We start from the raw sequence: 72,089 nt of genomic DNA, 5'->3' as shown, positions 1-72,089 counted from the left end.
AGACATGTTAGAGTTCAAGGGACACAGAAATCAAGGCAAAATATAAGTAGCAGTGAAGGGCATCATTGCCATGGTTCATTCAGGGACTTTGTGGGTTGGTACTAAAACTTGGAACTAGTGAGCAAGTTCTTGTGGTTAAAGAGTTTTTGGCATCCAATTCTATGGAGGTTGAATTTCCTACAGTTTTTTCATCTGGCCAAGGAAAAATAGCAGGGTTTAAACACATGATAAAAGTAAAACAGGCAGCCATCCCAGTTAAACATAAAATACGGCCTGTACTGTTCAGTCTACAAGTTGATCTGCAGAAGGAGTTGGTCAGGCTAGAAAGTAAAGGTGTAATTGAACCATTGTAGTCTAGTTTATGGTTGTCACCATTGGTAGTAGGGAGTAAACGCAATGGTGACATGCGGCCTTAGGAGTTTGAACAAAGAAATCTGGGTGAATTCCAATCCCTTACTAAGAATTCGCAATTTGTGAGAAGAACTCGGTGGGACGGAATGGTTTTCTAAAATTGATCTAGCGTCTACCTACCATCAGGTAGCTCTAGAGGAATCTTCCAGGCATTATACTGCTTTTAATTCACCGTTTGGCACGTTTCATTTCTGTCAAATGCCATTTGGCTTGGCATCTGCAGCCTCTGTTTTTCACCGTATCATACAACAGCTGTTGGGTCAGAAAAGTTGTGTCCTTGTTTTTCAGGATGAGGTCTTGATTAATGAGAGGCATTTGGAGTAATATGACAAGGTGCTGGGATCTTTTCTGCAGATTTTTGCTGATAAAGGAGCTGGTGTGAAAAAGGAGAAATGTGACTTTTGGGAAAAAACGAACTGAATTACTGGGTAACAGTGTTTCAGGAATGGCGTTGTCCCAAGGCCTTGTCTTGTTAAGGCAGTGGTTGAAGGCCCAAAACTAAGGATGAGTTGCGCTCATTCCAGGGGCATAACACAGGCCCCCGCAGTGCGGGGGCCCGAGCTGCAGGGAGCCCCCCATCACAGAACTCAGGCCTGAGAGTTCCGGATTAAATCCGGAGCGGGAGGCCTCTCTGTGTACCTGGCAGGGAGACCCCCTCAACTTTTCTTAAAATGTGCGTGCCTGGCTGAGAGATGTACTGTAAAGTGACAAGTCACAGCATGAAACTGGAATGTATTGAAAATGTACTTAGTAGTTTGCCCATCACTGACAAGTCCTAAACTTCCTATTGGGCATATGAATATAAAACAAACACCTCAGGGTCGGTTTCCCTACCAGTGCCTCTAGCCCATAAAAAGAAGGCCAGGGGATAGATTTTCCAAAGATTAATGAAAACGCCTTTCTACTACTTGCTTTTCTCATCTGTTCTCAATATTTTTCACTGGTCTGAAGTGCACATGACCAATTGAACTGCTATAGAAAGATATGTGAAACCTGCAGGTAACATACTTCATTCAAATGAAGGTACCTCAGTCAGTAAACGCACCAGCTGCAGACATGTGTGTGAAATTAGATCGATTGATTCCATTGGATTCCATTCATTTGGGGAACGTCAAGAACTATCGATAAGGATAAGAGGTGTTTCATTTGTTGGCTGCCTTACACAAATGGTAATTTCTGTTAGTAACGATAATATTATTATTTGAGAGCGAGTGTGTAGATAGTAAAGGTCACGTTCCCACTGTTAAATGTCTGTTGTGTGAATATCGGTATTATCACAAATCATAAAAGGCAGACATTTTGAAAGCTCTCCTCTCAGGCCTCTTATTTATGTGAATGGACAGTCTAGTCAAAATTGCAGGGTTCTTAAAATGTTTGCAAAGCTCTTAAGCAATATTTAGATTCGTGTTAATTGACAGACCATGGTAGCGCTACATTTTTCTTTGCTAACACAGTAGCTTATTTCCAGAACAACAGATTGATGACGTCTAGATAGTCATGTTGTTGCACTTGCTCCCCGTCAGCAAGAGGATCATGTTCAGGCTGCTCACTCACGCACACAAAGAGCTCCACAACATGGGACCCGAATACCTCAACAACCGCCTCTCGTTCTACACCCCCACCCGCTAGCTCCACTCCACCAGCCTCGCCCTCACCACCGTCCCACGGATTCGCAGAGCCACCACCGGAGGAAGATCGTTCTCCTACCTGGCAGCCAAGACATGGAACTCCCTCCCCGCACACCTACGACTGACCCAGGACCATCTCACCTTCAGGAGACACCTCAAGACCTGGTTATTCAAGCGGTAGCGGCGGCACCCGCCCCCCCCTCCCTTCAGTGCCTTGATACCCTCACGGGTGAGTAGCGCGCTCTACAAATGTATTGATTGATTGATGTTGTTAAGATGCTCTTACCTTCAGGACCGGCTTGTAGGGGAGGTGTGACTGGTGCATCCGCACCTGGCACTGGCTTTGGTGGTGCGGGGGCGCTATGTTTAAAAATAGGTATTGGTATAAAAGCATGTGAACTTCCTAGTGAATCCAGCAGTTTTTAGGGATCAACAAAAATGTCTAGAGAACACTGGTGATTGATGTTTCTACTAAAATTGAGCACTACAACAAAATGAAATTTATGTCAGAGAGCGGCTATGGAGAGATGAGATGCACTGTTGGAGTGGCATTGAGGGAATTCATGGGGGGGAGGGGGCAAAATAGACTGTTACACTGTCTGAACACAGATTGTTTTTTCTTGATTTGGGCAGTGCCCGCTTTGAACTTCCTCTTTCATCACAGCCTTTGTAGTGTATACATCCAGTTGGTATGAATCTGCAATGTCTCGATTTAAACCAAAGTTGCAGAGCCGCTTGGAAAGATTCACACATTTCTGGTTAAAACAAATCACATATCATTGTGAATCCCAAATTACCCAAAACCTTTTGGTGGTGGAATTGTTATACACGGCGACTTAGTGCAAGATCAGGATAACAGGAAAGGACCAGGTAACCCCAGTTTGCAAACTTAATATTTTAGCATACTGGCGGCTCGTGACCACTGCTATAATTAACATAACCCAGTAATCTTCAAGACTGCATTAGCAGTCGGTGAGCTGAAAAAAACACAAATATATATCTGAAAGACTTCCCTCATTAAAACATGCCAGCGATCAACCAAACTATTTCGGGAGATATAGGTAGAAATGTAAAAGAGCAGGAGGTATGTTGCAAGAGATTTTATGTGCTGCCAGAGGGTGCATCTACTAAGAATACATACAATATAGGCACCTATGGAGAAAAGAGCAAAGTGCAGACTGAATGACTCCCTTTCAGTCCAGATATATCACAATGCAAAACAGTCTAAACATTGACAAGAAACTGTAATAGTAATTTATTTAATCAATATATGATAATTTCCAAAATTACATCAAACAAATACAAAAACTAAGGAACTGTTTATTGAAGAGATTGCTGTGGGAAGGCACATAGGGCCCGATGTAGGTAAAATAGATTTACCGATTTTTAATTACCGAATCATACCGATTCGGTAATTAAAAATCGGTAAATCTAAGGGGTGGAGATGTAGGAACATCCAGATGTTCCTTTTACCGAATCGGTAAAAATCTGTATTTACCGATTCGGTAAATACCGACCGGTAATGCCCCATTCATTCCTATGGGCTTTGATTCGGGGGCCATGTGGCAGGCATACCTGCCCTAAGGGCAGGTCTGCCTGTCATATGGCACAGGTGTGCATGCACACATGTGCATGCACACCTGAATCGGTATTTTACCATCAAATATATTTGATGGTAAAATACCGAATCGGTAAGGGTTGTGGGACTCAGAAGAGTCCCACCTACATAGCAAAAATACCGAATAGGTAATAATACCGATTCTGTATTTTACAGATTCGGTAAATTTACCGATCGGTAAATTTACCGAATCTGTGAAATATGTGGCCCTACATACCGATTTGTAAATACCGGTCGGTAACGGCCGAAAATACAGATTTTCAGCCGTTACCGACCGACCTACATCGGGCCCATAAACCCTTAGTTTAAGTGGCCCATTAAAAAGGTGTGATAATTATCCATTCAGGATTAGCGATATGACTGGTATTATTTCAATATTAAGTGACTTTTAAAGTATGTTGCAAAAGCTTTTATATGCTGCCAGAGGGCGCATCTACCAAGAATACATACAATATAGGCATCTATGGAGAAAAGAGCAAAGTGCAGACTGAATGACTCCCTTTCAGTCCAGATATATGACAGTACAAAACAGTCTAAACATTGATTAGAAACTGTAGTAGTAATTTATTTAATCAATATATGATCATTTCCAAAATTACATCAAACATAAATACAAAAACTAAGGAACTGTTTATTGAAGAGATTGCTAAGGGAAGGCACATAAACCCTCAGTTTAAGTGGCCCATTAAAAAGGTGTGATAATTATAAATTCAGGATTAGTGATATGACAGGTATTACTTCACCTTTAAGTTACATTTAAAGTTTCCTATCTGGAATAAGTAATAACGCGGAAATTGTTGTTACAAGGTCGATGTCTGTATGCAGTTCTGAAGTCTATCCCATTTTATGTGAACATGTTCCATCATGTTTGATCTAATGGGTTTACCCCTATATCAAATTCAGTATTACATGGTGTGGGAATATTAAATGCGGTATTATATCCTGACTCAAAGTTCCGGGTCTATATTGGCATTAGGATGCTAGTCATAATGATGCCCCTAAGATATTTCTTTGATCTTTATACTAATAGTATTTCACACTATTTTCAACATTTTAGGGTTGGTAGGGAGTTGACTCTATCGAGAGCCAGGATAGTTTTGTTCCCTTAATGATATCTCACATTTGATGGAACTTTTAGAGATGTACTCTTGAGGAGCTCTCATGTTATGTCCTTCTAAAGAGCAAATAACTTCATTGTGAACATAGCTCGCGTGTTACGAGCAAAATGATGCTGATGATCCTCTCATCGCAGCCATTTTGTAGTATTTGATCTCTTACAGGAAAAAATATGGCTATTTCTCATTCCATTGAATAGTTTAAATACACAATTTTCCACTGGAGAGTAATTATTAGTGATACATTTTATATTTACCAGTTCTATTAATAAGTCATGGTATGTATGGATTTACCATTCAAGATGAGAATACCCTTTAATGTATTACATGAATTATATTACGATTTCAATATGACGTTTAGGTGTGCCACCCCTGCAGGTTACAATAGCAGAGTTACAGTAAGATTTGAATGCATTTTAGCAACTGATGTCACGAAGAATATTGATTATTTTAATCCCACAGTAACATCATTTAACCACCAAATCGATGCATGGATTGACTATCATAAGTTGCCCATATTTAGTGCCCTGTTCACTATTTCGCCCCAGTTATAGTTCTGTTATAATTTTGTCCAGTGGTTGTGCAGCGATTTCCCCTGTGGAATGGGCTTTTTTTTACCTATTGCTTGTTCGAGGTTTGTCCTAGTATAGTGGCATCATGTCATGCTAAGCTATTACTAGCATTTATACAGCACCCATGAGCCATTGGCGTGGCCTCTTCTACCACAGTAAGTATTCCAAGAAGGTTCAGCACAGTGATTTTATTGAGGCTTTGTATAGTAATGATCTAAGAATAGTTATGTTGCCAGAGGAGTGTCTCGTTGATTGTAGACCTCTCTCTCCTAATGGCACTATTGTCTCTGTAGAGCTGGGGGTTACAGGGGTCTGCTCCAGTCCCCTTTCTGCTTTCCTGCATGTGCAGCTCTAAGGCTTTGTGCCAGGGAGGAGTTTTTTCTTTCCACAAGCTTCAGTCATCTCCGCTGGAGAAAGATCTCTATATCATGGGCCTGTGCCTTGAAGTATTTAGCCAATTACTAGCTGTAGTGTTGCCTTCTTCCCAGGAGGGTCAACATTCTAGCGTTTTATGATCCGAAAAATGTTAGGGTATGCTGGCCCAGTACTGGTCAGAATGAAAACCCAGATACTTTCAGAACTCCAGGCAAAGGATATTACACTCTAGCGTTTTTCAGCATTTTAAACTTCTAGTATCTATTGAACTTAAATTACTTTGGATTTCATCCTCATTCAACTTCAATTACTTTGCAATTCATGTAAACCCCTGGATGTACTAGTATATATTTGGTGAAAGGAGTCTGTGACCAGATGCTTTCATTAGGAATTAGTTGTAAATAAAAACATGTTTTTGATGATTTGGATATTTATTTACTGAAGTGAGGACTCCATTCTGGTTCTCAAAGGCCCGGTAACCATACCAACTTTACATTTGAATAGATTTGCCTCCTCCTCTATTTCAGCACTTATTACTTGAGCCAGCGGGGGTCATTCAAGAATTCATAGCCTATTGATGCTCCCCTTTCGACAGGTGGAGAATTTCAGGGGCACAAGGACTATCGTGTTTTAGTTAAAGTGGCACTCCTTGTAAATAAGCCATGGCTTAGAGATGCTGGGGTGATAATTCAGAGTGGGACTCTTGAATTCAGTGATGCTAGGACTGGCGAGTAGAGAGTCTTTTGCTAAGACATTGACAATGTTGACAATGAATGAATAAATGAATGAACGACTGAATGAATGGAAAAATATGTTAAGTGCAACTTTTACCAACAACAGTTGGGGGGAGGGGGCAAGCTCCAGGGGCCCCGGCAGCACTATACCCTGGCCTGAAAGCTCCTGAGTGAATCCGAAGGGGGGGGGGGCCCTCCCTGTACTTTGCAGGGGGGCCCGTCAACTTTCGTTATGCCACTGGCTCATTCATAGGGCTCTGCACATTTTATGACTGGTTTATTCCTGGTTAGGCTTCAAAAATGAAGAATCTAACTAATATGTTGAAGGCAAATGTGCCTTTTGTCTAAGATGAGAATTGTTGAGAAATGTTGGATGTGGTGAAGTCGGAAATGACTAATACTAGGGCAGTGAGTTCGTATGTTCCTTGTTTTCCATGTACAATTACGATGGATGCTATTAAATGTAGATTTGGAGTGATACAGACACAAAATACCAGGAAGGGAGACGTCGCTGTGAGCTATGCATCCAGGGTGGTCCGTGAACCAGAACTGAATTATTCAGTAATAGGAAAAGAGTTATTGGCTTGTTACTGGGCTATTAAGAAGTTTAGGACGTATATTTCTGGAACACCGTTTAAGCTCCAGACTGACCATAAACCTCATATATATATATATCTTAAGTGGTGAAATGATTAAATATGCCGCACCACACATAGCTCGTTTTACCACTAAGTTATTACAGTATGACTTATGTTAAGCACATGCCAGGCAATGGCAATTTAATGGACGATTTGTTATCTAAGTTACCTGTCCAGGATGTTGAAGAAGGGAATCTTGAGGATGATAAAGAGAAATGTTTTGTTTCCTGTGTGGATGTTGCTGAAATCAAAGCTTGTTCAGAGGGTGAATGGAAAACTCAGTGTCTAGAGGATTCAGTGATGGTATGAGTCAAAGAATACATAGTGAATGGTTGACCCATAGAAAGGAACTTGTGTTCTGAGTTACAGTCCTTCTCTAAGATAGCGGAGGAACTATCTACTGAGGATGGCGTGCTGGTAAGGTGTGACAAGTGTGTGCTGCCTGCAGCTATTAGGTTTAGGAGCAACATTGACTAAAAGAGGAGTCAGAGCGTATTACTGGTGGCCTACAATGGACAAAGAAGTTGATGCTGAAGTGAAAGTGCATGGGGTATACAACATTGCAGAGAAGGGATTAAAAGTGATGACACCTCGTTACATCCTATCCAGTTTTGGATTGGGGAGTCTGTGTTTAGTAAATTATTTCTTATACCAGCACCCTCTAGATCACTGCACAGAGCGGCAAGACCTTCAGATTTTCTAGCACAAGTGACAAGAGTATTTATAATAATAAGGGAAGCCTCTCTGGGGAGGAGGCTGGGTCGCATGTGAATCTGTTAATGATACCAATACTGGATAACTGAAGTTACAGGTAAGTAACTAGTTTTCTTATCCAGTATTTGATCTTTCATAGATTAACATGCTTGAATCAGAATAGCCAGCAGATACCAAAGAATAATCATTCAAATTTAACATTAGAGGATGGCCAGTACCATACAAATAACGAATAGATATCTAGATAAATAGATATTCATGTACACATATACATAAATATATAGCAATGATTATAAAAGAGCATGCAAAAGATAGCAATAACATGTCAACAGAATACCACTGAAGAGAGAATGTTTAATTAAGCACCTCCAAAACGGAGGCTTACCTTGTTGTAAAAGATTTCTACATCCGTAGCCAAATCCAAGCAGTAATGCCGCGTTAATGTATGTACACTTTTCCATATTGCAGCACGGCAAATTATATCCATTGGCATTCCCACAAAGAGTACAGCTGAGGATGATACTTCTCTCGTAGAATGAGTAAGTGGCCTGCCTGCTTTAGAATGGCAGAAATTGATAGCAGCTGCAATCCAACTGGCAATCGTTGCTTTAGTCACTGCAGTACTTGGCTATTGTGAGCCATAGGCGACAAACAGCTGATCAGATTTTCGGATGCTCTTAGCATGTGATAAATAAAACTTGAGACATCTCTTTATATCCAATGTATGAAAAGTCTTTTCAGCCGGGGAAGTAGGATTTGGAAATAATGTTCTCAGAATAACCAGCTCATTAAGGTGGAAAGCAGATGGTACTTTTGGAATAAATTCTGAATTTGTTCTAAGCAATACATAGTCGTTTGTAAAATGAAGGTAAGGTTCTTTAATCATGAAAGCTTGAATTTCGCTGGCTCTCCTGGCTGAAGTAGGAGCCAACAATAATGCAACTTTCCAGGAAATATACTTGAGCCCAGCTTTGTGTATAGGCTCAAAGGGGGATTTCATAAGTTGTGTAAGAACTTAATTAAGGCTTCATTCGGGAGTTGGCGCTATAATAGGAGGGTACACTCTGAAAAGTTCTTTCATGAACTGTTTTACCAGTCGACATGAACAAGGAGAAAAACCTCCAGAGGAATGTCTGTAAGTAGAGATAGCGGCAAGGTGTACCTTAATAGAAGTGTACATAAGGCCTGATTTAGCCAGGGAGAGAAGATAAGGCAAAATTTTATCTGGAGAAGACTCAAACGGGTGCACATTGCTCTGAAGACACCATGAACAGAATCCTTTCCTACTCTAAGTCTTAATAGTAGAGAATGCCCTTGCTTTAGACAGAATGTCTACAGTCTTGTGGTAGGTCTAGGACCTTACATTCATTGAGTTCAGTAACCACGCATGCAGCTGTAGTGACGCTGGATGTGGATGAAGAATCTGGCCCTTGCTCATTGTTAACAGCATCAATGATACTGGAAGGCGATAAGGTTTGCATTCTGAGAGCAAAAGCTCCGTGAACCAATGTGGTCATGGCTAACATGGAGCAATGAGGATCAGATGGCATGGCTCCCTTTTCATTTTCATTAGAAGCCTTGGTAGAACGGGTAAGGGGGAAAGGCGTAAGCGAAGATCCCCGACCACCATATTAGAAAAGCGTTTACCCATGATCTTCTTTCTGATTCCCAGCTCACGAAGATTTGGCATTTCCAGTTCATTCCAGAGGCTAAGTGATCCAAGTTGGCCTTCCCCATATCTGGAAGATGAAATCGAGAACCATCTGATCTAGCTCCCATTCGTGGTAAGAATTGGAAGTCCGGCTTAGAGTATCTGCCAGATTGTTGTTCACCCCTGTAAGATGTTCCACCTTGATAGAGATGTGGGGTGAGAGAACCCATTTATAGATTTCCTGTGCTTCCAGTGATAGGATATGGGAGCATGCTACTCCTTGCTTGTTGAGGTAATGCATGCATGTGGTATTGTCTGTTCTTATAAGGATCGAAGCACCCTGTATTCTTGGAAGGAATGCCTGTAAGACTAGGAAAATAGCTTGTAGCTCCAGGAAATTGATGTGCATCCTTGAAATCGCTTTGGACCACATGCCCCTTAACCAGAGGTCTTGAAGGAGGTCTAGAAGGTGAACACCCCCCCCCCCGCCCTGGCCTTCTAGAGAAGCATCCGTAGTGAGGAGGAAATCCAGTATCAGAGAACAAAAAGTTAGCTTTGTTGGGAGATTCCTGGTGGGCTGCCACCAGAGAAGTGTTTTCATGACTGGAGTTATCTTCATTAGGCGAACGATCCGGTCACTTGGAGCCATTGATTGTCCAGCTCCCCCTGTAATGGTCTCATTCTGAGATGTGCACAAGGTACCATTAGAATTGCTGAGAACATCATGCCGAGCAGAGATTTTATCATCACACAGAAGCAAACTTTTTTTCCTGTTAGCTTTGTCGCTAGAGAAATAAGGTGTGCTTGCCTTTCTGCAAATAAGAAAGCCTTCTCTTGGACATTGCCTAGGATTGCCCCAAGAAAAGCAGTTTTCTGAGATGGTTGCAGAACTGATTTCTAATAATTGAGTTAGCCTCAGGGAACGAAACGTTTATAAGCAGATTGAAGTTGCCTTCGAGGCCTGCTGAAAAGATGGTGCTTTCACTAGCCAGACATTGAGATAAGGAAACAGTTGCAGACCTTGAAGCCGGAGATGAGCAGCAACTGCCGCCAGACACTTGGTGAACACTCTTGGGGGAGAACGAAGACCAAAAGGGAGGACTCTGAACTGAAGGTGAGCACCTGCCACAGTGAAATGGAGAAATGTTCGATGTTTGGGATGAACAGGTAATGGAAATATGCATCTTGCAAATCTAGAGTTCCGAGATCCAGAATTGGCCTCCATTCAACCAACATCTTTATCAGAAAGAAGCGGTAATAAAAACCTTTTCCCATCTGAGAATGAGGATCTTTTTCTATAGCCCCTTTCTGGAGCATAACCATGGCTTCCTTTCTGAGCAAACTGAGATGGAGGTGACAGCCTCTTCAGAGGTGGATGAGGCAGTGGGAGTTTTATGAATTCTAGAGTATGACCATACTTGACAATGTCCAGGACCCATTTGTCCGTTGTAATTTTGTTCCACTGATCGTATTGTAGGGAAATATTTGCCAAATTGAGGTTGGTGTTTAGCAGCCATAGCAGGTGGTGGGAAGTTGTCACTGCTTTTTAGTATTGTCTTTGGCCTGAGTAGGTTGCTTTCTTCTAGGTTGCTATCTGTAGTATGCGGCAGACGGTGTGGCACAATACAACTGCTGTTGCTGATAGCCATATCTGTATTGATATGATTGTGGTTGGTACTTCTGATAGCTTAATGTCTTGTAAGGAGTCATAGATATGTTTCCCAAATAGCGCATCTCTATCAAGCAGCATGTTTAAATATTCACTTTGTATCTTTGGGCGGAATGTAGTAGACTTGAGCCAATCTTGGCGACGGAGAACCGCTGCTCCAGCTAGTTGTCTAAAAGCCAGAGAAGCCATATCCATAGATATATTGATAATCTCAGAGGCTGACCGTTCACCTTCCAGCAGAATCTTTTTTGCCTCCTGTTTCTTATTGTCAGGCAAAAAACCAAAATTGAGATATGATGCCACATCAGACCACATTTGACGGTCATATCTTCCCAGGATTGCTAGGGAATTTGCATCCTGCACTGACGCATCAGTAATGGTGGTGAACCTCTTTCCGATGTTGTCTAAACGTCTTCTATCCTTATCAGGCGGAGCAGTAATGGGTACAGAAGGATTCAGCGAACTTCGTTGCGCAGCATGGGTAAGAACAGAATCTGGCCTAAGCTGTCCCACTAAGCATGCAGGTGCATCGCCAGGGGCTTTATATTTTTAATCAATCCTGGGAAGGATTGCCGGAACCAAATATGGGGTTTATGAATTTTTTTTCCTTCCTCACAAATATGGTCTATAATGGGAATTGCGCGTACATATTTTCTATTCTGATCCTTACAATTATATACAAAACAGTCAGACTGTTTAAAAGGCATTGGTAGGTGAAAATGATTTGCCGCTCTTTCCATTAATGCATGGAAGCCCCCAATATCTTTAGGTGGAGAGTCAATCGCTTGAGGAGCTGGCAGAGAAGATGTAGGGATTAGATAATCTCCCCTTTGTCTACAATAGTAGGGGTTTTAGGAATTTCGCCATCATCATACTGTGGCATCTGGTCTTATGGCACAGGTACAGAATCTTGTGACTCAGTAGGGGGCACTGAGACTGTTGCAGAGTTCAAAACAGGTAGAGGAGACCTTTCTTTTTCCACAGTTCCTGCTTCTGTAAGGAAACGTATATGATAATCATGCAGAATAGCTGTTAGATCCTGCACCAATGCAACAGGCAATTGTAATATAGGTTCCTGGCATGGCATCAACACCTGTGAGCTCTCCATGGGTTGATGATAATGTGGCCCATAATACTCATATTCATCCTCCTGTTACATGAAGTTGAGAAGGGCTGCGGGTCCGACTAAACAACCCATCATCTTCAGATTCCTCCAAAAATTGACTAGAAGGCAAAGGGGAGATGTACGATGGATCTTGATAAAATCCTCTCGAAGAGAATCTGGAGGACAAAACCGCAGTTAACTGTAATGAAGTAGGCCTCTTTGGTGGAGGTGTCGACGAAATCCTTGTTGATGGTGAAACCAATACCGTCGATGTAGAAAAAAACAGTGGCCAATCACAGTGTCGTAATAGTCGATGTCATAACTACCGCCGATGAAGTTGTCATCGACGAAGTAGTTGTCGACGTGGGTGTTGACTATGAAAGTATCACAGATGATGGAGGCGCCGGCGATGGTAGAGACACCGGCGATGGCTTCGGTATCGCCGTTGGTAGCACAGTTAACAATGTAGGTGCAGACAACGTAATGGTAGTCGTCTATGACAGTAAAACCTTTGTCGAAGCTTCTGTTTACGATGCTAGCACCAACAATGATTGCTGAGAGACGAAGTCCAAATGTGTTTTTTTTCACCGACAAGGTCTTTTCCGATGACAAAGAGGTCTTGACAGACTGAGTTTTAGGTTTTTACACAGTTTTTGAGGCAGATTTTTCTTCAGAAGGGAATGGAAGCTTCCTTTTTCTAGAGACAGTATGCTCAGGCTATTGACATAGGGTCCACGACCCCACCCCGCCTTGTTTGTTTCACTACCACATGGGAGTGGGGTTGTCGGTGAACACCTGCACCACTTTCTGTTTGAGAGAGGGAAGGAATGCTTTTAGTGCTAGGCGGTTCGCCCAAAAATCCGACAGGTTGATATGGAGCCTGCACTCTGCCGGAGACCAGATGCCTCAGATATCCACCTCTCCCAGATGGCCACCCCATCCCAGAAGTGACACATTTGTCACTTCTGTGAGATCTGGTTGGGGAAGGAAGAGGGATCTGCCTCTGACCCAAGTTTGGTTCGTTAGCCACCACTGCAATTGTTGTGCAGTTCCCTCCGAGATCTGGACGTAGTCAGAAAAATGTCCCTAGTGCTGCGCCCCCTTGAACTTCAGGTCCCACCAACAGGATGCAGTAGGCCAGGAGCCCAGGAGCCTCAGGGTCATTCTCATCGAAATCTAGGATAAAGGCTGAAACATTGGTATCATTGCCAGAATATCCTGGACTCGCTGCTTGGGAGGATAGGCCCGAACTGCACTGTGTCCAGAACTGCTCCGATGAAGCAGAGCGTCTAAGATGGTGTTGGTGTGACTTCGGCAAGTTGATAGTAAACACTAACTAGTGCAGGAGGGACGCCATAGTCTGGAGGTGGAAGAAAACAAGCTGGGGCAAGCCCGCCTTCAACAGCCAGTCATTGAGTTAGGGGAAGACTGGAACCCCTGATCTGCACAGATGAGCTGCGACCACTACCATCACTTTTGGGGACACCCGAGGGCCACTGGCAAGGCTGAAAGGGGAGCACAGTGAAATGAAAATGCTTGTGGCTTACCGTGAACCGTAGATAGTGTCTGTGGGCTGGTAGGACAGAAATCTGTAAATATGCATTATGCAAATCCAACGCCACCATCCAAGAAGCGGTTGAGGGCCCGAGGTCTAGGATAGGACGCAGTCCTTTGACCTTGGGCACCAGAAAGTAGCGGAAATAGCAACCACGACCTACTTCTGACATAGGGACCCTTTCAATAGTTCCCTTGGCAAAGAGAGCGCCAAATGATCTTTCGACATGCAGTCGAAAGACGGTGGCATTGAGGGAGGGGCAGTCTAGAAGGAGAGGGAGTAGCCCCTTCGGACAATTTGCAAAACCCACCCATCCGACATGATGGATTGCCAGTCGGGGACGGGATGGTGAACCCTGACACCCACTGGCCGCTGATGGTACTGTAGGGTAGGACAGGAGGGTTTGGAGGCTGTTGCGGGAGGGTGGAATGGTCCGCCCGCTGGCTCCTAGACCCACGAGGCTGCGTGAGTCCCTTGCTCACTTTGCCACTGGATTCAAGCAAGCCGGGCTGAAGACAGCTGTAATGACTGAAACCGGTCCTCGGAAGCTTGTTTCCGGTCCAGGGAAGGCATGGCTTGGCAGTCCGGGCTGGACTGTTCCCATGAGGCACTGGGTCAGACTGATTTGCATATAGCCATGTCTGAACTGGGGTGGCAGAGTGGCGTAACGTAACGGAACTTCGCGAAGCGAAGCTGATTGGCTCTCCGGTGTCTGTCAACATTCTAAACAGTCCGGAGCGGCCGCCATCTTGTCTCTCGGTAGGATCGAGAGACAAGAGGTGAAGAAAAACGAAGGGGGAAATTAATGAAAGGGGGCAAGGTAGACCCCTCCTGACCCCCTAGGATTGATGAGGGGGCTATTAAAGGGTCCCGCGGGGCAAAAAATAAAAAAATAAAAAAATCTGTTTTTTCGCGGTAGAGGCGCTACCCGGTACGCGAACCGGGTAGCTAACCGGTAGCGTAACGGGAGTCCGCCATCTTGTGTTTCGGTCGAATTTAATCACAAGATGGAGGAAAAACAATGTGGGAAATGGGTATAAGGGGGCACGGGAGACGTATCCTGACCCCCTAGGTTTTCTGAGGGTGGCTGAGGAGGCCCATATATGCGGGAAAAAACCACATTTTTTTTCACATTTTCGCGCGGTTAGCGTCCTGTGCGCGAACCGGGTAGCGCTCCGGAAAGCGTAAATCATGAAAATTATTTAAAAAAAAGTTACATTTAAAATTTGTTTAGAGTGATCATAGTTAGGGTAGCTCTGAGAAGAGCTTTTGGGTCTGTGGTACATTTAGGTACTTATAAGTAGGTACCAATACATAGTCTTAAATTCAGGATGAAAATTCTGTTCCCCTCGTCTGAGAAGTGAACTCCATCTCCTCTGTAGATATCTTGCATGTAGTAACGCAAGTTATTGTTGTAGATGGAGCCCATTCCATGGTCTCTCATGTAAGCTGAAACAGACTTATTTACATGCCTCCTCGATTTCTCAATTTGTGAACAAAAATGATTGGACCACCTCCATTTCTGTCTTTGGCATATATTTGAATATACCAAGGCAGTTTGAGGAAAAAGTGCCATCAATTGCTCAAAGGTGTCCTTTAAAAGCATTTCCAGACCTACCCCAGTCAAAGTGCCCAAGTCATTTCCTCCACAGTGCACAATTAACAGGTCAGGGTTTGGCAAATGCAAAAAGGTTTTCACCAATGGTATCAATTGGTGACATCTCAATCCTCTGTGGCCAATCCAGTTAATTTCCACATTTTGTAAATTGAGGTTGTGTAAATTTCTGTTAACAGCATACCTTTGAGCCCAGTGGATGTAACTATGTCCAATAATCCAGACAGAAAACATGGTGAGAGAATGTTCTGCTGCAGTCAGATGAAGTGTGGGAATGAAATGGCAGTTGAAACAGTAGGAGTTTGTAATGAAAAAAACTGTGGAGTTTCGGTGCTAATGATTCAGTAGCAGTGATTGGTGGATTATGATTGCTGAAAACAGAAAGTTAGGGTGCATGGATGAGTTCTTTGAAAGATGTAATTTGATTGGTTAAGAAAAAATCATTTTAAGAGACGTTGCACTGGATAAGCAGGTGTACTGAGAGTTCAGAGTTCAGTTGAAACATTGTTGTGTGCACTTGTAAACATGAGAGGTCTTTCAGGGGGTAGTTGCTATGGAAAAAAGGCAGAAAGGGCAGAGGGGGGAAGGGTGTTGATTTGAAAAAAGTGAGGGAAGAGTTTTGATTGGGTGACATGAGAGATATGTGTGATGAATTACAGCTTTTCTGTGCCTTTGTTGGTTGCAGCCTCTGGAGTGCATACCCTTTGCTCTGCTAAAGAAAAATCTGAGACTGTTTTGAAACTCAAAAAGTATTTGCTAAGGTGAGAAAAGATTCATTTACTTTAGATAGAGACTAGTATGGTTTATGAGAAAATAAGGAAGCCAGCTGTGTATTTAAAATGTTTTGCTTCTTTGACAAATTGTAATTGGAGAAAATGTGAAGTATTAGTACTGACAGAGTGTGCTTGTACATAAGAGCTGTGTTGTGTTTTCAAATTATGACCAGAAAATCGTTTTTTTTAAAAAAGAAATGCTTTTTACATTTATGAGAAGGACAAAATGGTGTCTGCTTCTTTAAATAAATATTTCACTTCCCACCATGAATATGGGAGAATAATTTGCTTGTTTGTCGGTTTAAAAACACGTTACTTGAAGTCATTTAAGTTTCACAATATGTTCTGCAAGAGTTTCATAGTCAACATGGGGGCAAATTTACAAAGCTTATGAGCCACATTCACGTCATTTTCCCCACGTTAAAAGTGACTTTAAAGGTGGTGCAAGGTCCTTGTAAATAAGCCCTCATGAGTGTTTGGTAAATTTAAGTCATTTCTCCGTGGTGCAAGGCTCTTGTAAATACGCCCGCATGTGTGCTTGGCAAATTTAAGTACTGACAGGGTGTACTAGTACATAGGAGTTGTGCTGTGTTTTCAAATTATGACATGAAAATGGTTCATAGAGAAAAGGAATGCTTTTTACATTTATGATAATGACAAAAAGGTGTCTGCTTCTTTAAATAAATATATCACTTCTCACCATCAATCTGGGAGAATAATTTGCTTGTTTGTCGGTTAAAAAATCGTTACTTTAAGACATTTAGGTTTCACAATATGTACTGATAAGGTTTCATAGTCACTATGATGATAATGATATACATTTAGAACTGTGTAGGAGGCATGGAGAAACTGAGGCTTCTGTAAGTGTCAAGGGAGGTGAGTAATGTACATTGCTCTGTTGCATACAGTCCTCATCTTCTGCGTACTCTTGGATATGCTAGACTACATCTGCACAATGAGATACCTAAGCTGAGGAAATACAGGTGATGTGATTGTGAAATGAGCAAAAATATTTGCACGTTTTTCAATTATATCACCTGTGTTTCCTAACATTACGAATCACATTGTGCAGATGAGGTTTAGGCCTGTCCAGGGAGACAGAGGAGGTCTGGCCTTTGTTCAAGAGTGCAGTGGACATGACTCACTTTGTTGGTAGGCCTGCACATGTATTATCTCCTCTGTACTCTTCAACAAGCCTAAATTTCATCTGCAACCCTGAGTAGGCCTCACCTCAAACAAACCTCTGCATAGGCCACACCTTATCGGCATCCTGAACCAATCATTTAAAATGTTAGGGGCAGATTTATGATGGCCGTGCACCTCTTTTGCGCCGCCGTTGCGTCACTTTTGTGACGCAGCAGCGGTGCAAAAGATGCACCATGTTGCAAGATAGGCCTCACTTCATCTGCAACAAGATACCGTCAGTTTAAACTGTATACATTTAGGACTGTGTAGGGGGCATGGAGAAGCTGAGGCTTCTGTAAGTGTCAAAGTTGTTGCATACAGTCCTCACCTTCTGCGTACTCTTTGATATGCTAGACTACATCTGCACAATGAGATACCTAAGCTGAGGAAACACAGGTGATGTGATTGTGAAATGAGCAAAAATATTTGCACGTTTTTCAATTACATCACCTGTGTTTCCTAACATTACGAATCACGTTGTGCAGATGAGGTTTAGGCCTGTCCAGGGAGACAGAGGAGGTCTGGCCTTTGTTCAAGAGTGCAGTGGACATGACTCACTTCGTTGGTAGGCCTGCACATGTATTATCTCCTCTGTACTCTTCAACAAGCCTAAATTTCATCTGCAACCCTGAGTAGGCCTCACCTCAAACAAACCTCTGGATAGGCCACACCTTATCGGTATCCTGAACCAATCATTTAAAATGTTAGGGGCAGATTTATGATGGCCGTGCGCCTCTTTTGCGCCGCCGTTGCGCCACTTTTGTGACGCAGCGGCGGCGCAAAAGATGCGCCATGTTGCAAGATAGGCCTCACTTCATCTGCAACAAGATACCGTCAGTTTAAACTGTATACATTTAGGACTGTGTAAGGGGCATGGAGAAGCTGAAGCTTCTGTAAGTATCAAAGTTGTTGCATACAGTGCTCACCTTCTGCGTACTCTTTGATATGCTAGACTACATCTGCACAATGAGATACCTAAGCTGAGGAAACACAGGTGATGTGATTGTGAAATGAGCAAAAATATTTGCACGTTTTTCAATTACATCACCTGTGTTTCCTAACATTACGAATCACGTTGTGCAGATGAGGTTTAGGCCTGTCCAGGGAGACAGAGGAGGTCTGGCCTTTGTTCAAGACTGCAGTGGACATGACTCACTTCGTTGGTAGGCCTGCACATGTATTATCTCCTCTGTACTCTTCAACAAGCCTAAATTTCATCTGCAACCCTGAGTAGGCCTCACCTCAAACAAACCTCTGGATAGGCCACACCTTATCGGTATCCTGAACCAATCATTTAAAATGTTAGGGGCAGATTTATGATGGCCGTGCGCCTCTTTTGCGCCGCCGTTGCGTCACTTTTGTGACGCAGCGGCGGCGCAAAAGATGCGCCATGTTGCAAGATAGGCCTCACTTCATCTGCAACAAGATACCGTCAGTTTAAACTGTATACATTTAGGACTGTGTAAGGGGCATGGAGAAGCTGAAGCTTCTGTAAGTATCAAAGTTGTTGCATACAGTGCTCACCTTCTGCGTACTCTTTGATATGCTAGACTACATCTGCACAATGAGATACCTAAGCAGAGGAAACACAGGTGATGTGATTGTGAAATGAGCAAAAATATTTGCACGTTTTTCAATTACATCACCTGTGTTTCCTAACATTACGAATCACATTGTGCAGATGAGGTTTAGGCCTGTCCAGGGAGACAGAGGAGGTCTGGCCTTTGTTCAAGAGTGCAGTGGACATGACTCACTTCATTGGTAGGCCTGCACATGTATTATCTCCTCTGTACTCTTCAACAAGCCTAAATTTCATCTGCAACCCTGAGTAGGCCTCACCTCAAACAAACCTCTGGATAGGCCACACCTTATCGGCATCCTGAACCAATCATTTAAAATGTTTGGGGCAGATTTATGATGGCCATGCACCTCTTTTGCGCCGCCGTTGCGTCACTTTTGTGACGCAGCGGCGGCGCAAAAGATGCACCATGTTGCGACATATTTACAACTTGATGCATCTAGGCAGATGTGTCACGCTGTAAAGTCCTGCGCCACATGAAACCTGCGTCAGGTTTCATGTGGGCGTTTTGTTGCAGGGTGGGCGTTCACTTGCATGAAAGCCCTGTAAAACTAACACAGTGAAATTTACAAGATTTCACTGAGTCAACTTTATGGCATTGCTGAATCAAATCCTTACGCCTGTTTGAAACAGGCATAAGGATTGACGCACCATGCAATGTGTGGCTTGCCCCTGTGCATTGCAGGAGTCATGTCGCGCTTGCGACGTGATTCCTGCAATGCGCCGCTTTTGCGGCACAGATGGGTGACGCATCTGTGCTGTTTTTGCCCCATGGTGCTCCGCATTGTAAATGCGGTACACCATGGGTGGCAGAGCAGCGGCGCACGTTAACTGGTGCATCCCTGGGGATGCGCCAGTTAACATAAATCTGCCCCTTTACATTTAAGTATGAGCAGGGGACACAGAGTCGGTGAGGCTTATCCAAGGTTAAGAAGAGATGAGTCCTGTTCACTGAAAACTTGGACATAGGCCTCACCTCCTCAGCATCGCTGGACATGGCTAAATAATATCTACAAAATGTTACTCTTGTTAAACAATTTTACTATTATAGTCTCTGAGATTTGTCTCTTACTCTGCAACATCTCATTGTTGTTCTCTTTCTTTAAAGATAACGACAACATCAACCATGAGTGATAATGAGCAATCTGTTGATCTCGATCTTATCATTGAACTTGTCATTGAAACGTCAGTGGAAGTAGATCCCTTGGATGATTTATATCCTGTGGATGATGAAGAATATGATGAGGATGCCGATTTGTCAGAATTGTATGACATAGGGTGGGCAGCTGACCTGCTCGAGCCTATTGAACTATAAAGATTTTTAAAAATAAATTTAAGTTACTGGAAATGAAAAGTAACCATGTTAACCGTTTTATTTAAATTTAAATACAACTTCAAAAACAGCTTGTGTGAAGTGTCTTTAATAAAATAGTGAAATATGCTAATAAAATTAGTTCAGATTCACATATAAAAGAGCACAGGTCAAATGTAGAAGCATTCCATTTCTTTGCTACTATTTGTGAGTTTTAAATTTGTCAATGCACTAAAAATTATTGTATGTAGATTTGACAACTAGTGTGTTAATTTTTTGACGACTGTTATTGATTTACTGTTTGGTAATAGTGGTTAATAACATTTTTTATTATATTTTACCACAGATTCAACTGCAGATCATTTCAAAATTAAAAAATGCCTTCAAGGCAAAGGAGGAGAAAGGCTACAAAACGTCAAACACAGCAGCTTAGTACATGCTTGCAGCAGTCCTCTACAATAAAAACTCGTCAAGTCACCAAAAAAGCTCCGGGTAAGACAACGAAATCTTTCCTAAGAAACATTTCCAGAAAAAAAAGTATCACTACAGAACATGTTTTAGTCCAGGAGAAGAGAGTCAATTTAAACAGGAAGGAAAGGCCCCTTAATAAAGTTAGTGCTAGAGCAGGAGAAAACTCTGTGAGTGCCGGTAGAAGGCACAATCAATTTAGGGACATTCGTAGACGAATGTTTCGCAACAGGATAATTGTAAATTTGATGAAAAATGTAAAGAAAGGTCAACAGAAACTGGCTTTTTTTAAGAAAAATTATTGATCAGGCTTTGGAAATGAAGCGAAAGTTATTTATTTTGGTAATTAATAGAATTAGGAAACTAAACAAGGCAATTTATGAATTCAAAACAAATAGTAGATGGAAGAGAATAGTTAATCGTACAAATTTTTGTGAAGTATTTTCAGGAGAATGGATGCATAGTTCAAGTTTTGAGGCATTTTTCAATGAGGAGAGTTACTTCCAGGACAATGATTTGGTGCATGCAGTTGACACCAGTGGTCGAGCATATGAGGTGAAAGACGGTTGTCCAGTTGAAAAAGAAAAACTTGTGTCAACAGAGGCAGAAAAGGTGTTAGGTGATGAAGTTTTAGGGAGACGTCCTAAGGGTCCAGTGTACACCTGGAAGTGTAGTAGTATTTGCAGTGTGCGACAGGATTCCATCAATTTGCTTTGTGATTTTGTACGGACATTTAATAAGAAAAGTTTAAAACAGAAAATGAAGTTGTTGCAGGAATTAGATCCATGCAGAGTGAGAGAAGTGACAGGTTTACATGGTCATTCACTGGCTTGTCTTTCCAGGAGAGTATGCCAGAGTGTTTTTCATCATTTCAGGATGCTAGCAGTCCATCATAATAAAGTGAGGAAATTAGTGAGAATGTTGTATTTTGCTAAGAGTCCAGCAATTAAGCTTAAACAATTAAGCAGTGCTCTTTTGCATGGTTCTGAAGTAGGTGTGAAGAATATTTGTGAAGAAATTGAGTTTTGTTACTTTGCAAGTAAAGAGGAGAATGTTGAAATTGACCCAGAAGAAGAAGGTAATGTGGAAGAGAGTGTACAGATTTCCAGTACAGATAATTTTCAGAAGGAAATTGCCACGTTTCAGGTGAAATCAAGTGAGAGGCCTAATTTCACTTGTGTGTGTTGTCGACGCACTTATTATACGAATCAGACTAAGTTAGTGGATTTATATGCAAAAAGTGATAGGGAAAATAATAGTGAATGGAAGGATTTCGCAACATACTTGATGGTAGAAAATTGTTTTGATTTGGGATCGGATCAACGTGTGTGTACTTATTGTAGTAACAAATTAAATCAAAACCCGGATGCCTGCTAGAGCGGTTCATAATAATCTGGAATTGGTTGACATTCCTTCTGAATTGAAGGATTTAAATACTTATGAATCTATTTTGATTCAAAGTGTCCATCCCTTTCAGGCTATTGTACAAATGGAGCCAAAGACAGGGAAATTGCCTCCATCAGATTTACAGAGAGGATTAAAGGGAAGAGTTGTTTATTTACCTCTAGATTTGAAGAAAAACATTAATACAATTGGAGTAGAGAAAGTGGAAGAGGAACCTCTGGTTATCTTAGTTAATGGGGTTCCGACAAAGAGTAAGAAAATCTGGCAAGATTTAGTGGATGTTAGGAAAGTCAAAAAGGCAACATTGTATTTGATGAAAAACAATGAGTACTACAAGAATGTATGTGTTGCAGAAGAGGAAGTAAGTGAAGAAGAGGACAGCGATTTGTGTGCTGGACAAATAGAGAAAGTAGATGCCTCTAAAAATGAAGAAATATATGAACATTATAGTGTTCATCCTTTGCATTCTAAAGAAGTCATGGGGGATGCTATTGAGTTGTTTCAAATGAAACAAGCCAAAGGAAGTCCCATTAGTGTTTGGGAGGAAAGTTTGGAAGCTCGGTGTTTCCCACAGTTATTTCCAACAGGTCGAGGAGGAAGATATGATGAGCGACCTGATCAAATTCCTGCTTCTGAATACCGGACTTTACAATTGTATGCAGAAGATCCTAGGTTTCGTCAATGCATTCCCTATTTGTTTCATCTACTGTATGAAAGTGATCTGTCTGGACTGTCTTATGCAGTGAACCACATCCTGAAAAGTGGTGTACAGCTGCAAAATATCTCGGCAAGTGACTTTATGGATAAAGTCAATGTGCAAGACAGTATTTTGGATTCTCACCTGATTAATCTCATGGCATGTCAGCGTGGTACTAATGAGTATTGGTACCGTCGACATGGTGACTTAAAATGTATGCTGAGGAACTTAGGAACTCCCACATGGTTCCTCGCTCTCAGCTGTGCCCAGTATGGCTGGGAAGACTTACTTGAATTTCTACAAGAGGCAAATGGAAACATTGAAAATATCGAATTCAAGACACCCGGAGAACTGTGCTCTTTGGACCCAGTCAATGTATGCAGGTACTTCAATCATAGATTTGAAGCTATGATGTCTTTCATTACGAACAAGAAAAATCCACCTCTTGGAGAGGTGTTGGATTTCTTCTGGAGAAAGGAGTATCAAGCAAGAGGTGCTCCTCATATACATATGCTGCTATGGATCAAAGATGCACCCAAATTTGGAACAGATCCGGATGACTTAGTGATGAGTTTCATAGAACAGTATTCTACATGTGCTGTTCCAAACACAAAGGAAGACAAAAGTTTAAGAGAACAAGTTTTACGTTTTCAAAACCATCGTTGCGGAAAGTACTGTCGTCGTAAATTCAGAAACAAGAATAAGTTCTATACAAAATGTCGTTTTGGTTTTCCACGATCGGTGATATCTAAAGGAAGAGTGAACAATTTGATGTCTTCGCTGCGATATAATGTGATGAGGAAATCACCCAAAAATACATACAATTTAAAAAGAAACGAAGAGTCCAAGTACATCAACGACTACAACCCAGTGATTTTGTCCATGTGGAATGCTAACATGGATATACAGTTTGTGGCTGACAACTGTATGGCTGTGGCTCGGTACGTGATGTCTTATATCACAAAAAAAGAAAAGACAGAACTAAAGGATATGTGGGATGACATTTCACATGAAAAGAGCCTCAGTAAGAAGTTGTACAGTTTCAGTCTAAAGATGTTGTCGCATCGAGAAATCGGAGCATACGAATGTTCTGATTGGTTATCTTCAGCAAGTCTCTATGCCAAATCTAGGAGTATAATTTGGGTGAGTCTTGGACTTGCTGCAACACGTAATCGAGTTCTGAAACCTGTACAGGAGATTGAGTATTTGGCGGAGAAGGAGCCAAACAGTACAGATATTTTGAAGACCAACATGTTGGATACATATTATCCAAATAGAAGCAGTCACCTCGAGAATGTTTGTCTGTATGAGGTTCTACAAAATTACATATTCAAGAGGAACATCAAAGAAGATATTGATAAAGGAGTGTATGCTGTAATTGGAAGTGAGGGATGTCTGGTCAAGCAAAGAAAATGCCAATTGGTAAATCATCGAAAATTGAGTGGCGAATCTCCTGAAAGAAAAGAGTTTTTCTATTTAGCTCTTTTGCAACTTTTCAAGCCTTGGCGTGCAGAAGAGGAACTGCTTGGAGATTTCCTCTGTTACGAAGATTCTTTCAATGCAGCCAAGGAGACCATAGAATGTCCTGTTTTTCCAAAATATCTAGAAATGTTGAATGCGGAAATCGAGCAGGAAGCAACAATTGCAGCTGAGATTGCTAGAGACAGTTCTCAGGACAGTCAGAGTTCTGTTTCATTGAGTCAGGATCCACTAGGAGGACCAGTTATCGAAAATGAGGCTGCCACTGCCATGATTGAAGTGGAAAGAGCCATGGCACATGCTCAGGAGGATGCGGTTAACTTAGAAGATTTGGAAAGACAACTCAACGTTGAGCAGAGGAAAATATATGACGAAGTTACAAACCAAATTGATCATGGATTAAGTCATGAGAAGAAAGAGTGCTCATGTACGTCGTTGAAGCCTGTCCGACTGTACGTGAGTGGAGAAGCAGGAACTGGAAAAAGTTTCCTAATTAAAGCAATTTCATGTTATCTGCAGAAAAGGACGAGTCATCGCTGTCTTGTGTTGTCACCGCTCCAACTGGGCTGGCAGCACATAACATTAAAGGGATTACTTTACATCGTCTACTGATGCTGCCAGTGGAGCATGATAACAAATTACAATACCACAAGTTATCTGGAGATGCTTGTTGTGAAGTTTCAAGAATCCTGAAGAAGATGAAACTTCTTATCATTGACGAATTAAGCATGGTTTCTAATGTCATGCTTGCCTTTGTGCATTTGAGAATGCAGGAAGTTCTTAAAACAGAGTATGATGTGTTATTTGGTGGCAAACACATCATTGTTTTCGGTGATCTTCTGCAGCTGACACCAGTGAAAGGACAACCAGTGTTTAAACTGCTTACGCATGAAGATACCAGGAAGTACCTAGGGAGCATTGGCAACGTTAGCATATGGTTAAACTTCAATTATGCTGAGCTGCGTGAAAATATGCGTCAGGCGAAGGATGAAGATTACAAGAATATTCTACAAGATGTTAGAATCGGGAAAGTGACCGAGCATGGGAAAGAAGCTTTACATGCACGATTACTGTCAAATTTGTATCCAGAAGAAGACATTCTGCCAGAGAATATTTTTCGGAAAATTACTGAGAAGAAATCTGGAATATGTTTGATGCCAACTCTTGCAGAATGTGCCATCTTCAACAACAAAATGTTGAATTTAGAAAACCAAGAGATTGGGAAACTGGAAGCTATTGACAGAATAGAGCATATGGGAGCAACAATTATTTTGTCTGAGAATTTGAAATCAAAATTGGATTCATTAGAGAAGACTATATCTAAAACTGCTGGTTTTGAAAAGACTCTGAATGTGTGCTTAAATTGCCGTATCATTTTGAGAAGGAATTTACATGTTGAAAGAGGTCTGGTAAATGGATCAATGGGTAATGTTGTTGATTTTGAGAAATACAGAAATAGAGATGGAATTGAATTTTTAAAAATTAAATTTGATGGCATTGAGGAAGTACAGCTAATTGGTCGTTGCTCTGCTAGGTTTTTGCTTGTAAAAGACTTATATGTTCGCCGTAAGCAGTTTCCTGTTTGCTTGGCATATGCAGTGACAATCCATAAATCGCAAGGTTTAAGTGTAGACAGTGCATTGGTGAATATTGGCAGTTCTGTGTTCAAGGAGGGTATGGCATATGTGGCATTGTCACGAGTCAGAACTTTATCGGGATTGTACTTGATTGAGTGTGATGTCACAAACATTTGTGCGGATCTAGATTGTGTTAAGGAATACAATAGGTTAAGAAGAGAGTATGCGCCACATTTGCCTCAATATCCTTTGTTTGAGAAACGTGTGGTAGGCCGGAAACGAAGAAATGTGACTAATAGTAGGGAGGTTGTAGCAAAAAGACGAAAAGTCGATGAACCCGAAATTATAAGCAGAAAGAAAATGGATTCTGTTGAAGATGTTGTTGGTTTTCAATTTGAAAATAGTTCTGGTGTCAACTGCTATGCTAATGTAGTGGTTAATGTTGTCTTTTCTCTAGAAACTTTAAAAGAACAGATTGTGATCAATTCGGATCAAAGTTTTTGCTGTTTGTTGAATTCTGTGTTAGAGAAATGTAGTACTGATAGAACAAAAATAGAAAGTGTGTCTGAAATTCGAAATGTGTTAGACAAATGTTCAGTTCAAACGCAATTCTCTCAAAATATTCAGCAAGATTGTCAGGAGTTTTTCATGTATATGCTTGATGTATTGCAAGATGAAGGTGTAGATGTAGATCATCTGTTTGGCCTTTCTTATCAATGGCAGCATGACTGCGAGAACTGTAGGGTATCAAGTACTACTAGTGTAGACTCAGAAAGATGTATATATTTAACTTTGCCAGACAGTAAATCAGTGTCCTTTAATAAGCTAGTAAAAGCAGCCGATCAAAACATGGAGTGTAGCCAATGTAAGTCTGCAATGCTGTCCACATTATTTATAAGAAGTTATGGCCAGTATGTCATTTTAATGTTCCAATGATGTAGGCCTGATGGAACAAAATTGACAACTTTAATAAAAAAATGTGTGGCTTCGCAGTTGTCAATATCAGGAAGGACTTTTGTAACTGCAGCAATTATATATCATGACGGTCCTTCAACAACATCAGGACATTACACAGCTTATTTGAAGTCTGGAAATGGCTGGTCATTCTGCAATGATTCTGTTTTAACTTTGAAAAAAAGATTGCCTTTTGACCTTAAAAATTCTTACCTGGTGTTTTTACAACCAAAATTTTAGGGAAGGAATCTCGGGATTTGCTCTGAGGAATTTCAAGAGGTTCTAATGGCTCTTACACTATTTGGCCTTGAGGATAAGTGTAGTACAGAGTGAAAAGTTAATGTGGAACATGAGTGAGCAAGAAGGGTGAGATATTACTAGTACAGGATTGTGAAAGTGATCTTGGACGTTTTCTTTCTGAAAGTTGTGGAAAAAGAAAATGACGGGATTTGCTTAGAAGAATTCCAAGAGTTATAAATGGCTCTTACACTATTTGGCCTTGAGGAGAAGTGCGGTAGAGAGCAAGAAGTCATTTATTGTATGTAACATATTTGTCAAAACGATGGAGCTTTTCTTTCAGAAAGTGGCGGGCAGAAAATAATAACAGCACAACAGAGTATAAGCTGTTCATAGGACATCCTTCGACGTCATGGAAAGTAAGTTACTTTTGAGGAGTTCTGATTTCTGATTGGTTATGTTATATGGGTTTTTTAAACACAATCATTTTGATTGTGGTTTTTTTTCCCCGCTGTTATATGATGAATACCTTCAACTCACTGTTTTTAGTGAAATTTGATATATTCTGAGAACAGCAAAAATAAACCATTTAACATGTATAATTAATTCTGTACTTTGTATAGTGAATTTTAATTTGTACTCGTCTTGTCTCATGCTCACTCGTCTTTTACTACCTTCTATCAATCCTCTTTACATACTCACATTGCCTTTTGTTTTATTCTCTTTCACCCTTGTTCTCTAACTCCACTTATCTTTCAACCTTTGTTTCCCTATTCCAACTCTGCTTTTTTCTTTTCTCCCTTGCACCATTTTCCAGCTTTTAGACCCTCTGCTTCGCTTGTCTTTTCCATCTTTCCTCCCTTTGTTTTCTAAATTAAATATTTTTGGGTTCTTTTTTGGTGCAATCAGTTAGTATAACTCACCCTCACTCATTTATCTTTCTTTGTTGCCTCACTCAGTCTGTATCTGACACTCTTTCCTTCACTTCCTCTGTTTCCTCTCTCCCTCACTCTCTTTTCCTTATTAACCCTTTCCTTATATAGTTTACCTTACTCACTTTCTTTTAGTAGCTTACACAACTTCAATTTAGTTTTCTCTTCTATCCTTCTTTTCTGTCACTGAAAGTATCTTCCTTTTTTTTCTCTTAGTAATTTACTCTATTACAATTTCTTTTTGTCTCTGTCTGTCTATCACCGTTTCTTTCTCTTTTTTTTCGGCATGTTTATCTCTAACTTTATTTCTTTGTAAAATTGGATGATTTTCAATCTTTTCCCTTGTCTTTTCTAATTTTTAAATACATGTTTTAATATTTGTCAAATTTTTGTTCTTTCTTTCACAGATTGAAAGTATAAAAATAACAAGTGACTAAGTTAACGACAATTATAAGGTAAGTGTTTTGTACTCTTTTCGTTACATCTCTATCACATTTAACTTCTATTAGTTCCACTGCTTCATTTCTTTAACCCTCAGTTTCCTGCCTTTGCTACTTCCCTCATTCCTTTTTCTATTACTTACTTACTCTACTCCTTCCACTCCTTTTCTCAGTCCCTCTGTTCTCATAGTTCCTCACTCCTGTTCACTCACTCCGTCTCTATTACTCTCACTGTCTCTAACTCATCACTCTTTCACTACTTGTTCATTATGCTTTCTTCCTGTAGTTCAAGCACACTATGTTATTTACATTTCTTTGCTGTTTCAAATATTCCTTTTCTGTCACTTCTTCTTTTCTGCTTTCTGTTTTTTCTCTCTGTTATTCCACATGTTTTAACCTTAGTCACTGTCATGCATCTTGTTTTATTCCTGTTTACTTTCGCTCACTGTTTTCTTAACACTTTCCCTCAGGGTTGTTCTTTTAGTCCGGTTCTATCCCTACCTCTCATTCCACATCCTTTACTGTTTTTCTTCTTAATTTGAACATTCACTCACATTCTCCAAGAAACTCTTGTTTATTATTCTTCTACTCTCCTTTTTTTCTTTCACTTCCTTATCTATTTTGTTTTTCTCAATCATACCCTCTTACATCTTTTCTTTGGTAAATAGATCTATTAAACAGTATCTCTGTGTTACTCCCTCTAGCTGTCTTTCTTTTAACATTACTCTCTGTTTCCTTCCCTTATACTCACTCTTCCTTTTTTAAAAATAAATAAATTTCTGTTTCGCTTCCGGTTCGCGTACCGGCGCGCGAACCGGGAAGCGAATCAAAAGAAATAGAGGTTGCCAGAGTGCTAAACATTCTAGCATTTTTTTATAAATGGGAGGTAGTTCTGAAAAGAACTTTTTTTTAAATTGTTTTTGTTGTTTTATATTTTTTTATTATTTTTCTGAACATTTTTTTACTTTTTTTGTATTTTTTGAACGGTTTTATATTTTTTTTGTTTTTTGGGGGGGAAACGAAAATCATTCATTATAAAGGGCTCAACAGGAGCAACAAAAAAAAAGATAATTTACTTTCTGGGGCGTTTTGTACATTTATGATTTTCAATAGCTCTGTTGATTAGATTTATGCTACTCTCCCTATAGCAAATTAATTTGCCGCAAAAAATGCAGACTTGCTTCACGTCCCCGAAGTTCATCTGGATGTTTGGGACCGTCTCCCTCGCCTCTGGTCCCGTCACTGCCTGTTCGGTTGATGTACTGGCCACAGGAGGGGGGTTTTCCTGCAGGTCACGTACCTGCGCAGCACTATAATTTATAGGGTGCCACCTCTCCATGTGCCGATGCATGGTGTAATTCCCGAAGCTGTACTTTTTATCAGTCCCTCTGGACAGAACTTTGTCACAGATCAGACATGTGACGTAGCGGGCATTTACTTTTTTTTGGCCCCGGGGAAATGTGTAAAATTGCCAGATATAATTATCCTTCACATGGGACCTCCTTGGCTCTTCAGGCAAAAACTGCCTCCTCTCTTGCTCCTCTTCCTCTTCTTCCTCCTCTTGATTAAGGATGACCTGAGGAGGTGGTCCATCCTTTTTTGGTGGTGGTGGTGGTGGATTGGCTCCAGCAGCTGCAGCTACAACACTTGCCATTTTAGAAAATATGGAAAGTAGGTCTTCCTCTCACAAAGATGAAAGTCAGAGTGAGGAAAAAAGGTGGGGGCTTTCATCATTTGTGAGAAAAAAAATGTAATGAACCAATGAAAAGTGTTATTTTCAGGTCACATGACCTGTTACGCTTACGTTACGCGTCCCGTTACGCGCCCGGTTCGTTTCCGGGGTTGCGTTTTGCGCCTCGGGACGCGGACCGAAGCGCTTCCGGTGCGCTAATGCGGCGCGTCATAAGACGCATTACGCGGAAACGCGATACGTCGCGCTTACGCGACGCGTCACGATGTTGTGTTCGATCGCGGGAGTTGCGCTAACGGAACGTTTCCCGGTGCGCGGATCGGGTCGCGGCACCAAATTGAGCTAACGGGAAGCTACCCGGTGCGCGGACCGGTAGCGAAACAAAATAAATAATAAAAAAAAAATTAAAGACATAAAAAATTCAATTAGATACATATAAAATATATTTCTTTAAAAGAAGAAAATATTTTACACCATTTGATATTTGCTATTAAAAAACCATTGAAATTCACTGAAAAAACCATAGGTTATAGACTATATATAGTTAGGAATTAGCATTTACAAAACCTAGAAAATTCACTGAAAAAAACATAGGTTATAGACCATATATAGTTAGGAATTAGCATTATCAAAACCTTATTTTACTCACACAAAACCATTGAAATTCGCATATATAGTTAGTTGCACTAACTATATATCGCGCACCCGCAATCCACTGCTGATGATGTCACATATTACATCATTCATGACATGGTCAGTGACATCACTGATGACACCACTGATGACATCTCAAATGACATCACTGATGACATCACTGATGACATCTCATTTGACATCAATGATCACATCACTGATGATATCATTCATGTGATAATACAATGCATCTCCTCACACTCTAATATAACCTCTGTTACACCCAGTGTTAAATACAGAGTATAATTTTTGAAACCATTGACACACCAATACTAGTTACTACATACGCACTCACTGATTCCTACGTCTACACACACATTCACTCATTCACCCATACAATCATTCATACATACAATCACTCATCTTTACAACACTATCATATGCACTCATACACCTATACAGACACTCACACTCTGCCACTCATCCATGGAGTTACTCACACACCTAGTCAGTCCTGTAAAAAATCAATCACACTTCCATTTTCTCATCTATACAGTTAAACATACAACACCTTACATTTTCAAACATATACTAACACATACTTACTCTCTTATACAATCACTGATACAAGTACACATTGATCTGCACAGAGTCACACACCTCCCAGCCAGCCACACACACACTCAGTCTCCCATACAAATACTTGGGCAACCAATCAATAACCCATATAGCCACTCATATAGCTACTGATCAACACATGCAGCAGCTTGCACAACAACAAACATACTGATGCACACTTTCAGACAGTTTAGTCACTAACCCATGCATTCAGTAAGACACATTTAATCACTCACTCATACAGTCAATCACGCACCTACTAAAACCTTCATTCAGACACTTATACATCCACTCATTCTTCGAAATGTAAAACATATTTAAACTTTACAGAAACACACAGTCACTGGATGATGTCATCAGTGATGTCATTTGAGATGTCATCAGTGATGTCATCAGTGATGTCACTGACCATGTCATGAATGATGTAATATGTGACATCATCAGCAGTGGATTGCGGGTGCGCGATATATATAGTTAGTGCAACTAACTATATATGCGAATTTCAATGGTTTTGTGCGAGTAAAATAAGGTTTTGATAATGCTAATTCCTAACTATATGTGGTCTATAACCTATGGTTTTTTCAGTGAATATATATATACATATACATGCCGCCTTGTGCTGACTGCTATAAAAAATGCTTTATGTACATTGCATTTTCCTGCAATACACTATATATAAGAGACTAGCATTTCTGATGTCCGGGGGAGAAAAAAAATGAGCATAAGCTTTAGAAATACACTCTTTATTGAAGAGAAAAAAACTGCAAGGGCGAGCATAGGCGTTGTAAGCCCATAGGCTGCATTGAATACATAAGTGAAAAATGGCACTGTGCCTTTAAGGCCGCTCTGGCCTCATGTATCCCATCATGTCTCTGAGGTGACAGGTCAGTTCTTTTTTACGGTAACATGAAGAGTAGAACACAGAGTATGAACTGCTGTATGCACAATTCATCTGGGGAGGAGGGCTGGTTGCTTATGAATGATGAGGATTCCCCTAGAAGAGAACCAGGATTACAGGTAAGTAGCTTATCCTTCTCTTCTGGAGGATCCTCCTCAATAGTCATAAGAACTGAATAGAGTAGCAAGCCCATACCACACCTCTCCGGACAAACTAAGAGGAATGGAAAGCAGTTGTAATCAACATTGAAACAAATTCCATAAGGAGGCGTTCCCTACTCGGATGTCTGCTCTAGTGCCTCAATCAAGACAGTAGTGCCTTGTGAACATATGTACCGATCCAAGTGGCTGCTCTACAGATCTCAGAGATGGGAACGTTTCTTAGTAGGGCTACAGTGGCCACTTTGCCACTTGTAGAATTAGCTTTGGGCTTGGCAGGTAAATGCTGTTGGCCAACTGATAGTTTGCTGTATACGGTCATCCTATCAAACTGGAAATGGACTGCTTAGCGGAGGCGACGCCTGTCCTCATGGGACTATAATTAACAGATTGTCAGATAGCTTTTGTCAAGTTCAAGTTCAAGTTCAAAACCCTTTTAAGATGTAAGGAGTGTAAAGCCCCTTCTGCTGGTGCGGAAGGGTTTGGAAAGAATGTGGGGAGCGAGCTCGAGAGAAAACTAGGAGACTCCTCATCATCACCCTGTTATGGAATACTGTGTACGGCTCTTTGGCAAAGAGCGCTTGTATTTCACCCACTCTGTGAGCCGAAGTAACTACCGCTAGAAAAGCAGCCTTTCATGTGAGGTTGCTTTATGGATAGGTTCAAACCAGGGACCTATGAGTTTGGATAGAACCTGATTCAATTCCCAAGCAGGAGAGGGAGAACGTACAGCTGGAAACACCTTCAATCCCTGTAAGTAATCCTTCACCACTGGGATTTTTTAAAATGATGGTTGAGAAGGAGTCTTCCTAGAAGCCGTAATGGGTACCTTAATAGATGCAAATAAAAAATGTCCTAGTACACATGAAGGAAAGTTGCAATTATATTAAAGAAACTCAGGCAAGGATTATGCTCTACTGCCACGCGCAGAGATACCCTTAGGAGGAGATTCGGGCGCTCTATTAGCTATTAAAAATAAAATTTAATTTTCCGTATCCAGCAGTGTTCAACTTTAATATAAAAAACTATCTTTCCTATGGGTCCTAGGGAAAGGTCAACAACAAGGTGAACCAATCAACAGTCCTGAACGCCCTGAAAGGAACCGGGCTTCTGGGATACATCCTCATTCTTGATGCAACATTCCACCTGTCACCCTGGGATTTCTTAGAGCTATAACCAAGGCAAGCAAAGCACAGCAATAGAAGATATTCCTAACACAGTGCTACACTAGGAATTCTAAAAATGGTCAGTATAGTACTATAAGCAAAACTTAAGGTCACACTTATGCCATACGCCGATTTGGAAACACACAATCCCCTCTCTCTCTTGTAACGGGTAGGAAAGGTGACTGATAACGTCAGGAAAATCAGAGCGGGAATAATCCTTGCCTCTGTGTCCTTAATAGAATTGAAATTTTCTTTCATGTGTACTAGGACATTTTTCATTCTATGGCAGGACCAGAGGCGAGGATTATGCTTGTTCAAAGCTGTCAACCACCAGGTAGGCCATGTCCACGACTGGTAGGAAATCGAATCTTTTGAACATGGAATCTGAATACCAATCCATGGCATTAATTATATCTTTGAGGCGGGCCCAAGTGAAAAAGCCTTGGAGGCCATTTCCTCTCTGACTCAGTTGGCACCAAAGTGCAAAATGTCAATGCCTGCCTCTTGCATGACCCATCTGATCCATCTAGCTATGGCGGGTGAAGAGACCACTTTGAAAGGTGTCTTGAGAGAAATCAATAACTGGTTCTCCCAGTGGGACAATGCTAGTATGTCATACTTTCATAAGCCTTCAAGCAGCGCACTACACACAGTTTGGAATGTCTCTCAAAGGCAGGATATGAAATTGTCCTGGACCCTGACTTTGTGCATCGAGAAATATGGAAGGTGATCCCTTGGGGGGTAAAAGTCCAACCAGAGAGGTCCAGGGCCCTTACATCAGACACTCTCCTGTAGGAGACCAGGCACAAGAGCATGGCTAGTTTTGCTGATAACTCATTCCTTGACAGTTATTTATTCGCCTGCCACGTCTTAAAGAGGGATAATACCTTGTTAACATCCCACACCGTAGAGTATCTGGGTTGCAGTGGAAGCTACAGACAAATACCTCATGAGCTTGCAGACAAATGGGTGTTCGCCCACCGCTTCCCCTTTGACAGGGGCATGGTCCACCGAAATCACGGATCTGTAGGAATTGATAGTGTTATTTGCCAAACCTTCTGAATCCAGGAAATTCAGGATTTAGACCACTTTGCACCCCACAGGATCTTGGCACCTACCTACCCACTTGGACCAGGCTGATCTGTAGCGCTTGTTGGTGTCCTCTGCCCAGGCTGCTGCCAAAGTCTTTTGAGCTTCTCCTTATAGGCTGCGGAGTCTCCAACGTTGGCAGAAATCCACCAGGACATGAGGGGCATCCGATTCTGTAGGATCAGAGGATGGTGACCTTCCTGGGAGCACACAGGATATTCTGATCTTGGGGTAGACAGATTGGAAACGGAAACCATACTTGAGACCTCCAATAGGGTGTGATCCGCACCACTCTCGCTTGCTGTCTGCGGACCTGAGCCTATAGGCGCATTATCATGGCAAACGGTGGGATGACATAACCCGCCTCCTTCGAACAATCTTGGAGGAAGGCATCTGTGGCTGCTGCCAAAAGGTCCAGCTTCCCGCTGAAGAATTTGGGAAGTTGATTGTCTAGGCGAGAGGCAAAGAGATCTCCAGAGAATGGACCCTACAGAGATGGCAGTCTCTGGAAGACTCAAGGGTGCAGCTGCCAGAGGCTCCAAGAGCACCAGTCTGCGATCACATTGGCAGTCCCGGGAAGGTATTCTGCCAACACTGAGATATTGTGGTCAAGGCAAAATGTCCAAAAATCCTTGGGCATGTCCGCTAGCACCTTGGACTTGGTGCAGCCCAGGTGGTTTATATATCGGACTGCTGACACAGTGTCCATCTTGAGGATACGCTGCAGCTGACCATGTCCTAGGTGAAACATTTGATGGCGAAGGAGCCCGCCAATAACTCTAGGCAGTTGATATGGAGAAGTTGCTCGTCTGCAGACCACTTTCCTCCTGTAGAGGAGTCCCTGCAGTGAGCTCCCCAGCCGGATTTGCTGGCATCCAACTCTATAACCATGTCCAGAGCCGAGCCGAAGATGGCCCACCCGTTCCAGGCTTCCAAATGGTCTAACCACCTATGCATCTCTAGCCTCACTTCCTCTGTGAGTGGGACCTGCTCTGCATATTGCAGACCCTTCCTCAGGTGGGAGGCTTTAAGTCGTTGGAGGGCCCTGTAGTGCAGAGGGCCCGGGAAAATGGGCTGTATAGAGGACAACAGGAGACCCACTATTCCGGTGATCTGCCGCAGAGTAGTAGTAGGCCTGGCTAGGGTTCTCTTGGGCTCCCGTCAAATCTTTGAAATCTTCCTGGCTGGTAAACTTAAGGTTCTGCTCACTGAGTCTGACAAACCCAAGGAAGGTAGTCTGCCTTTCCGGCGTGAGGAGGGACTCATTTTCGTTGATGACGAAGCCCAGGCCTTGCAACAAGGCCACAGCTGTATAAAGTTGCTCTGCCAGCAACATCTGGGATTGAGCCAAGAGGAGAAGGTCGTTGAGGTATATGATGAGGTAGAAACCCCGAGCCCTGAGGTACTCTACCACTAGCTGGAGGACCTCGGTGAAGCATCAAGGCGCAGAGGATAGCCCGAAAGGGAGGGTAGTCAACTCGTACACCTGACCTTCCACTGGAATTGAAGAAACTGGAGGAGGGGGTTGTGGGGGAGAGATTAGGACCGCTGAGTATGCGTCCTTTAGATCTAGATGCACCATCCAGTCAATAGTGCGCAGGTCGCGCAGCAGGTGGATTCCCTCCATTTTAAAATGGCAGTAAACCAACCAGCTGTTGAACTCCTTTAGTTTATGGCTGGGTGCTGACCCCCATCGGTCTTGTCCATCAAAAAAATGTTGCTTAGGAAACCCTGTGGGTGGAGGCAGGCGTGGATTATCAACCCTTTGCCTAGCAGATATGCCACCTCCTTGTCTACCAGGGCGGTTGGGCTTTGGCAAAGACGAGAGGGTGTGGGCAAAACTCCTGAACCGGGCAGCCGTAGAAGTCTATGTGGAACCTCCTGATGGTTTGGAGAACCCATGAATCTGAGGTAATAGCCTCCCAATTGTATGTGGATAAAGCCAACCTGCCCCCTACATGCAACTTGGGGAATTGGCAAATTCTTACCTGATTGGGCCTGAAAGTGACCTTTGGCAGTGCCCCTGTAGTTTCTTCTGGACTGGAACAACTCTCCTTGCCTGGGCTACTCCTGCATTTTCTTGAAGCTCCTGGAAAGGGCTTGGGTGTAGAAGCAGCCGGCCAAGCACCCCCTGCCACAGCCGGCCAAGCACCCCCTGCCACGACCGGCCACACCAAAAACCTTCAGGTAAAAGACTTTCTCCATGGAGGCTTGCACTTTGTCCAAGGTGGTAAATGTTGCCACGAATTAGCTCAATTCCTTGACAAACGGCTACCCGAAGAGCCCCCGTGAGCCACTGCACCTCTGAGGAAGCGAGGTTCCCAAGTTTGGGGTCAACCTTTAACAGGAGGGAACGTCACCTCTCAGTTGAGGGGCGCAATTAGCGTTGCCCAGAAACACTATGGCATGCTGAGCTAAGCCTGACAGGCTCAGGAGAGAGAGAGAGGGGAATTGGAAGCCTTAACCTCCTCTGCAAGGTCCAGGATCTTGGTGAGTGGGCCACAAGTGTTCAGGAGTTTATACAGGCATGCCCTCCAGGATCTATCTATCCCTTTCTTGTGGTCACGGATATATTTTTGCAGAAAAGTGGCCATTCTGGTATCTATCTCAGGAGTGACTGCCCCCTTACCTGCTAGGGCAAGACGTGAGCATTGCTTTAAGGCAGGCCCTAACCTCTTTCTCCAGAGGCTTTCTAAGACGACGCGCTACAAATTGGGCGACCTTATCCCCAGTGACCCATTCTGTGGAACATGGGTGCAGAAGGTACTGCATGTTGAAAGGGCTTCCGTGCCACCCGCACGGGGGTGCCATGGTCTTGAAGGGCTCACTTCTTTCGTAGATTCACTGGAGAAACTCATACCCTTCGTCCCCTGCCTTACAGTGACAAGGAGACCACCTCGTCCAATGCATCGAGTGGGGGTAGGGGGAGGTCAAGGGAAGGGCGGGCTAGGAAGGCCTTTTAAGGCCTTTTTAAGGCATTCAAAGGCACCAAGCTAAATGGCTAATTCAGGTTTGCGCTTAGGGATGCGGGTAATGGGGGGGTACCCCTTGAAGGGGGGTTGTCAGCGTAGGCATAGACAATTTCCATGGGGGGTTGTCAGCGGAGGCATAGACTATTTCCATGAGGCATCATTTGAAGGGGCCCATGGCCGCCACAATCGCTTGATGGATGGAGGCATCCACCGTCTCAGAGAGGGGAGGACCTATAGGGACTCCTCCTCAACATAATTCCCATCCATGATAGCAAAGGGCCTTACAAGGTAGATACATGACAGGAGAATGGGATATTAATAATGGCCTCACTGCCCCACTAATCTCGTGAACCTCAGGTCCTTAGATGTTTGGCGGCTGTAAAAGGCCCTGTATTTTGGTCAAGCAAGCACGAATACTTGGACACAAGACTCCTCCGAGCGGACTAATCCAGTTAATGTGGGTATCCTGGATGCCTGGGCTGGGCCCCTATGGCAGCCTAAGGGAGTAAGGTGCTGTCCTCCTGGTAGCGTCTTTCTTTAATAACAAATGCGGGTTGTTCTAGGGAAAACTACTGACCTGCTCCAAAACAGGCGTCAGGCTGCCTGATTTACAATAAAGACCCATTAATACGGGCGTCACAACTTTCAGGCGGCTCGGACAGAGGCTCGGCGGGGCGCACTGCTGTCAGATTTGAATCGGACAGGAAAGACTTGCGTCCCTCGCTGAGCAGCGAAACACGGTTCACGCTGTACGCGCGTCCTCTAGTGGCTCCCGGCCGCTACCGCGTTGGCCCGAGTCGAGTGGAGCGATGAGGCACTCCCGCGGCACAAGGTATTGCGGCAAAATCGTTGTGTGCAACAATAACAGCAAAAATCAATCAGGAGAGAAAAATAAGCTAATAACCATCACATTGAGGTAGAAGGAAATTTGGGACTTAACTGCTGGAGGAGCAGGACAAGAAAGAGGACGTATCCCAGAAGCCCCATGCCTTTCAGGGCATTCAGGACAGTTGATTGGTTCACCTGGTTGTTGACCTTTCCCAAAGATCCATGGGATAGTTCTTTATATTAAAGGTGAACATGGAAAATAAAGAAAGTAGAGCATAATCCTAGCCTCGGGTCCTGCTATAGATTTGCTGGCCCGATTTGTGAAGAAGGTACAATAGTAATACCTGTTCCTGTCCCAGAATAGGATGAAAATTATTCTAAACACACCACATGTAAACTTTCTTCCACGTGAACAGGTAGGAGCGGAGTGGATGGATGTTTTGATTCCCTCAGTAGGTCTATGCAGTCCTGAGAGAGTCCTAAATGTCCATATTGCAAGAATTCAGGAGACATGCTGTCAAGCTCAGCGAGGGATGGAAAATCTTCCCACCTAGCTTATAGAGGAGAGCCGGTCTGCATGGAAGCCTCCTGTGTGGTCATTTGGCCAGATGGAGGGGATACGGGTATCACCACTGGTGAGGCCATTCCAGAGCGATTAGGATCATTCTGATCCCAGATTGGAACAGTTTGGTGATCGCCTTCAGAAAGGGAGAAAATGCGTACAGAAATATATGTCCCAGACCAGCCTATCAAAAACGCATTCCCGTTTGCCCCTGGTCGGTAGTATCGGATTGTGAAGTCTGTGCATTTTTAGTTGCCTTCGTCCGCAAAAAGGTCTATCTACAGATGACCTCATTCTCTAAAAACGTCTTACGACATCATCGTGCATAACCCAGTCCTGCCTTACTTCGAAGAGATGGCTTAGGGAGTACACTTGTGGGTTATGGACTCCTTGCAGGTGTACCGCTGAGATTGTTAGGTCCCTTGCTAGTAGCCAATGCCATACTGCTTTCACAGCTAGAGGACGGGAGCGGGTTCCCCCTTGATTCTTCAAATAGTACATTGTGGTCGTGTTGTTTGAGCCAGGAGAGAGCTGTTCTGAATGGATGGGTAAAAGGACTTGAGGACTAGATAGACTGCCCGCAGCTCCAGCATGAAGATATGGTAACTTTGCTCCTTGGTCGTCCACAGTCCTTGTGTCTGTAGGGTACCCATGTGAGCACCCCATCTGTGGAGAGAAGCGTGCCTATTTGAGTGTCTGAGTTGGAATGACGAGACCACCACAAAATGGATGCTCCTGCTGCATGAGAGCAGGGATCTGTGATTTGATTCTGGTGTAAAGGTCTAATCTGCAGTCTGGCATTGAGAACCAGAAAAATGTAGGATGCTTTCGAACCCAGAAGGGATGCTGTCTGGCAGAGGCATGCAGGAGTTTGGTACGCTTCTGAGATATGGATGACAGCCTCACCCCCCTAAGGATACACTTTAACAACCTTGGTGTCCAGGGTCGCACTAAGGTAATGGATCCTGTGGGTTGGAACCAGTATGGATTTCTCAATGTTTATGCGGCGACCTAGAGATTGAAGTGTCTCAGTGTAAGTATGGTAGTGCTCCTTTGTTTGCTGTGGTTTCTGAATTTCTCCTTGCGGGTATCTTTGTTTAGTAGATGCAGGTCCAGAATAGGTCTTAATTGTGCTGTTGGACCTTTTCCTTACAAGGAAATATCTGGAGCAAATCCCTTTTCCCTGCTGCAAGAGAGGTACCTCCTCTATTGCGCCTCTGTGAGGAAGAGTAGAGATTTCATCATGTAGAAGGAAATTGGTTTTTGATGGTGGAACAGAAGGGGAGGGTACCGAAAACAAAGTGAGTACTCATTCAATACAATATTTAAGACCCATTGGTCTTTGGTGATGGTGCGCCACTATTTTAGATGTTTAGAAGCAGTCACCTCGAGAATGTTTGTCTGTATGAGGTTCTACAAAATTACATATTCAAGAGGAACATCAAAGAAGATATTGATAAAGGAGTGTATGCTGTAATTGGAAGTGAGGGATGTCTGGTCAAGCAAAGAAAATGCCAATTGGTAAATCATCGAAAATTGAGTGGCGAATCTCCTGAAAGAAAAGAGTTTTTCTATTTAGCTCTTTTGCAACTTTTCAAGCCTTGGCGTGCAGAAGAGGAACTGCTTGGAGATTTACTCTGTTACGAAGATTCTTTCAATGCAGCCAAGGAGACCATAGAATGTCCTGTTTTTCCAAAATATCTAGAAATGTTGAATGCGGAAATCGAGCAGGAAGCAACAATTGCAGCTGAGATTGCTAGAGACAGTTCTCAGGACAGTCAGAGTTCTGTTTCATTGAGTCAGGATCCACTAGGAGGACCAGTTATCGAAAATGAAGCTGCCACTGCCATGATTGAAGTGGAAAGAGCCATGGCACATGCTCAGGAGGATGCGGTTAATTTAGAAGATTTGGAAAGACAACTCAACGTTGAGCAGAGGAAAATATATGACGAAGTTACAAACCAAATTGATCATGGATTAAGTCATGAGAAGAAAGAGTGCTCATGTACGTCGTTGAAGCCTGTCCGACTGTACGTGAGTGGAGAAGCAGGAACTGGAAAAAGTTTCCTAATTAAAGCAATTTCATGTTATCTGCAGAAAAGGACCGAGTCATCGCTGTCTTGTGTTGTCACCGCTCCAACTGGGCTGGCAGTACATAACATTAAAGGGATTACTTTACATCGTCTACTGATGCTGCCAGTGGAGCATGATAACAAATTACAATACCACAAGTTATCTGGAGATGCTTGTTGTGAAGTTTCAAGAATCCTGAAGAAGATGAAACTTCTTATCATTGACGAAGTAAGCATGGTTTCTAATGTCATGCTTGCCTTTGTGCATTTGAGAATGCAGGAAGTTCTTAAAACAGAGTATGATGTGTTATTTGGTGGCAAACACATCATTGTTTTCGGTGATCTTCTGCAGCTGACACCAGTGAAAGGACAACCAGTGTTTAAACTGCTTACGCATGAAGATACCAGGAAGTGCCTAGGGAGCATTGGCAACGTTAGCATATGGTTAAACTTCAATTATGCTGAGCTGCGTGAAAATATGCGTCAGGCGAAGAATGAAGATTACAAGAATATTCTACAAGATGTTAGAATCGGGAAAGTGACCGAGCATGGGAAAGAAGCTTTACATGCACGATTACTGTCAAATTTGTATCCAGAAGAAGACATTCTGCCAGAGAATATTTTTCGGAAAATTACTGAGAAGAAATCTGGAATATGTTTGATGCCAACTCTTGCAGAATGTGCCATCTTCAACAGCAAAATGTTGAATTTAGAAAACCAAGAGATTGTGAAACTGGAAGCTATTGACAGAATAGAGCATATGGGAGCAACAATTATTTTGTCTGAGAATTTGAAATCTAAATTGGATTCATTAGAGAAGACTATATCTAAAACTGCTGGTTTTGAAAAGACTCTGAATGTGTGCTTAAATTGCCGTATCATTTTGAGAAGGAATTTACATGTTGAAAGAGGTCTGGTAAATGGATCAATGGGTAATGTTGTTGATTTTGAGAAATACAGAAATAGAGATGAAATTGAATTTTTAAAAATTAAATTTGATGGCATTGAGGAAGTACAGCTAATTGGTCGTTGCTCTGCTAGGTTTTTGCTTGTAAAAGACTTATATGTTCGCCGTAAGCAGTTTCCTGTTTGCTTGGCATATGCGGTGACAATCCATAAATCGCAAGGTTTAAGTGTAGACAGTGCATTGGTGAATATTGGCAGTTCTGTGTTCAAGGAGGGTATGGCATATGTGGCATTGTCACGAGTCAGAACTTTATCGGGATTGTACTTGATTGAGTGTGATGTCACAAACATTTGTGCGGATCTAGATTGTGTTAAGGAATACAGTAGGTTAAGAAGAGAGTATGCGCCACATTTGCCTCAATATCCTTTGTTTGAGAAACGTGTGGTAGGCCGGAAACGAAGAAATGTGACCAAGAGTAGGGAGGTTGTAGCAAAAAGACGAAAAGTCGATGAACCCGAAATTATAAGCAGAAAGAAAATGGATTCTGTTGAAGATGTTGTTGGTTTTCAATTTGAAAATAGTTCTGGTGTCAACTGCTATGCTAATGTAGTGGTTAATGTTGTCTTTTCTCTAGAAACTTTAAAAGAACAGATTGTGATCAATTCGGATCAAAGTTTTTGCTGTTTGTTGAATTCTGTGTTAGAGAAATGTAGTACTGATAGAACAAAAATAGAAAGTGTGTCTGAAATTCGAAATGTGTTAGACAAATGTTCAGTTCAAACGCAATTCTCTCAAAATATTCAGCAAGATTGTCAGGAGTTTTTCATGTATATGCTTGATGTATTGCAAGATGAAGGTGTAGATGTAGATCATCTGTTTGGCCTTTCTTATCAATGGCAGCATGACTGCGAGAACTGTAGGGTATCAAGTACTACTAGTGTAGACTCAGAAAGATGTATATATTTAACTTTGCCAGACAGTAAATCAGTGTCCTTTAATAAGCTAGTAAAAGCAGCCGATCAAAACATGGAGTGTAGCCAATGTAAGTCTGCAATGCTGTCCACATTATTTATAAGAAGTTATGGCCAGTATGTCATTTTAATGTTCCAATGATGTAGGCCTGATGGAACAAAATTGACAACTTTAATAAAAAAATGTGTGGCTTCGCAGTTGTCAATATCAGGAAGGACTTTTGTAACTGCAGCAATTATATATCATGACGGTCCTTCAACAACATCAGGACATTACACAGCTTATTTGAAGTCTGGAAATGGCTGGTCATTCTGCAATGATTCTGTTTTAACTTTGAAAAAAAGATTGCCTTTTGACCTTAAAAATTCTTACCTGGTGTTTTTACAACCAAAATTTTAGGGAAGGAATCTCGGGATTTGCTCTGAGGAATTTCAAGAGGTTCTAATGGCTCCTACACTATTTGGCCTTGAGGATAAGTGTAGTACAGAGTGAAAAGTTAATGTGGAACATGAGTGAGCAAGAAGGGTGAGATATTACTAGTACAGGATTGTGAAAGTGATCTTGGACGTTTTCTTTCTGAAAGTTGTGGAAAAAGAAAATGACGGGATTTGCTTAGAAGAATTCCAGAAGTTATAAATGGCTCTTACACTATTTGGCCTTGAGGAGAAGTGCGGTAGAGAGCGAGAAGTCATTTATTGTATGTAACATATTTGTCAAAACGATGGAGCTTTTCTTTCAGAAAGTGGCGGGCAGAAAATAATAACAGCACAACAGAGTATAAGCTGTTCATAGGACATCCTTCGACGTCATGGAAAGTAAGTTACTTTTGAGGAGTTCTGATTTCTGATTGGTTATGTTATATGGGTTTTTTAAACACAATCATTTTGATTGTGGTTTTTTTTCCCCGCTGTTATATGATGAATACCTTCAACTCACTGTTTTTAGTGAAATTTCATATATTCTGAGAACAGCAAAAATAAACCATTTAACATGTATAATTAATTCTGTACTTTGTATAGTGAATTTTAATTTGTACTCGTCTTGTCTCATGCTCACTCGTCTTTTACTACCTTCTATCAATCCTCTTTACATACTCACATTGCCTTTTGTTTTATTCTCTTTCACCCTTGTTCTCTAACTCCACTTATCTTTCAACCTTTGTTTCCCTATTCCAACTCTGCTTTTTTCTTTTCTCCCTTGCACCATTTTCCAGCTTTTAGACCCTCTGCTTCGCTTGTCTTTTCCATCTTTCCTCCCTTTGTTTTCTAAATTAAATATTTTTGGGTTCTCCTTTTTTGGTGCAATCAGTTAGTATAACTCACCCTCACTCATTTATCTTTCTTTGTTGCCTCACTCAGTCTGTATCTGACACTCTTTCCTTCACTTCCTCTGTTTCCTCTCTCCCTCACTCTCTTTTCCTTATTCACCCTTTCCTTATATAGTTTACCTTACTCACTTTCTTTTAGTAGCTTACACAACTTCAATTTAGTTTTCTCTTCTATCCTTCTTTTCTGTCACTGAAAGTATCTTCCTTTTTTTTCTCTTAGTAATTTACTCTATTACAATTTCTTTTTGTCTCTGTCTGTCTATCACCGTTTCTTTCTCTTTTTTTTCGGCATGTTTATCTCTAACTTTATTTCTTTGTAAAATTGGATGATTTTCAATCTTTTCCCTTGTCTTTTCTAATTTTTAAATACATGTTTTAATATTTTTCAAATTTTTGTTCTTTCTTTCACAGATTGAAAGTATAAAAATAACAAGTGACTAAGTTAACGACAATTATAAGGTAAGTGTTTTGTACTCTTTTCGTTACATCTCTATCACATTTAACTTCTATTAGTTCCACTGCTTCATTTCTTTAACCCTCAGTTTCCTGCCTTTGCTACTTCCCTCATTCCTTTTTCTATTACTTACTTACTCTACTCCTTCCACTCCTTTTCTCAGTCCCTCTGTTCTCATAGTTCCTCACTCCTGTTCACTCACTCCGTCTCTATTACTCTCACTGTCTCTGACTCATCACTCTTTCACTACTTGTTCATTATGCTTTCTTCCTGTAGTTCAAGCACACTATGTTATTTACATTTCTTTGCTGTTTCAATTATTCCTTTTCTGTCACTTCTTCTTTTCTGCTTTCTGTTTTTTCTCTCTGTTATTCCACATGTTTTAACCTCAGTCACTGTCATACATCTTGTTTTATTCCTGTTTACTTTCGCTCACTGTTTTCTTAACACTTTCCCTCAGGGTTGTTCTTTTAGTCCGGTTCTATCCCTACCTCTCATTCCACATCCTTTACTGTTTTTCTTGAACATTCACTCACATTCTCCAAGAAACTCTTGTTTATTATTCTTCTACTCTCCTTTTTTTCTTTCACTTCCTTATCTATTTTGTTTTTCTCAATCATACCCTCTTACATCTTTTCTTTGGTAAATAGATCTATTAAACAGTATCTCTGTGTTACTCCCTCTAGCTGTCTTTCTTTTAACATTACTCTCTGTTTCCTTCCCTTATACTCACTCTTCCTTTTTAAAAAAAAAAAAAAATCTGTTTCGCTTCCGGTTCGCGTACCGGCGCGCGAACCGGGAAGCGAATCAAAAGAAATAGAGGTTGCCAGAGTGCTAAACATTCTAGCAATTTTTTATAAATGGGAGGTAGTTCTGAAAAGAACTTTTTTTTAAATTGTTTTTGTTGTTTTATATTTTTATATTATTTTTCTGAACATTTTTTTACTTTTTTTGTATTTTTTGAACGGTTTTATATTTTTTGTGTTTTTTTGGGGGGGGAAACGAAAATCATTCATTATAAAGGGCTCAACAGGAGCAACAAAAAAAAAGATAATTTACTTTCTGGGGCGTTTTGTACATTTATGATTTTCAATAGCTCTGTTGATTAGATTTATGCTACTCTCCCTATAGCAAATTAATTTGCCGCAAAAAATGCAGACTTGCTTCACGTCCCCGAAGTTCATCTGGATGTTTGGGACCGTCTCCCTCGCCTCTGGTCCCGTCACTGCCTGTTCGGTTGATATACTGGCCACAGGAGGGGGGTTTTCCTGCAGGTCACGTACCTGCGCAGCACTATAATTTATAGGGTGCCACCTCTCCATGTGCCGATGCATGGTGTATTTCCCGAAGCTGTACTTTTTATCAGTCCCTCTGGACAGAACTTTGTCACAGATCAGACATGTGACGTAGCGGGCATTTACTTTTTTTTGGCCCCGGGGAAATGTGTAGAATTGCCAGATATAATTATCCTTCACATGGGACCTCCTTGGCTCTTCAGGCAAAAACTGCCTCCTCTCTTGCTCCTCTTCCTCTTCTTCCTCCTCTTGATTAAGGATGACCTGAGGAGGTGGTCCATCCTTTTTTGGTGGTGGTGGTGGATTGGCTCCAGCAGCTGCAGCTACAACACTTGCCATTTTAGAAAATATGGAAAGTAGGTCTTCCTCTCACAAAGATGAAAGTCAGAGTGAGGAAAAAAGGTGGGGGCTTTCATCATTTGTGAAAAAAAAAAAATGTAATGAACCAATGAAAAGTGTTATTTTCAGGTCAAATGACCTGTTACGCTTACGTTACGCGTCCCGTTACGCGCCCGGTTCGTTTCCGGGGTGTTGCGTTTCGCGCCTCGGGACGCGGACCGAAGCGCTTCGGGGTGCGCTAACGTGGCGCGTCATAAGACGCTTTACGCGGAAACGCGATACGTCGCGCTTACGCGACGCGTCACGATGTTGTGTTCGATCGCGGGAGTTGCACTAACGGAACGTTTCCCGGTGCGTGGATCGGGTCGCGGCACCAAATTGAGCTAACGGGAAGCTACCCGGTGCGCGGACCGGTAGCGAAACAAAATAAATAATAAAAAAAAATTTAAGACATAAAATTTTTTATTAGATACATATAAAATATATTTTTCCTTTAAAAGAAGAAAATATTTTACACCATTTGATATTTGCTATTAAAAAACCATTGAAATTCACTGAAAAAACCATAGGTTATAGACTATATATAGTTAGGAATTAGCATTTACAAAACCTAGAAAATTCACTGAAAAAACCATAGGTTATAGACCATATATAGTTAGGAATTAGCATTATCAAAACCTTATTTTACTCACACAAAACCATTGAAATTCGCATATATAGTTAGTTGCACTAACTATATATCGCGCACCCGCAATCCACTGCTGATGATGTCACATATTACATCATTCATGACATGGTCAGTGACATCACTGATGACATCACTGATGACATCTCAAATGACATCACTGATGACATCACTGATGGCATCTCATTTGACATCAATGATCACATCACTGATGATATAATTCATGTGATAATACAATGCATCTCCTCACACTCTAATATAACCTCTGTTACACCCAGTGTTAAATACAGAGTATAATTTTTGAAACCATTGACACACCAATACTAGTTACTACATACGCACTCACTGATTCCTACGTCTACACACACATTCACTCATTCACCCATACAATCATTCATACATACAATCACTCATCTTTACAACACTATCATATGCACTCATACACCTATACAGACACTCACACTCTGCCACTCATCCATGGAGTTACTCACACACCTAGTCAGTCCTGTAAAAAATCAATCACACTTCCATTTTCTCATCTATACAGTTAAACATACAACACCTTACATTTTCAAACATATACTAACACATACTTACTCTCTTATACAATCACTGATACAAGTACACATTGATCTGCACAGAGTCACACACCTCCCAGCCAACCACACACACACTCAGTCTCCCATACAAATACTTGGGCAACCAATCAATAACCCATATAGCCACTCATATAGCTACTGATCAGCACATGCAGCAGCTTGCACAACAACAGACATACTGATGCACACTTTCAGACAGTTTAGTCACTAACCCATGCATTCAGTAAGACACATTTAATCACTCACTCATACAGTCAATCACGCACCTACTAAAACCTTCATTCAGACACTTATACATCCACTCATTCTTCGAAATGTAAAACATATTTAAACTTTACAGAAACACACAGTCACTGGATGCTGTCATCAGTGATGTCATTTGAGATGTCATCAGTGATGTCATCAGTGATGTCACTGACCATGTCATGAATGATGTAATATGTGACATCATCAGCAGTGGATTGCGGGTGCGTGATATATATAGTTAGTGCAACTAACTATATATGCGAATTTCAATGGTTTTGTGAGAGTAAAATAAGGTTTTGATAATGCTAAATCCTAACTATATGTGGTCTATAACCTATGGTTTTTTCAGTGAATATATATATACATATACATGCCGCCTGTGCTGACTGCTATAAAAAATGCTTTATGTACATTGCATTTTCCTGCAATACATTATATATAAGACTAGCATTTCTGATGTCCGGGGGAGAAAAAAAATGAGCATAAGCTTTAGAAATACACTCTTTATTGAAGAGAAAAAAACTGCAAGGGCGAGCATAGGCGTTGTAAGCCCATAGGCTGCATTGAATACATAAGTGAAAAATGGCACTGTGCCTTTAAGGCCGCTCTGGCCTCATGTATCCCATCATGTCTCTGAGGTGACAAGTCAGTTCTTTTTTACGGTAACATGAAGAGTAGAACACAGAGTATGAACTGCTGTATGCACAATTCATCTGGGGATGAGGGCTGGTTGCTTATGAATGATGAGGATTCCCCTAGAAGAGAACCAGGATTACAGGTAAGTAGCTTATCCTTCTCTTCTGGAGGATCCTCCTCAATAGTCATAAGAACTGAATAGAGTAGCAAGCCCATACCACACCTCTCCGGACAAACTAAGAGGAATGGAAAGCAGTTGTAATCAACATTGAAACAAATTCCACAAGGAGGCGTTCCCTACTCGGATGTCTGCTCTAGTGCCTGAATCAAGACAGTAGTGCCTTGTGAACATATGTACCAATCCAAGTGGCTGCTCTACAGATCTCAGAGATGGGAAAGTTTCTTAGTAGGGCTACAGTGGCCACTTTGCCACTTGTAGAATTAGCTTTGGGCTTGGCAGGTAAATGCTGTTGGCCAACTGATAGTTTGCTGTATACGGTCATCCTATCAAACTGGAAATGGACTGCTTAGCGGAGGCGACGCCTGTCCTCATGGGACTATAATTAACAGATTGTCAGATAGCTTTTGTCTTGTCCAGGTAAAACTTTAAAACCCTTTTAAGATGTAAGGAGTGTAAAGCCCCTTCTGCTGGTGCGGAAGGGTTTGGAAAGAATGTGGGGAGCGAGCTCGAGAGAAAACTAGGAGACTCCTCATCATCACCCTGTTATGGAATACTGTGTACGGCTCTTTGGCAAAGAGCGCTTGTATTTTACCCACTCTGTGAGCCGAAGTAACTACCGCTAGAAAAGCAGCCTTTCATGTGAGGTTGCTTTATGGATAGGTTCAAACCAGGGACCTATGAGTTTGGATAGAACCTGATTCAATTCCCAAGCAGGAGAGGGAGAACGTACAGCTGGAAACACCTTCAATCCCTGTAAGTAATCCTTCACCACTGGGATTTTTAAAAATGATGGTTGAGAAGGAGTCTTCCTAGAAGCCGTAATGGGTACCTTAATAGATGCAAATAAAAAATGTCCTAGTACACATGAAGGAAAGTTGCAAATTATATTAAAGAAACTCAGGCAAGGATTATGCTCTACTGCCTCGCGCAGAGATACCCTTAGGAGGAGATTCGGGCGCTCTATTAGCTATTAAAAATAAAACTTAATTTTCCATATCCAGCAGTGTTCAACTTTAATATAAAAAACTATCTTTCCTATGGGTCCTAGGGAAAGGTCAACAACAAGGCTTAATAGCAAAATAACATGAACAATTTTCCCTCAAGTTCACGGACAGCGATTTTTTCAGCAGCCCCAAAATATTTTTACGAATTTTCGGGACACTTATCTTCTGCTTAAAGTAAGAACTATTCTTAGAGAACTAAAATTTCTATTTTTTAGAAACTTTATAGACATTAGCTGCCCGCTGGTATGTTCATAATTATTTTTATTCTGTGATGAAATGGTCTCGAACCTTTTTCTTCTGTATTAAGAGCCATTTCATGTGTAAATTCTCATATACCAATTAGCAATAATGTATACATATGCGTGACATTACATTATTCGAAATGCATTATATGTTTTTTGGGGTGGTAAGGTATACACGATACTCTACAGTATGTTTTACTATGCCTAGATTCGTAAACATGGCCATAGTTAGCGTGGAGTGGGTGTGATGTATTCCTATAGGTTCTGTATCGATCCCCCTATTCCTGACCCTGTTCTGGTTAACAAGTTAACTAGCAGCCATCCCATGATGCAGAAACCGTTATCTGATTAAGCCACACTACGGCACAGGAACGTGTTATCTGATTAGGTCATAACGCTTGCCATCTAATTAGACAAGCGATATTTCTCCAGCCCCTGATAAGGCATACGGAGTTCTCAAAACAAATCAAACCTATGACAACCTGGGAAAAACCCTGCGGCCATTGTTTTGATTTCATCGAGAACTTCAGCAAAAGAATGTGCTAACGACCAAGTCGTATGACATCCTTATTGACGTATCTATGTCCATCCTTACGTCAATCTCGGCACCTTACAGGTATAAATATTACCGGTATTGCCTTAAGCAAACACACGCGGTGGTGACGAGATCGGAGCAGCCAGACTTGCCGAAGCCCAGAGCAGAGCAGACCCCGCTGCGCAGCCCCGCCTTCCTGACGCGCTGAGAACGAGACGCTGCTTTCTCCTGCCGAGAAATCCAGCTCCGGCGCTTCCGGGTAGCCCTCGCAGGCAGCCTGGAATATCGAGACCAGAGACGAGAGATACCATCCCTCATTCATCCTAGATTCCAGGTACAGAACTGAATAACCCCTTGCAGAGAATTCTTGAGTCAGTCACTTGGCAAAACAAACTTAACTTAAACTGCTACTTTCTATTCCCGCCCACGTATTAGGCTTAGGTCAGGTACACCGGGGTAGGCGTAGTTAGAAACACCAGTTGAGTACGATTAGTCAAATGTATATGTGTATGTATCTATTTTATCCATTTTAAACCACCTTATGGCTTAGAAACCATATAAATGTTTTTACAGTATTATTTTATACTTCTGCTTTTATTGTATGCACTTTACTTAACCATAAGTATTGCGATAATATCGATCCATTTCTCCTGTATGAGAAAAGAGACTGATCAATAAATAACATCTTTTATTGAACACGCCCGTCTCTTCCTTTTCTCTACAATCTGGTGAGACTAAGAATGCACGTACTGACTGAGTAAAATAAGTTGTCTTTTGTTTTCACACAACTCTAGAGATACACTCTTGATTAGGGGAGAGCAAAGTTGTCATGTTCTATGGTTGTCAGAAACTAAATCCCTTCTTGTCTATCCAGGGAGGTTCAACTCCTCCTTGCCTATTCGAGAAAGTTTCTAGTGAACTCTGAGCTAGCTGGCAAACCCAAAACGTTAAGTCTAATATCGACAATAGAAGACCTAGTTAACGTCTGGTCTAGGCCTATACTATTGAAGGTATTATTCCAATGCGCAGAGCCTATTGGGATAATAGGAACTACACTACAGCTCCACCGATGCACCCACCACACAGTTCCACCGACACAGCTCCACCGATGCACCCACCACCCAGCTCCACTGATGCAACCACCACACAGCTCCACCGACACAGCTCCACCGATGCACCCACGACACAGCTCCACTGATGCACCCACCACAGAGCTCCACCGATGCCCCCCACACAGCTCCACCGAGGCACCTACCACACAGCTCCATCGATGTACCCACCACACAGCTCCACCTATGCACCCACCACACAACTCCACCGAGGCACCCACCACACAGCTCCACCGATGCACCCACCACACAGCTCCACCGAGGCACCCACCACACAGCTCCACCTATGCACCCACCACAGAGCTCCACCGATGCACCCACCACAGAGCTCCACCTATGCCCCCACCACAGAGCTCCACCGATGCAGCCACCACACAGCTCCACCGACACAGCTCCACCAATGCACCCACCACACAGCTCCACCGATGCACCCACCACCCAGCTCCACTGATGCAACCACCACACAGCTCCACCGACACAGCTCCACCGATGCACCCACCACACAGCTCCACCGATGCACCCACCACCCAGCTCCACTGATGCAACCACCACACAGCTCCACCGAGGCACCCACCATTCAGCTCCACCGATGCACCCACCACACAGCTCCAGGGATGCACCCACCACACAGCTCCACCGATGCACCCACCACACAGCTCCACCGAGGCACCCACCACACAGCTCCACCGATGCACCCACCACACAGCACCACCGATGCACCCACCACACAGCTCCACCGATGCAGCCACCACACAGCTCCACAGACACAGCTCCACCGATGCACCCACCACCCAGCTCCACCGATGCACCCACCACCCAGCTCCACTGATGCAACCACCACACAGCTCCACCGACACAGCTCCACCAATGCACCCACCACACAGCTCCACCGATGCACCCAAAACCCAGCTCTACTGATGCAACCACCACACAGCTCCACCGCCACAGCTCCACCGATGCACCCACCACGCAGCTCCACCGATGCACCCACCACACAGCTACACCGATGCACCCACCATACAGCTCCACCGATGCACCCACCACACAGCTCCACCGATGCACCCAGCACACAGCTCCACCGATGCACCCACCACACAGCTCCACTGATGCAGCCACCACACAGCTCCACCGATGCACCCACCACACAGCTCCACCGATGCAGCAACCACACAGCTTCACCGATGCACCCACCGCACAGCTCCACCGATGCACCCACCACACAGCTCCACCGATGCACCCACCACACAGCTCCACTGATGCACCCACCACACAGCTCCACCGATGCACCTACCACACAGCTCCACCGATGCACCCACCACACAGCTCCACCGATGCACCCACCACACAGCTCCACCGAGGCACCCACCATACAGCTCCACCGAGGCACCCACCACACAGCTCCACCGAGGCACCCACCACACAGCTCCACCGAGGCACCCACCACACAGCTCCACCGAGGCACCCACCATACAGCTCCTCCGATGCACCACCACACAGCTCCACCGATGCACCCACCACATAGCTCCACCGAGGCTCCCACCACACAGCTCCACAGATGCACCCACCACACAGCTTCACCGATGCACCCACCACACAGCTCCATCGATGCACCCACCACACAGCTCCACCGAGGCACCCACCACACAGCTCCACCGAGGCACCCACCACACAGCTCCACCAATGCACCCACCACACAGCTCCACCGAGGCACCCACCACACAGCTCCACCGATGGACCCACCACACAGCTCCACCGATGCACCCACCACACAGCTCCACCAAGGCACCCACCACGCAACTCCACCAATGCACCCACCACACAGCTCCACCGAGGCACCCACCACACAGCTCCACCGAGGCACCCACCACACAGCTCCACCGTGGCACCCACCACACAGCTCCACCAATGCACCCACCACACAGCTCCACCGAGGCACCCACCACACAGCTCCACCGATGCACCCACCACACAGCTCCACCGATGCACCCACCACACAGCTCCACCGATGCAGCCACCACACAGCTCCACCGACACAGCTCCACCGATGCACCCACCACCCAGCTCCACCGATGCACCCACCACCCAGCTCCACTGATGCAACCACCACACAGCTCTACCGACACAGCTCCACCGATGCACCCACCACACAGCTCCACCGATGCACCCACCACCCAGCTCTACTGATGCAACCACCACACAGCTCCACCGACACAGCTCCACCGATTCACCCACCACACAGCTCCACCGATGCAGCCACCACACAGCTCCACCGATGCACCCACCACACAGCTCCACCGATGCAGCCACCACACAGCTCCACCGACACAGCTCCACTGATGCACCCACCACACAGCTTCACCGATGTACCCACCACACAGCTCCGCCGATGCACCCACCACACAGCTCCACTGATGCACCCACCTCACAGCTCCACCGATGCACCTACCACACAGCTCCACCGATGCACCCACCACACAGCTCCACCGATGCACCCACCATACAGCTCCACCGAGGCACCCACCACACAGCTCCACCGATGCACCCACCACACAGCTCCACCGAGGCACCCACCACACAGCTCCACCTACACAGCTCCACCGATGCACCCACCACACAGCTCCACCGATGCACCCACCACACAGCTCCACCGATGCACCCACCACACAGCTCCACCGAGGCACCCACCACACAGCTCCACCGAGGCACCCACCATACAGCTCCACCGATGCACCCACCACACAGCTCCACTGATGCACCCACCACACAGCTCCACTGAGGCACCCACCATACAGCTCCACCGAGGCACCCACCACACAGCTCCACCGAGGCACCCACCATACAGCTCCACCGATGCACCACCACACAGCTCCACCGATCCACCCACCACATAGCTCCACCGAGGCTCCCACCACACAGCTCCACAGATGCACCCACCACACAGCTCCACCGATGCACCCACCACACAGCTCCATCGATGCACCCACCACACAGCTCCACCGAGGCTCCCACCACACCCACCCCACAGCTCCACCGAGGCTCCCACCACAAAGCTCCACAGATGCACCCACCACACCGCTCCACTGATGCACCCACCACACAGCTCCACCGATGCACCCACCACACAGCTCCACCGATGCAGCCACCACACAGCTCCACCGACACAGCTCCACCGAGGCACCCACCACACAGCTCCACCGAGGCACCCACCACACAGCTCCACCGAGGCACCCACCATACAGCTCCACCGAGGCACCTACCATACAGCTCCACCGATGCACCCACCACACAGCTCCACCGATGCACCCACCATACAGCTCCACCGAGGCACCCACCACACAGCTCCACCGATGCACCCACCACACAGCTCCACCGAGGCACCCACCACACAGCTCCACCTACACAGCTCCACCGATGCACCCACCACACAGCTCCACCGATGCACCCACCACACAGCTCCACCGATGCACCCACCACACAGCTCCACCGAGGCACCCACCACACAGCTCCACCGATGCACCCACCACACAGCTCCACCGATGCACCCACCACGCAGCTCCACCGATGCACCCACCACACAGCTCCACCGACACAGCTCCACCGATGCACCAACCACACAGCTCCACCAATGCACCCACCGCACAGCTCCACCGAGGCACCCACCATACAGCTCCACCAAGGCACCCACCACACAGCTCCACTGATGCACCCACCACACAGCTCCACCGAGGCACCCACCACACAGCTCCACAGATGCACCCACCGCACAGCTCCACCGATGCACCCACCACACAGCTCCACTGATGCAGCCACCACACAGCTCCACCGACACAGCTCCGCTGATGCACCCACCACCCAGCTCCACCGATGCACCCACCACGCAGCTCCACCAATGCACCAACCACACATCTCCACGGATGCACCCACCACACAGCTCCACCGAGGCACCCACCATACAGCTCCACCAAGGCACCTTCCAGACACCTCCACCGATGCACCCACCACACAGCTCCACCGAGGCACCCACCACACAGCTCCACCAAGGCACCCACCACACAGCTCCACCGAGGCTCCCACCACACCCACCCCACAGCTCCACCGAGGCTCCCACCACACAGCTCCACAGGTGCACCCACCACACAGCTCCACAGATGCACCCACCACACAGCTCCACCGAAGCACCCACCACACAGCTCCACCGATGCACCCACCACACAGCTCCGCCGATGCACCCACCGCACAGCTCCACCGAGGCACCCACCACCAGCTCCACCGATGCACCCTCCACACAGCTCCACCGATGCTCCAACTAAGCTCCACCAATGCACCCACCACACAGCTCCACCAATGCACCCACTAAGCTCCACCGATGCACACACCACTCAGCGCAACTACAGCATCACTCAGCGCAACCACAGCATCACTCAGCACCACCACAGCATCACTCAGCGCAACCACAGCATCACTTAGCGCAACCACACCATCACTGGTTCAAATATGTTCTTTCAATGTTTCAAGCTGTTTTCAAGCTTTCACGCTTTATTACAAATCACAAAAAGATGTTAATATTTCACTTCTGTTGTTGGATTTTCGTCACAATAAAAAACACTGAACATAATCTTCACAAAAGTTATTTACAAAAGTTTAAGCTATTGCCATTACAAATTAAATAAATTATTTAAGTATTAATTATTTTAAAAAATTAAAAGCCATTGTTATTTGTAATATCAATACATCTAAGTCACGTAAATACAAAACATGTTGCATTACAAATGCTATAGGTGTCACATTTGCGAAAGTTATAACTATTGGCATTGTAAATGACAAAGTTATTAATTTAGCTATTTTAAAAAATAATACATAAATAAATAAAATGTCATTTATAAGACCAATAGCTCAAACTTTTCTAATGCGAGCCCTATTGCATTTCCAATGCTTGTTTTTAATGCACTTCGACCACTTCAATCCTTGGCCTCTTTGCAGAGCGCACAAAGATGGTACCATATGTGCAGCTACAATTGTTGAAAAGTGTGAGACATGCAGAAAAATGTGGGGACACAAAAGGCGTAAGTCTCTTACTGGGTGAAAGAATTTACAATAAAGTGGTGTGTAGGGGAACACACCGAAGGTCACAATCCTTTCCACAAACATTAGTAATGTTAAATTTCAAGTCTTGTATTTTCAGAATTGAAACATTTTCATTTCTAATTATTCACAATAAAATTCTGTTCATTTTTCTGATACAGCTAACAAACATTGGTAAAGTCAATGGATCTGATTTTTTAATCGGGCAATTATCAGAGACTGTTTAAGCTGTACTCGTGGTGTTTGTATCCCCTGGCTCCAATATATTAAAACTGGCCTTACGGAACTTGGTTACTCCTCTTTGTTTGAGTACCCAGATCTAATTGGCAAAGGAGATCGACAGAGGGTGTTGGAGTGCTTTCGGAAACATAAAGAATTGTCTAGGGAACTGTCCAAAGTAGCCAAACCCACGGTCAGGGATTATTGCCTTATACAAATACCTCCCTATATTGCCCCGTATTTACTATATATAAATAATGTGCATGAAAGGAATCTGCTGACTAGATTCAGGATGGGGTCATTTCGGTGGTTGGTATGCTTTCCCCTGGGTCAGTATTCTTCGGAATCTATTACTATCTGCCCTTGTGATGAACATTCAACTCAAACTATTTTACATTTTGTCTTTTTTTTGTCAGTTTTATCTTCCATTTACCAGGAAATTTTTAATACCTCTTTTGCGCAGACACAAATTTTCCAAGTGCAAAGCGGCTTTGTATTTTCTGCAGCAACTCAATAACCATGATGTTTGCTTTGCTGTTGGGAGCTTTTTGAAGTGTATTTTAGCAAGAGAAGAAGCATGCTGTTTTAATTCCAATGCACGTTACCATTTTCCTGCATGGATTGTATCTGTATTGCTGCTAAAAATGTCCACCCCTGCAGCTAACCTTTTTATAGGATTGATTTTTATTATTCATGTACTATTGGTTACTTATTTGCTGCTATTTATGGCTGCTTTTGTCTTTTGCACTAATATGTAATATCAGCTGCTATTTATGAACCTAATCGTTTTGCATTGTCACTTTGGTTCAGAGAAACAATTCCAGTATTTGCTTGCTGTTGTACTCTTTTTAAATGGAAAATTAGTTTTGTATTGTTGAGACGTCTATGATTTTATTGGATGTTTTTAATATGGTGTATCTTTTATGACCTTCTTTGGAAGGACGGATAAAGAAAGAATTGAATTGAATTGGGTCTGATTTTGTGAAGCACAGGCCACAAGCCAGCCCCTTATCTATATTGTCCACGCCTCTTGATAGGAGTTCTAGGTACTCATCTTTCATAAAACCTGTCTTTTTAAACACACATCAGTGCTGACTTTGCATACAGCTATCAGGGTATGATAACTTTCAATCCATTTTTTCTTTGCCTGTTTTACTCAATGGGTCTAACTTTTCTCCTTTCTCTGTTTCTTCTCATGGTAATCTTCGCACACTTGTGGTTTAATTTACCTTCATCTGTTGTCTTTCACAGTTTCCCTTATCATGAAATTTATGACACTGTGTAATAGCACCTTCCACAACATTCTTTTGCACTGTAATCTTGGGTGCATACACAGCATCCATCTCATTTTGGACAGTCAAAGCGGTAACTCGAGTTCACATCTCAAGCTCTGCCCTCCCGTTTTCCAACACATCTTGTGCAAAAATGTATTTTTAAATCAGGATGTCATGAACTGGATATGTAAAACATCATTTTCAAATTGAAATTAATGTATTAATTTGTATTTCCATTACTTTTTCTTTTCTCTTATTTCCCCAATTACATTCTAAGACCTCAATATCGAGTCTCTTTTTAGGTTTCGCCTGGCGAAAGCTGCGCACCACGCAGCTTTTCGGCGCAGGCGAAATCTAATGTTTTACAGTATGTGGCTTGGGAATCCGCCCTCTGTTCCATTGGCTAGCTCCATAAATGGAGGCTAGCCATTGGAACAGAGATCTGTCCGTCAATTGCGGAGCAGATTCGGGGGCGTTCCGGCCATTTTTACTCATCCCACCCCTTTTCCTACGTCATGCGGCTGTGATCCGGCCCCTTTGGACACGTCAGTGCGGCGGTGGGCGGGGTTTATTTTTTTGTTCGTCGAGGTTTCTTTTCGTCATTCCGCGGCCGACTGCCGCCGGATGAAGTCCAGGTCCAGGTGAGTGCTTTCCGTGTGCCCGTTCGTTCCCGCACCCCCCTCCCGCTGTCCGTCTTCCCGTTCCTGCCCCCCCTCCCGCTGTTCGTGTCCCCGTTCCCGCCCCCCTCCCGCTGTCCGTGTGCCTGCCCGCCCCCCTCCCGCTGTCTGAGAGAGACACAGAATTTTCAGAAGCCCAGATTGACATCCTTGACGGTTGCATTGACTTGTAGTGATTGAGATCCCTGAATGGAAAGTGCTTTAAGATTCCTTGAATGCACAGAGGTAGATAGATGTATGCATTCTGCCATCTAAAGCCTTTCGAAAGTCAGTGAGTTTGATACTTTGCGCAACCATACATTCCCCTACACCATTTTGTGCTTTCCGTGTGCCCGTTCGTTCCCGCACCCCCCTCCCGCTGTCCGTCTTCCCGTTCCTGCCCCCCCTCCGGCTGTTCGTGTCCCCGTTCCCACCCCCCTCCCGCTGTCCATGTGCCTCCTGCTGTCCGTGTGCCTGCCCACCCCCCTCCCGCTGTCTGAGAGAGACACAGAATTTTCAGAAGCCCAGATTAACATCCTTGACGGTTGCATTGACTTGTAGTGATTGAGATCCCTGAATGGAAAGTGCTTTAAGATTCCTTGAATGCACAGAGGTAGATAGATGTATGCATTCTGCCATCTAAAGCCTTTCGAAAGTCAGTGAGTTTGATACTTTGCGCAACCATACATTCCCCTACACCATTTCGTGCTTTCCGTGTGCCCGTTCGTTCCCGCACCCCCCTCCCGCTGTCCGTCTTCCCGTTCCTGCCCCCCCCCGCTGTTCGTGTCCCCGTTCCCGCCCCCCTCCCGCTGTCCGTGTGCCTCCCGCTGTCCGTGTGCCTGCCCGCCCCCCTCCCGCTGTCTGAGAGAGACACAGAATTTTCAGAAGCCCAGATTGACATCCTTGACGGTTGCATTGACTTGTAGTGATTGAGATCCCTGAATGGAAAGTGCTTTAAGATTCCTTGAATGCACAGAGGTAGATAGATGTATGCATTCTGCCATCTAAAGCCTTTCGAAAGTCAGTGAGTTTGATACTTTGCGCAACCATACATTCCCCTACAACATTTCCTGCTTTCCGTGTGCCCGTCTGTTCCCGCACCCCCCTCCCGCTGTCCGTCTTCCCGTTCCTGCCCCCCCGCTGTTCCTGTCCCCGTTCCCGCCCCCCCTCCCGCTGTCCGTGTGCCTCCCGCTGTCCGTGTGCCTGCCCGCCCCCCTCCCGCTGTCTGAGAGAGACACAGAATTTTCAGAATCCCAGATTGACATCCTTGACGGTTGCATTGACTTGTAGTGATTGAGATCCCTGAATGGAAAGTGCTTTAAGATTCCTTGAATGCACAGAGGTAGATAGATGTATGCATTCTGCCATCTAAAGCCTTTAGAAAGTCAGTGAGTTTGATACTTTGCGCAACCATACATTCCCCTACACCATTTCGTGCTTTCCGTGTGCCCGTTCGTTCCCGCACCCCCCTCCCGCTGTCCGTCTTCCCGTTCCTGCCCCACTCCCGCTGTTCGTGTACCCGTTCCCGCCCCCTCCCGCTGTCCGTGTGCCTGCCCGCCCCCCTCCCGCTGTCTGAGAGAGACACAGAATTTTCAGAAGCCCAGATTGACATCCTTGACGGTTGCATTGACTTGTAGTGATTGAGATCCCTGAATGGAAAGTGCTTTAAGATTCCTTGAATGCACAGAGGTAGATAGATGTATGCATTCTGCCATCTAAAGCCTTTAGAAAGTCAGTGAGTTTGATACTTTGCGCAACCATACATTCCCCTACACCATTTCGTGCTTTCCGTGTGCCCGTTCGTTCCCGCACCCCCCTCCCGCTGTCCGTCTTCCCGTTCCTGCCCCACTCCCGCTGTTCGTGTACCCGTTCCCGCCCCCTCCCGCTGTCCGTGTGCCTGCCCGCCCCCCTCCCGCTGTCTGAGAGAGACACAGAATTTTCAGAAGCCCAGATTGACATCCTTGACGGTTGCATTGACTTGTAGTGATTGAGATCCCTGAATGGAAAGTGCTTTAAGATTCCTTGAATGCACAGAGGTAGATAGATGTATGCATTCTGCCATCTAAAGCCTTTAGAAAGTCAGTGAGTTTGATACTTTGCGCAACCATACATTCCCCTACACCATTTCGTGCTTTCCGTGTGCCCGTTCGTTCCCGCACCCCCCTCCCGCTGTCCGTCTTCCCGTTCCTGCCCCCCTCCCGCTGTTCGTGTCCCCGTTCCCGCCCCCCTCCCGCTGTCCGTGTGCCTCCCGCTGTCCGTGTGCCTGCCCGCCCCCCTCCCGCTGTCTGAGAGAGACATGGAATTTTCAGAAGCCCATATTGACATCCTTGACGGTTGCATTGACTTGTAGTGATTGAGATCCCTGAATGGAAAGTGCTTTAAGATTCCTTGAATGCACAGAGGTAGATAGATGTATGCATTCTGCCATCTAAAGCCTTTCGAAAGTCAGTGAGTTTGATACTTTGCGCAACCATACATTCCCCTACACCATTTCGTGCTTTCCGTGTGCCCGTTCGTTCCCGCACCCCCCTCCCGCTGTCCGTCTTCCCGTTCCTGCCCCACTCCCGCTGTTCGTGTACCCGTTCCCGCCCCCTCCCGCTGTCCGTGTGCCTGCCCGCCCCCCTCCCGCTGTCTGAGAGAGACACAGAATTTTCAGAAGCCCAGATTGACATCCTTGACGGTTGCATTGACTTGTAGTGATTGAGATCCCTGAATGGAAAGTGCTTTAAGATTCCTTGAATGCACAGAGGTAGATAGATGTATGCATTCTGCCATCTAAAGCCTTTAGAAAGTCAGTGAGTTTGATACTTTGCGCAACCATACATTCCCCTACACCATTTCGTGCTTTCCGTGTGCCCGTTCGTTCCCGCACCCCCCTCCCGCTGTCCGTCTTCCCGTTCCTGCCCCCCTCCCGCTGTTCGTGTCCCCGTTCCCGCCCCCCTCCCGCTGTCCGTGTGCCTCCCGCTGTCCGTGTGCCTGCCCGCCCCCCTCCCGCTGTCTGAGAGAGACACAGAATTTTCAGAAGCCCATATTGACATCCTTGACGGTTGCATTGACTTGTAGTGATTGAGATCCCTGAATGGAAAGTGCTTTAAGATTCCTTGAATGCACAGAGGTAGATAGATGTATGCATTCTGCCATCTAAAGCCTTTCGAAAGTCAGTGAGTTTGATACTTTGCGCAACCATACATTCCCCTACACCATTTCCGATTTCTCATTCCCGGCATTGTCCATGCAAAGCAAACTCTTTCATCCAGGAAAGCATGAGGTGACTTTGTCCTGGCTTGTTTTTAACTTGCCCACGGGGTGATTGGCTTTCTCTGCACCGTGTGCAGTATTGTGCGTGAGGTGATTGACTGCACCTTGCTGCCCCAGCACAATATATAGTGTTACCTGTAGGGTGAGTGACTGCTCCTGCATAGTGTGCTGTGTTGTACATGGGCACGTGGCAGCCCCTAGACAGTGTTGTGCATGAGTTGAGTGGCTGCGCCTTGCGGCCCCAGCAGAGTATGCAGTGTGTGGGTCTGTGTGTTTTTGTGTGGCATTTGCCAGAGATTAAACTATTGGCATTGTAAATGACAATGCCATTTATTTATCTGTTTTCCAAACCAACACATAATTACAAATTTTGTCATTTACAATGCCAATAGCTCAAACTTTTCAAAAGGCGAAACCATTGCATTGTAAATGCTTGTTTTATTAATGTATATCATATTATGATTTAAAATAGCGTGAAAATGGCTTGTAGGCATTAGAGCGCTTGACAAAAAGCAGAATGCATCAAAACCAAACAGAAGGGGGAAAAGTGACATTAAAAGGTGGAGAGATCACCATGTTAGCCTCCCGTCGAGGTAGAGCGGTTCACACATATTCATTGTAAAGCATAGCAGTGACAAGAAGGGTGACCGAAAACGAGTGCTTTACAAAATGCAAGTACGTATCACTAACAAAGAGAACATATGCATGTCACATTAAAGGTGGAGCGAACACCAGGTTGGCCTCCACCACGTGAGGTAGAGCGCGTCACATGTATTCGTTGTGAGACATGGCAGTGACAGGCAAGAGGTACAGTACCACGAGCTGGCTGGGATCGGTCTACACATGGCGGAAGCGTGATGGGGCAGAAGAGGGTTGGGTCAGGTAGGAGGGATTTGAGATCTTTTTTTGAAGGTGACCTTTTTCATCCCACTTAAAGCGGTGGTTTTCAGAGAAACACTGTGACTGCACCCATCTGTTACTCGCTTTCCATGTCTAAATGTATTATTCTACAGTTGTATAGCGTTACACAGTTGCCGTACTGTGTTCTGAAGTCTGTTCTGGCATGGCTTAAGCGCCCATCCGTCAACACAAATCCAAAGAATAAAATAAAATAACTCCAAATTACATCATTAAAAACATGGCCACGCGCACACCCCTAGTTGAACTCTTTACAGCACATTGGTTATCGGACATGTTTTGGGAGACACGCTGAGGGAACACAATATAATTGAAAATAAGTGGCTGCCTCTTCAGCAGAGCAAGTGAAAATGTCCCTCATTTCTTTAATAAGCGGCCAGACTGTAATAAATGGGGCTCTGATCCGGCTGAGCCAGAAAAACATATCTGCACTCCACTCGGCTATTGCAACCATAGGCAGCCATATTTTCGCACAATTTCCCAGAAGTTGAAAGATCAATTTATGATGAAATGTCTCCATCTAGCGACCAGACTATATATCTAGGACAAACAGTTCCCAAGCAACTAGGTCGGGGAGCTCAGGTCATGCTCGTGAGGACACCTCAGGTTTACAGTGTACAAGTGTTGAAGCCTTATCTGAAATATTGTGATCGGCGATGTCAATGGTTGAACAATTTCCAGAGTGGTGGTGCTGCCCTTCATCGCTGAAGTCATGATAGAGATGGTCAAAAATTCAAGTATCACACAAAGAACACGTGTGACATCAAATGTATCCAGCTAGAGACCAATGAGTGTGTGGTATGAAGCTGGTTGTGCATTTCGGAGCACACTTTTGCAAATATAACACTAAGTCATGGTATGGTAGCGCACCGTCTTTTACAGACAGCACATTTTCGAATGAACTGGCCAATAAATGTGCAACGATATACAGTTTTACGGATAGGACTATACAGCACACAAAGATATTGTGTGGAAATCGTTTTTTTTTTAAAGAGTTTTATATAGCGCTGGCTAGACCCGAAGGTATTAGAGCGCTTTACATGAGGTTCCACAAAATTACAAGATTACATCAGTTGCTAGATAAACAATTACAACAATTACACAATACATAAAAAAAATAGGCAATACAATTAGGAGAGGAGAGAAAGGAGAGAGAAAAGTAGTGGAGGGGGCAGGGGAGGTGAGAAAGGGAGGATAAGGGAAGAGACAATAAGGAGAGACTAAAATAAGTCTGTCTAAAGACCGACTGGGTAGGTGACGACCAAGGAGGGAATCCATGGCCATCTCCCCTATAGCTAAACCAAGTAGCTCCATCGGGCATCAGACGAAATAGTTCAGTCTCAATACATTGAGAGAGGAGGGAAGGAGAGACATAAATAGAGGGAGGATGCGGAAGGAGACAACAGGAGAGATGAAAGGAAGTGTAACAATGTGGTTCAACAATATACCAGAAAAAGATCAACAAGTAAACATTATATCAAACAATCAGCAAGACATTAGGAGAGGAGAGAAAGGAGAGAGAAAGTAGTGGGGGGTAGGAGAGGAGAGAAAGTCAGGATAAGGGAAGAGACAACCGTAGAGACGAAAGGAAGTCTGTCTAAAGACCGACTGGGTAGGTGACGACCAAGGAGGGAATCCACGGCCCATCTCCCCTATAGCTAAACCAGGTAGCTCCATTGGGCATCAGACAAAATAGTTTGGTCTCAAGTGGCGAGGGAAGAGGTTCACAGAAAAACAAGGTGGGGACAAAAGGCAGGGGCAGGTGAGGGCGGAGGACAGAAGCTGGAAAGAGTAGGAGCGGAGAGGGGGAGGGTTGGGGGAAGGGAGAGGGGGAAGATAAGGTCAGGAGAGACGCAGGAGCGTTAGCCCGAAGTCCGGCTGGGTAGGTGATAGTCAAAGGAGGGAGCCCAAAGTCAATCTCCCCCATAGCTCGCGAGGTAGCTCCACCGGGCATCATACAAAAGTAGCTAGGTCTCAGCTTTTCTCCCCGGGGCTGTCATAGTCGCCATCATGGGATGTTTCAGCCTAGATGAGTTTGCAGCATTGGATCTCCCAGCAGGGGTGGTGTATACGCAGGGACACATCAAAGCTGAATTGCGGCAAGAGGGTCTCAGGAAATCAGGCCGTACGCATCAGTTCTCAAGAGTATGGCGACAGCAGGATGTCAATTGCCTCAAGCGGTGGGCTCTCCAACCTGGAAGAAGCAATCAGTCCTAGCACACAAAACGGGAGTGTCAGCGATCGCCGCCATTTAAGTAAACGCGGCCGCCATATTAGAGTCAGGCACAGGCAAAGGTAGAAATGTCCTGCCGAGCCCGAGAGGCAATTTTGCCGCCGATAGCACTCTTTTGCCAAGCGGGACCTTAGAACGGGTCCGGTGTGTCACTAAGGGGAAACGGAATCTTTGCTGCAGCAGGAGTCCGCGAATGGGGCCCGTCAAAGCGGGCCTCGCGCCGCCATCTTGAGCGGCAGCTGCAGGGGTGGTCTCGTGGGACGGGTGCCTGGGCTCCCAATTCACTTTAGGTTGGGGCTTCGCCTGGAGCAGTAGGCCTCGTGCTCACCAATCGGGACCTTAACAATGCTGTTTGCGATCTCTGCAGGGCTGATTCATTTACCCTTTCGTGCTCGCAGGCCGGCACTTCTCCGCTTCACAACGGGCCGCAGCCGGTCTGTGTCGCTGTGCGCTGTCCGCCGCAACGTGGGATGTTCAGGTCGCGGGCACGACAGTTAAATCTTACCGCTTCCACTGGCAATATCAGGGAAACGTGTGTTTCCATCACACTTCAGAACTACAAAAAAGTGCATATTTTGCGCTTTCCTAACTGCTGGTATGTTCTGAAATATTTGTACGGTTTGTTTACAGGTATTTACATTGTGTCGTGTTAGAAAAAATGACATCCTACAACTTTTCCTTTGCCACTCCCTGTGCCCAAACAAGACTGTCAGATAGTTCATTTTACAAAATCCTCTAAATTTAGAGTAAAAAAACCTCAAATATCAATCTGCATGTCAAAAACATTATGCATCAATTTGTCAGAAGATGTAGCCTGACACTTGACCTCAGTAAATGTTAAAAGATAAAAAATGAAAGGCATGTTTGTTGCTCATTCACCTTCTGACCTCGAACATGGTTATTGTGGGGGTGCTACAACACCCCCACACCCTTTCTTCCAGCGTCTGACTTCTGAAGAACACATTGGTGTTGTTCTGTCTGGTTCTGGAAGAACACAACACAACTTCGGTACATAAAAGCTGTTTTCATTCAAGCAAGGTGACCAGTTGTGTTGTATATTAGTTTTGCCAGCTTTATGGATATCATTAGCAAAGACAGACATATGATCTTTAATTATGTAGAATATGCATAATAGGTAACCTTGCAATATGGTCCAGTTTTGCCTTTGATGGGTTCTTGGGCCATCATTCACCAAAAGACTGAGGGCCGAGTGGTTTGTAAATTTTACCAAAACCACAAAATGGCAATATCGGACCATGTTACACATTTTACCCTTTATGCATGTTTTATTTAAATTTTGTTTCTTTTAGGGGTGGTTATAATGGAACGGCTGTTTCTTCAAATTGAATTCAACAATGGGCGCTTATAGCTATTAGAATATTTAAGTTTATCTTTCATTCATATATTATTGATGAATCAATGGACAATGGTGAGAGCAAGAGGATAAATGTGATTCTGTAACTGTAGCATTTAGCACACAATTATGGATTTACTGCATTTATCACTTAATTTGCAGCATAATTTCCAATTTTTTTAGGTTTCACAAAAATGTTGTTTAAGGCTAAAATGGATGAAAATAATAAATGTAGATGCTGCAAAATTAGGAACACCACTGAATCATAGTAGTACAGACAATGGTAAAGCTCTGCATAGAGGTTTGAGGGTTGTTACTATGATGATGAAATCTGCATTTCACAGCAAACTGTGAAATATTTCTAATAATTCACAGTTCATTGTGAAACATGAGTTTTCATTCCAGTGCATTTGTTGCGATAAAAGCACCCATGTAAGCTATCTATCTATCTATCTATCTATCTATCTATCTATCTATCTATCTATCTATCTATCTATCTTACCTACTGGCAGTCGCCAGTAGGTAGTTAAAGTTAGGACCTTGTTTCTATTCAAAAAGCGTTTTTTTCCAATATCTTTGTGAAATGTTCAAATCTAATGGGGAGCTCAGGTCAGCTCCTGTCTTGAAAGTTTCGGGGTGATTCGTCAAGTGGGGCAGAGAAAAAAGGGTGCCCCAAAACTCATTTTATCCATAGGACACTTTAGCCATGGCTCCAGCCCGAACTGCTGAACGGAAGTAGACCAAATTTGGGAGAAAGGTAGCTTTTGGTTCAGAAAGCACTCTTTTTGTTAAATGGAGTAAATCTGTTCAGTAGTTCCTGAAAAATTGATATATTTCAAAATATTAATATCTGGTGATCGCAGTGAATCCGTGAACCCTCCCGATCTCGAGCTTGACTCTGATTGGCTGCCAACAATTCCAACCAGGAAGTGTTGGCAGCCATCTTGTGACTCGGTCGAACAGAGTCACAAGAAAAAAGGTGAAAAAAGATTACAAAAATAAGGAAAAGGGGCAGGGTAGAAATACCCTGCCCCCCCAAGCCTGCTCAGGGGGTCCCACAGGGACCCAGAGGGCCAAAAAAAGCATTTTTGTAAAGAAAATTAGGTGGGATTCACGTAGGGTACGCAAATCACACCGGAAATTTGAATGAAATAAAAAATGAAGCGTGGCCTCCTGCGCTTTGTTTTCTTTAAGCCCCTGGGTGGGCCAGGTCACGGGGGCAATGTTTTACTATGAAGCGGGGGCCCCATCTGCTCCGGGGACTGCCACCTCCCCGGGGCGATATTCAATAAATGTGGGGTGGGGGGGACACGCAGCAGCCCAACAGCCCTGGGGACCGTCACCTCCCTGGGGCATTTTTTAATTAAAAGGCATGGAGGTGCCCTCCCCCATGCTGTCCCAGGGACCACCAACTCCCCGGGGCTTTAATCTTTAAATGTGGGGGGTCTCAGGCCCCCCTCAGCCCTGGGGAGCACCACCTCCCCAGGCCTTTAAAAAAATGTGTAGGGGGACTCTGGCACCCCCCAAGGAGCCCCGGGGACCGCCACCTCCCCGGGTTTGTTGTATTGAATTGGTGAGGGATATGCGCCCCCCAGCCCCAGGGACTGCCACATCCCCCAAGCAATCCACAATTAAAGCGGGGGCCATATGCCCCTTGCAGCCCCGGGGACAGCCACCTCCCTAGGGGTGAAGTTAAAATTATAGTGTGGGGGGCTCAAGCCACCTCACACTGCCCCGGGGACCACCACCTACCCGGTGCATACATTAATAAAAAAGGGGGGGGCGTTTCGGACGCCTGGTCCCGGGGACCGTTTCGGACAGCCGGCCCCGGGGACCACCACCTACCCAGGGCTTTAAATCTGATGGGAGGGGAGCAGCGCGGCCCCCTTCCAGGTGGCCTCCATGGCCCTGGGGACCCCACCCCTGAGGGCCGGATCCAGCAATGTCCCGGGATGCCCACCTACGGGACATTGCAGTTTGCTATGGTATGGTGGGAGCACTGTCCCCGCCATGCCATAGCAAACTTCTGCTTCACTCTATGGAAGCAAAAGCAGGAAAACTGCTCACGCTTGCATGAAGATAAGCAGAATTGCTTTTGGGCAAAGGGATCTGCATATCAGCTGCTCCCTTTGCCAAAAGCAATGCTGGCTCCAGCAGGAACGGGAAGCCGGTAGGAACCGCAGGGGCCTTGGCGCTCCCTCCGTGGTCCCCAACCTCATGGCCATGCCCATGGGAATGGGGTCCCCGGAGCCGAAATCCGCCTGAGGAGGGGAGCTGCGCAGCCCCCTCCATTAGATTTTTTTTTTAAATGGCTAAGCCCTGGGTGATAGGGTCCCCGAGGGCCAAAAATGACCTCAGGAGGGGGGACGCATGGCCGCCCTCCTTTAATTATATATATATATATATTCACTGAAAAAACCATAGGTTATAGACCATATATAGTTAGGAATTTGCATTTACAAAACCTTGAAAATTCACTGAAAAAACCATAGGTTAGAGACCATATATAGTTAGCTGGACATTTTATTGACATAAAACCAATGAAATTCCATATATAGTTAGTTGCACTAACTATATATCGCGCACCCGCAATCCACTGCTGATGATGTCACATATTACATCATTCATGACATGGTCAGTGACATCACTGATGACATCACTGATGACATCTCAAATGACATCACTGATGACATCACTAGAGCCAATCAGCTTCGCTTCGCGAAGTTCCGTTACGCGTCAGGTACGCGAACCGGGGCGCTAACCGGAGCGCTGTCACAGATATATATATTTTTTTAAACGTTAATTTCTCAAAATCCACTGGAGCACATATATTGAGACATAGCAAAGGCACGTCGGGCAAACCATATCTACAATTTTGCCAAGTTTCATGTAAATCTATTCAGCCGTTCGAGCTAAAAGTGAGTCCAACCGCCCTATGAAAAAATGAATGGGAAAAACGCGTTTTGGGACCCCCCTTTTTTCTCGGCCCGCCTTGACGAAACCCCCCCAAATTTTCAGGGGCTGCTCAGAAACAAAATGTGCCATTTTCCTGAAAATTTCAGCCAATTCCGTCCACAAACGCCAAAGTTATTAGACATAGAATTTTCAGAAATCCCATAGAGAAAAAATCCTAACTATATATACCCACTGGCTATCGCCAGTAGGTAATATACGTATATAAACATATATAATCTGCATATCTATATAAATATAAATGCATGCATACATATACATATATGCATACATATGCATGTTATTTACATGAAAGTTTTAAAAACACTAATAAAAGCAAAGCTAAAAAGCCACCTCATTACAAACAGAATGGCTTCAACTTAAACGAGGGCGAGATCTATTGCATTTTCAATGCTTGTTTACTTTGGTTCTATCAAGAAGGCATTCAGATGTGTCACACATTTGCCATAAATTCTGAATGTTAGCACTCTAGTTGCTCATTAGATCACTGTAGTAAAGCTAGTGCTCACCAGGGAAGTCTGCTGCTAATCATGGTTTGCAGCCATTTTCCCGCATTTTTTTATCCCGCAGACTTTCAGTCCGCATACCATTATCCCGCAAGGTCATTGACCTCGCATACCATTATCCCGCATTTTTTCAAAACGCATGTGCATTTATCGCGCATGCCTTTACAAAGAATTACGTTTTAAAGGCATGTATGGTAAATGCATTTGCGTTGTGAAAACCACGATGACGAGAGAGGTAAGTGGGTACGCCGATTTGGAAACACACAATCCCCTCTCTCTCTTGTAACGGGTAGGAAAGGTGACTGATAACGTCAGGAAAATCAGAGCGGGAATAATCCTTGCCTCTGTGTCCTTAATAGAATTGAAATTTTCTTTCATGTGTACTAGGACATTTTTCATTCTATGGCAGGACCAGAGGCGAGGATTATGCTTGTTCAAAGCTGTCAACCACCAGGTAGGCCATGTCCACGACTGGTAGGAAATCGAATCTTTTGAACATGGAATCTGAATACCAATCCATGGCATTAATTATATCTTTGAGGCTGGCCCAAGTGAAAAAGCCTTGGAGGCCATTTCCTCTCTGACTCAGTTGGCACCAAAGTGCAAAATGTCAATGCCTGCCTCTTGCATGACCCATCTGATCCATCTAGCTATGGCGGGTGAAGAGACCACTTTGAAAGATGTCTTGAGAGAAATCAATAACTGGTTCTCCCAGTGGGACAATGCTAGTCTGTCATACTTTCATAAGCCTTCAAGCAGCGCACTACACACAGTTTGGAATGTCTCTCAAAGGCAGGATATGAAATTGTCCTGGACCCTGACTTTGTGCATCGAGAAATATGGAAGGTGATCCCTTGGGGGGTAAAAGTCCAACCAGAGAGGTCCAGGGCCCTTACATCAGACACTCTCCTGTAGGAGACCAGGCACAAGAGCATGGCTAGTTTTGCTGATAACTCATTCCTTGACAGTTATTTATTCGCCTGCCACGTCTTAAAGAGGGATAATACCTTGTTAACATCCCACACCGTAGAGTATCTGGGTTGCAGTGGAAGCTACAGACGAATACCTCATGAGCTTGCAGACAAATGGGTGTTCGCCCACCGCTTCCCCTTTGACAGGGGCATGGTCCACCGAAATCACGGATCTGTAGGAATTGATAGTGTTATTTGCCAAACCTTCTGAATCCAGGAAATTCAGGATTTAGACCATTTGCACCCCACAGGATCTTGGCACCTACCTACCCACTTGGACCAGGCTGATCTGTAGCGCTTGTTGGTGTCCTCTGCCCAGGCTGCTGCCAAAGTCTTTTGAGCTTCTCCTTATAGGCTGCGGAGTCTCCAACGTTGGCAGAAATCCACCAGGACATGAGGGGCATCCGATTCTGTAGGATCAGAGGATGGTGACCTTCCTGGGAGCACACAGGATATTCTGATCTTGGGGTAGACAGATTGGAAACGGAAACCATACTTGAGACCTCCAATAGGGTGTGATCCGCACCACTCTCGCTTGCTGTCTGCGGACCTGAGCCTATAGGCGCATTATCATGGCAAACGGTGGGATGACATAACCCGCCTCCTTCGAACAATCTTGGAGGAAGGCATCTGTGGCTGCTGCCAAAAGGTCCAGCTTCCCGCTGAAGAATTTGGGAAGTTGATTGTCTAGGCGAGAGGCAAAGAGATCTCCAGAGAATGGACCCTACAGAGATGGCAGTCTCTGGAAGACTCAAGGGTGCAGCTGCCAGAGGCTCCAAGAGCACCAGTCTGCGATCACATTGGAAGTCCCGGGAAGGTATTCTGCCAACACTGAGATATTGTGGTCAAGGCAAAATGTCCAAAAATCCTTGGGCATGTCCGCTAGCACCTTGGACTTGGTGCAGCCCAGGTGGTTTATATATCGGACTGCTGACACATTGTCCATCTTGAGGATACGCTGCAGCTGACCATGTCCTAGGTGCAACATTTG

The sequence above is a fragment of the Lissotriton helveticus genome, chromosome 11 (assembly GCF_964261635.1).
Source record: "Lissotriton helveticus chromosome 11, aLisHel1.1, whole genome shotgun sequence".
In the NCBI taxonomy this organism is placed as follows: domain Eukaryota; kingdom Metazoa; phylum Chordata; class Amphibia; order Caudata; family Salamandridae; genus Lissotriton; species Lissotriton helveticus.
The sequence above is the reverse complement of the archived record's forward strand: the minus strand, read 5'-3'. Positions refer to the sequence as shown.